Raw genomic sequence first — 70,124 nt, 5'->3', positions numbered from 1 at the left:
CCACCCAAGGTGAGGACTCCAGGCTGGAGGCCAGGGCCACCCTCAACTCACAGTGTGGCCTGGGACAAGTTGCAGCGCTTTCAGGGCCTGGGGTGCCCCTTCTGCACGATGGAGCGGAGCGCGGCGGAGCGGGGGAGCTCCCCAGGGCTCCCTCCCGGCTAACCACCCGGCAATGGGGATTCTGGTTCCCCGGAGAGGGGCGGTACGTGGAGGGCTGTGGCCACAAGAGGGCGCCCTAGCTTCACCCCCTGCAGGGACCCAAGGCTCTGAGGCCTCCAGGCAGGGCTCTGCCCTGGGAGGGGACCTCCCAGTTGGAGCTGCCTGGTTGGGGTGGGGGTCAGATACCTGTGTCCACCCCAGGGGAGGCCCTAATCCATGCTTTTCATCTGATGGCAACACTACCTGGCTCAGTAAGTGTTTGCTGAATGAGGGCATGAATAAAGTAATTGAACGAGGTATTAGGATTATTGTTAAGTATTTTACAGATGAGAAGAGTTAATTAACTCAGAGTGGTTCAGTGATTTGCCTGGGTCACAGAGCACAGAGCAGGTTATCTCCCCTAGGTCAGGCTGCTTGGCAGAGTTTGGGAGAAAATGCTAGAATCAACCCCTGAGGGGTTACCAGACTCAAGCCCTCAGAACAGGGACAAACTCTGGTCCTGGTGCCTTCTGGGGCCCCCTCTACCATGGAGCCCCAGCTCTTCTCCGGGCAGCGTCAAGCCCTGATAATAACCCAGAAGAACGCCGTGTGCTCTCTACACACCTCTGAAGCATGACTGCCCTGACTTACAGATGAAGGAAGAAGGCGTGAAAGAGGTTCGGAACTCACCAAACCCCCTCCCCCCACCCTTCGTTCTGATGCTTTGGCCCAGAATCCAGCTCCCCTCTCAGTGCTGTGTCTCTGGGCAGCTTCTGGCCGCCTTCCTCCCCTGTTCTCCCAACACCATTTCTTGCTTATGTGGTGGAGGCACAGGTATTCGCAGCAGGCCGGGCCCTGGAGATGCCAGGAACCTCACCATGGGGACGAGACAGGCAAGGGTGCACTGTCATTGCAGGAGGCGGCCTTGCTCAGGAGGACTCCCTAACCAGGCAGAGTGTCAACAGTGTTCTGAAGCGGGGTAACTCCCGAGCTGAGTCTTGAAGTCAAAGGCAGAGGAGAAGGAAGGAGGAGTGGGCCAGCCAGGCAGGGGAGCCCCTTGTGCAAAGGCGCTGAAGCAGAGCTGGGTGATAGGAGAGGCTCAGGGGGTCCAGCCAAGGTGATCCTGGTGTGTGTGTAGTGGGCTGGGCTAGAGGGGGCAGCCAGACCCAGGGGCTCCAGGATCCATGTTGGGAGGCTAGGCCTGGAGCCCAGCTAGGTGCCTGCACCTCGTGCCTTGGGACACCCTGCGGACATGAGTGCCCCCACCCGTGAAAGCCTTTGCCCCTAATGGAGACAGTGAGAGGCCAGCCCCAGTGCCCCGCCCTCCATACTCTTGGTCTCCCTGGGGCACTTCATGGGTTCCTAGAGGCAGGACTCAAGCCAAGACAGCCACTGCCCTCCACCAGCAGCCCCCTGGGTGGGGTATGGAGGGGACCTGGGGGCCTAGGAGGAGGCAGGAATGGGTAGGTGATCCCAAGACCTTCAGACCCAAATTCTTCTTTATGGAGGCTCATAGCAGCCCCCCGCCACCGTCTCTACCTACCCCCAGCCAGTGTCCTGCTCCTACCTAGCTGTTCCCAGTTCCCCTGATGACCCAGCCAGGCTCCCAGTCTGCCTTTTGGTTCTGGGGTCCCTCATTACCAACAACCCTTCCATCCTCTACACTCTGTCTGCCATCCCGCCCCCCCACCCCAGGATGTGGTCCTCACCACCACCCCCCACCAGTGTTGGCCTCTCTGTCCCCAACCCCACTCACGTAATCCATTTGACCCCGACACAAGCCCATTAGGTCAGTGCTATTATTATCCTCCTTGTTCTGCCGATGGGGGACTGAAGCACAGAAAGGTTAACTGAGTTGCTCCGAGTGGAACAGCCGAGCTCTGCCTCTTCAATGTCCCACAAGAAGCTCACACTTGTCAAGACCAGAACAGGCTCATGGGCTCTGCCTGGATCTTCTCTCTCCTAGCCAAGCCACCCTTCGCATCTGACAGTTGGTAGCAGCTGGACCTCGGGCAACTCTACGTAATGCACATGCAGCGCTTAGCTTAGCATGGAGCTCCGTGCATAGTAAGTGGCCAAGAGGCCAGCCACTGTCATCACTGCAGCCCTCTCTGAATCTCAGCGGCCTCAGCTGTGAGATGGGGGTGCTGGAGGATGTCCAGGGGAGCTCGGGGACCCGGCCACTAAGCACGTTGGCCGTTTTGCCCTTGGTCAGAATGGCATGGATTTCTAACCAGCAGGTTTGGCATAAATGCACAATTTTTCAAAAGCCAAAATAAAACTCCAAGAAGCTGTAAAAGCCCAGGAGTTTGAAAGATTTCCTGCAGGGTCAATTAGGGTGAATTAGAACCTACAGATGCGAATCTCCCCAGCCACATAATAGGCAACCTAGGTGCGAGTGCTTTGCAGTGCTAAGGGAGGCAGCGGCAGGGGTGGGGGAAGCCAGCCTTGCCGCCCTCCGGCCCCTTGGGGAGCAAAAGCCACGTGGGATGAGGAGGGCCAGGACCTCTGCCCCCTTCCCCAGGCTGTGTGGCTGTGGGATTCGGGGTGTGCCCGGCCCTCCCACTCTGAGCTGCTGTTTCCTCCCCTGTGCATGGGGACTATGCATGACCCAGGAGACTAAGCTCAGGGCCTTGGCAGGTTGTGCGGCCATTTTCATCCCTTGGGCACAAATCTCAGGATTTGCAATAGCGGTTGCAGGAAACATTCACTAACCGAGGGTTAAATTCACCAATATTTGCTGTGTAACTCTCTCCACAATGTAGGATCCTACTCAGCATCAACCCAAGAGTCCTTCTTGCTTTGGGCAGGCGAATGTCCGGGAGGCTAGATCCCAGGCTCTTTCCGTTTTACCCAGTCTGTCCCTACTCACCACCACGCACCCCTTAGGGATAGTTGCCACTTTCCCCATTCTACAGATGAGGAAACTGAGGCCTACTCCCAAACCCAGGATGTTAACTTTTGTACAGCACAGGACCAGGTGCCAGCCCCGCCCACACCCCTGACTGGTGAGGTCACACCCCTGCGCATGGCCCTGCTCCATGCACCAGGGCCCAGCCTGGCAAAGAACCCAGATCTCGGAGCCCAAAGCCCAGCTCTGCACTGACAGCTGCACAACCAGGAACAAGCCTCTTCCTGAACCTCCTCATCCTGGCTGAGGACGTGGGGATGTTGAAGGTAAAGTGCTCTGGCAGCTCCACAAAACAACAGAACGCTTGCGCAGTGCCCGCCACAGAGGAAGAGCTCAGCCAACCTTGGATGGTCTAGAGAGCATCACCATCCTTTTCCTGAGAGAGGAACTTTCCAATTTCTCAGGTAAGTAAACTGAGACTCAGAGAGGTTTATCACCTTGTCCAATCTCATGGAGCTCAGGAGCTGTGGGGGCAGGAGGAGGGCGTGAGGGGGGTGGGAGCTGGGGCTCAGACCAGGTCTGCTTATCTCTAAAGGGATCCAGATGGGGGTGAAGAGCTGGGGAAGCTATGAGGAGGGTAGAAAAGGGGAGAAGGAGAGAGGGAGAACCCCAGGGCAGACAATTGCCTGGGGCAGAGGATCAGAGCCAGCAGAAGTCAATGAGGTTGGTGTCCAGGCTAGTGGTGGGTGCCCTCACTGCCCACTCTGTTCTCCCATGACCGGTGACCTTAATGACTCAGCCTCTGCCATGGACATCCTCGTGAGGCCCTGGGGGCAGAGGTTCCGGGATGGCACATCCACGTGACAGCTCAACAGTGCCTCCCATCGCTAGGGCTGGAGACAGGGTTCGGCACCCGGCACCCTCCCCTGGTGGCTGGAATGCCCCCCAGGGACTCTGTTCTGGGCCGCAGGGGCAGGAGGGGGGCATAAGCCCTGAGTGGTTGACAGCCCAAGATGGCCTCCAACCAATCTTGCAGAGCTGGGGCACCTGCAGGCTGGGCAGCCGGACAAAGTCAGGGTCACCTGGGAGCCTATCGACATATAGGTATGGCGTAGGTGCTGGGCACCTGTGGATTTCCCCAGTGTCCTAGATCTGTGCCCTCAGTGGGCTTCCTGCCCCCTCTGACTTCTGGGGAGGGGGCAGGGGGAGAGGAAGTTTCCAGGGGTCCCTGAGCCTCCCCAAATCCTTGAAGTTTTACCCCCCCACACCCACCGCCCAGAACGGGGTTCCAGCATTCACTCCCCCCCACTGCATTCTCCATCCAGGCCCCTCCAGCCTTCCCTCCCACCCAGGGCAGAATTCTGTCTATTTTTTCTTTTCTCCTTTTGAAGTCTGCAAAAAGCTCACTTTCTAAGTGAACAGCCTGACGCGCGGCTCCTTGCGCGCTCTGTGACTAGTTAGTTCCAGGATTTTGCTCCCCACAGAGGGCTCCCAGGCAAGCTCCCACTGCCCCCCAGGACCTCCACCACCACGGAGATGTCGGGGGCCCCTTCTGAGGCAGTCTTCTGTGCTCAGTGGGCTGGACGGCAAGGGCCGCTGGCAACACTGGCCCAGCACAGGGACTCAGGAAAGCCCATGAGAGGGAGCCAACATGGCAGGAGGCGGCATGCCGCCCCCCCCAACCAGCTGCTGCCATGATAAAGCCAGGCTCCTTGGCCTGCAGGACACCTGCCTGTACCCACTGCGCCCGGATCCACGCTAGACACCTCCTGCCAGGCTCCCACCCTGTCCCTGGACACGGGCTCCAGCTGGTGTCCCCGGGGAATTCTGGACTCGCCCACACGCGGGATTCCAGGAGCTGCCGCTTTCTCTGCAGGGCCTCCAGTCTCTCCCACGGTGGCCTCACGTGTCTCCAGAGGCCACACTGTCTTCTCTCCCTGTCACAGCACTGCCTCGGTGCACGTGGTGGCTGAGCACTGAATGGAGCATGGAAGGGTAGCTCTCCCGCAAACACATACACACCTGTGTGACCTGGGGACCATCACGCTCCCCCTCTGGGCCTCAGTCTTCTCATCTATAAAATGAAGTCGTCAGACTAGATGGATTCTATGGGCCCCTCTGGCTCTGATGTCCACAGTAGGTATAAATAGATATCTGTTAGTAACTAAGTGGCCCCAAAGAATGAGTCATCACTGATGGTGGAATTGGAGGCACCTGCTGCAGATCATTTAGAGGCAGAATTCCAAGCGTGGTGGTCAAGCCTGTCATCAGACTGCCTGGGTTTGAAACGCTCCTCTCAGCTTTCTCATCTGTAAGATGGAAAGAATATTAGGGTACGGAGAGGATAAAGTGAGAAAGTGCATAGAAGCAGTTGGAAGAGGGCCAAGTCCACCCCCAAGTGCTCAGCAGAGTTTAGCCCGTTGGTAGCCCTAGTGCCCGCTATCTCTGGGGAGGAAGGACCTGGAGTCCTTGCCAGGGACCCACGGGCAGGCTGGGTGGCGGCAATGTGTACCTGCTGCCACCAGAGGGCACCAGGATGCAGCCAAAGCTGCCCAGGTGCACCCAGGCCCCAGTGAGACGGCTCAGGCCTCTGGCGGTTGGAGAGGCAGTGCCAGCCAGAGACCTGCCAGTTGGAGTGCAAGTCCTCTCTCCATAAGATGCTGCACACCACCTCGGCCTGATATTCTGTCCATTTCCACCCAGTCTGGGACCAACCACAACCCAGAGAGCATCTAGACCTTCCCACCAGGACGCTTAGACCCATTTAACAGAGGGGAAAGTGGAGGTCGGAGAGAGTGGGAGAGGTCAGATCCCGGTCATTAGGTGAAGTCTGGCCTCCCTGCTTACATGGACCTCCCTGTAGAGCCCACTAAACATCCTACCCCTGTGCCCACCTCTGACACTCCCGGGCCAGAGAGATGACAGAGGAGAAAGCACATCTGATGGAGGGGAGACCTCAAGGAGAGGAGCTGGCATAGAGAGTCAGAGAAACAAGAAACATGAGGGGCAACGAGGGACAGAGATGTGGGAGAGGCATTTGGAAGAGACGGAGACATGGGATAAGGCACAGAGAAATTGTAGGGGATAGAAAGAGACAGAGAATCCTGAGAACTGTGAGAGGGGGGAGGGAGTGAGAAGGAGGGAGGGAGGGAGAAGCAGAGAGAGAGAGAGAGAGAGGAAGAGAGAGAAGGAGGGAAGCGGTGGGGGAGAGAAAGAAAGATGAAGAGATGAAGAAAGAAAGAGAGAGGGAAAGAGAAAGGGAGGGAGAGAGAGGAAGAGAGAGAAGGAGGGAGGGAGAAGGGGGGAGAGAGAGAGAGAAAGATGAAGAGAGAGAGACAAGGAGACAAAGGGTGAGGGGGGGAGAGAAAGAGGAAGAGAAAGAGGGAGATAGTCACAGAGGAGAAGGGGGGAAGGAAGGGAGAGAGAGAGACATGGAAGGAAAGGGAGGGTGAGAGCTAGAGAGAGGGAGAGAATGTAGAGAGAGAGGGGGAGGGAGAAGGAGAAAAGGAGATGGGGCACAGGGCACAGAGGCCTAAGGACAGAGATGGAGGGAGAAGGGAGGTGGCTTCCACAAGGCAGAGAGATGCAGGAACTATGTGGACATCTGGAGGGAGACAGAGAGATGGAGGACAAACACACAAAGAAAGAGCCCGTCCTCCCCCAAGGCCACCCCACAGCAGCTTTGCCCTCCTGGGGGCTCAGCCAGAGTTTTGCCCAGCCACCCTGCCCCACCCCCCACCTCGGCAGGGCTCACCAGACAGACAGCCCCTCCTAGAGGTGGGGGTTGAGCCTGGCTCCCTGGGGTGCCTGAAGCAGACAGGCAGGGGCCCTGGGGCCACGTTGCTAGGAGATGGGCCCAGGGCCCCAGCCGGTCTCCGGAGCCTCTCCCAGACGCACTTGGCCCTCACCTGGGGACTCACCTGCGGCTGGGGGTCCCCCCAGCTCCCACCGGCCCCCTCACCCTGGCAGGTTTCTGCGCTGCATCCTGTGGAGTGAGAGGTGGTGAAGACAGGGGACTCACACTCTGGAGCCCCTGCTGTAGGCCAGGAACTCACAGTGGGGACTGTGGGGCTGGGAAACCACGTGAGGGTCTTCCAGTGTCATTAAAACCAAAAACCTCCTACACCCACCCCAGGGAGGCCGAGGGCAGAGGGTCCGGCTCCTCCCTGACGCCTTCACCCCAGCTCCAGGCCTGGCTTGGGCAGCATGGGTGAGGAAGCCTTGAAGGCCACGTGGGAGTGCCAGCCTAAGGCCCCGCTGCAGCTTGGGTCTCCCAGCTTCGATTCATCTGGATGCTCACCACCCCATACACACACACAAATCTTGGTTGTGGGGCTGGCCGGGCCAGCAGGCTGTGGGGGGAGCAGCTCCAGGGAGTTCCAGAGCCTGCCTGGAAGCCGCCTCCTGGGGGAGGAGCTAAGAATCAACCCCACCCCCAGCTAAGGCCTGGCATCACCTGGATACTCTGGGTCCAAGAACCAATGGCTGTGCTCAGGACAGCCAGCCCAAGGGTTCTTACCCCAGGCTGCTCATGCCTGGGTCAGCTCCTCATGGCCTTGGGCCTCAGCAGGGGCGGCCAGAAACCGTGTGTGGGTGGGCGGCTAACCCTCTCCCACCGCGGCCCCGTGAACCCTCACAGCCCCTTGACCTTTCACTTGAAAATGTAATGAAGTGAAAGAGGCCAGCATCCCACCAGGCACCCAGCAGCCACCCCTCCACTGATGCCAGCCCCTTTCCATCCCCCTCTATCTGGTCTGTGGACACTGGGCACAGAGTCAGGCTGGTCGAAAACTTCTGGAAAATGGTGCATGGGGCCCCTGGCCAGAAGTGCCCTGCCTGGGGAAGAGAAAGGTCCAGGGTGCGAAAAGGAAAACCAGAAGGGACATCAGGCAGGATGGGAGAGAGGGGCTCCTGGGAGGTGAATCTGGCCAGTTCCCTGGGGAGGTGCCGTTCCTAACGCATCCTCCCTGGGAGGAGGGCGGGGGCAGGCAATGGCCCTTGAGGGTCCCTTAGATCCACCTTCCACGACTTGGTCTCCCTGTCCCCTTATAGATGGACACACACTAAAATGAGTTCGAATCTTAGCTCAGGCTCTGCGACCCTGCCAGTGACCGGACTGTCTGTGTGACCAAGGTGGGACGGGAGCAGCACCCGCGGATCTCAGACTGTGTGTGAGTGACGGACTATGGGCGATTTCGGGAGAGCGTACCCAGGCAGGAGGCAGGGGAACATGAGTATTCCTGTGTATGCACGTATGTGTGGGCACACCCGTGTGTTTGAGTGTGTGCACTCCGGCGTGTGCATGCACGTGTGTGTGCTGTGCACTTATATATGTGTGCACATTGACGTGCGTATGCACATGCACATGCTTGTGTGTCTACTGCATGTGCTTTGTGGGCATGTGAGTGTGCGTGGGTGTGCATGGGTACACATGTGTGTACTAACACTGTGTGTGTGTGTGTGTGTGTCCTAAGGTAGGGGGTGCAGCAGGTGGGCCTTCCTGGCTCTTCTGAGACCCTCCCCCCACCCCGATTCCTTGCCTCCTTCCTCCGTTACCCCTCTTCAGCCTCTGGCACCTCTGCTCCCTTCCTGCGCAGACAGCCCGGGGCCGGAGCCGTGTGCACGCTGCTGATCGCTCTGTGCGGCTCACGAGGACCCTCTAATCCTCTTAGCTCCCACTTAACCCCAGCATCCCCCCGGCGGAAGCACCCCCTGCCCGTACTCAGCTGGCCCAGGGGCACAGCAGCAGAGGCCTGAGGGGCTCCCCAGCCTGCCATTACCAGGCTCCTTCTTAACAGTGAACCCCAAATCCTCCCTGGGGGTCGAGAGGGACGCTTGTCCATCAACAAGGCCCTTTCTTATCCCTGATCCTTTTGACTCTGACCATCTCCTGTGAGGTGGGGATTTTCCTTGCAGTTTGACAGTAAAGGGCACTGAGGCCTTAGAGAGCGTGAGGGGCCTTCTGGAAGCCCCACAGCAGGTGATGGCAGAGCTCATTCCGCTCACAGTGCTCCCCGACCAAGGCGACAGGGAAGCACTTCGGGGCTCTGACCTCCGGGGAGCCTTCTCCCTACCAGAGCTCTGCTCAGCTCTTGGGGCCGCAAATCCTCACAGCTGGCTACCCTCCTTGCTCTGGCCTCTGTGTCCTGGCCCAGCTTCCCGGCAGCCGCCTCCTGGCCTCTCTCCTTCACACTCGCCCTGTCCATCCTTCAGGGCCACAGTTCCTGCTGAAGACCACCCTGGTGACAGTCCAGCCTTCAGGTGGGTGCCCTGTTTTTGCCTCTCCAGAGCCACACTGGCTCGTTGGTCACACAGCAGTCAGACCCCTGTTAGTCTGGTCTCGTGGCCGGGATCACAGGGAGAGCCTGGACCTCCAGCCCCGCTTGCCCTGCCCTCTCTGTCCCCATCAGCGCCCTCTCCCTGCCCTTCACTGGTGGCACTTGGGTCACCCCAGAATTCTCCTCATGCCCACAGTTTCCCCTCCTTGCAGACTTCGCACTCTCTGGTTCCAATGCCTGGAATGCCCTCTCCCTAAACTCTTTGCCCGCCTAAATAAACCCCTTGCTCTAGACCTAAATGTCACTGCCTCAGAGAATCTTCCCTGACTACCTCATTTAAACGAAGTCTCCCCCCTAATCCCCTCCAAGGCACGTTTCACGCTTTGTATGAATAACTCCCTTTATGTCTTTATTTGCCTCACACCTGTCTCCCCCACCTTCACTCACAATGTCAAGGGAACCCCTATGTCCATGTATGTCCAACATGGGTCATAGAGATGCCAGGCTCAGGGTAGGGTTTTGGTAAATGTTTGTTGACTGAATAAACAAACAAACAAAAAGAAAGGTAGAGGGATGAGCAAACACAGTGTGCCTCCTGTTCTCTGGCACAAACGGAGTTGGGTGGTAGGAAGGTGGAGAGAGCCTGTCCAGGTCTGGCAGGAGTAACTCTGCTTTATGGCTCCCACTCTGGGAGAGGATGGGGAGGGAGGTTTCCCCCTGTCCCCAACTCTCAGCGTCTCCCCTCCCCTCCCTCTTCTGGTGCTGACTGCCTGGCACCTGCCTCTTGAGGGCCTTTCCACCTCCCTGCAGGGCTCCCTGGGACACTGGAGACTTCAAGGGACACTGGGCCTCTGTAGACTTGGCTCCCAGCTTAGGACTTCGCCCAAACTTGCTGTATGGTCCTGGGCAAGTCCCTGCCTATGTTGGCCCGGACTTCCTCACCCACAGAACAAGGGAGTGGGAAAGGACGACTTCTCCCTCTCTGCTAGCCAGCTTCCAAGGAGCTCCCCAGCTGTCATATCCTGCAACTCACAACACTTTGCAGTTGTTTTTTTTTTAAAGCCAATTCTACCCCAAACGCAGAACTTGAACTCACAACCCTAAGATCGAGAGTCATTTGCTCTACTGACTGAGCCAGCCGGGGGCCCCCTTTGCGGTTACTGAAGAGGGCTGACATGTGTCAACAGTGGGAGGTCATGAAGGTGACAGACTGGCTCCTGAAGCCAGGTCACAGGCTGGTCACAGGGAGACAGCGAGGCTTCTGCCTTGCCCATTCTTGAATCCCTGTCTCTGGGGAAGTCCGTGGCCATGTCGTGCAGACACAGAGACAGCCCGAGGGAGAGGCACTGAGGCTTCCTGCCAACAGCCAGCACCAGCTGGCCAGCTGTGTGAGCAAGTCACCAAGGAAGCAGACCCTTCAGCGGCGGGCGGGCCTGCACCCGACCCCAGCCCTGGCCCCGTTCTTGGCTGCCCAAGAAAGCCTGGGTGGGTCGGAACCACCCAGTGACGCCTCCAGGCCCAGATTCCTGAGCCACTGAAGCTCCGTGAGACACCAAATGTTTATCACAGTAAGGCCCAAGCAATAGGGTAATTCATTACACAGAAATATGTAGTGAGGGGCGCCTGGCTGGCTCAGTCAGTTAAGTGTCTCCCCTCAGTTCAGGTCATGAACCCAGGGTCCCGGGGTCAAGCCCCATGTTGGGCTCCCTGCCCCATGGAGCAGGGAGTTTGCTTCTGCCTCTGCCTCTCTCTGTCATGAATCAATAAATAAAATCTTAAAAAAAAAAAAAAAAAAAGTAGCAAACACCCTCCCCCCATCTCCCGCTTCCTGCCTCAACACCCACAGGCTACCCTGATGGTCGATCTCATTGGCCTTTCAGAAGAGCCCTGGGCTGATGTCTCCAATGTCAAGCTCAACCAGATTCGGTGGGGAGCTTATCATATTCCCCTGTGTCTCCATTTCCACCCTTAGCCATGGGCATTCTGCTTCCTCCAGACCCAAAGACCAACAGGTGGGTGTGCCTTCACCCCTTCCTTCTCCCAACCAGCCAGTCACTGACAAAACCTGGTCCATTTTCTCTCCTGCACATCCCTGGAACTCTCCCCCTCTTGGCCATGCCCACGCGCCCTGTCCCAGCCCAGGCCCTGCTCTCTCCCCCCTGTCTGGCAGCACCCCCACCCCCAGCTGCCTTCCCTGCCTCCATCCTTGGGGCTCCTGCCTCCCATCCACCCCCCACACGGCCACTGGAAAGAGACACTTTCTACAACAGATCTGACCGCATTGCTTACCTGCTCTGTAACCTCCTCTGGCTCCCCTGTTGCCTAGAGGATAAGGTCCAAACTGTAGGCTGCCATTTCAGGCTTTTATCCCTGCCCACCCCCAACCTGGTTGTCTGTCCAGCTTCATCTCTGATGTTTCCTGGTCTCAAGTCTGATGCTCCAGAGATACCAAACCACCTGCAACTCTTGGAACACAAGGGCTTCATGCCTCCAGATCATTCCTCTCTGGCCCCCTTCTCTCTGCCTGAATTGCCCGCCCTCCTTCTTTGCCCGGAAAACCCCTCTACCAATCTGTCAAGACTCTGCCATTGTGATCCTCCAGAAGAACGGGTCTCTCTCTCGGCCGCAGTGCGTCTCGGTGCATTGCAGTGATCATGTGACATGCCTTGCCCCACCGGAAGACACACCCAAAACCAGAAGAGATCTTACGACTCTGTATTCCCAGCACCTTGCTCAGTGCCCAGCCCAGAGCCCCTAAAAGTTCTTAAAACGAAAGACCTTTAGGTTGACCTTTAAGACCCATTTTGGAGGGAAATACCTCTCCAAGGTGTTATACAGACTTCCCTGCCTTTTCAAAATGGCACATGGGGCACGACTAAACCTTGCCTGATTGATTGTATGACTTGTGTCAACGCAGACGCAGAGTTTTCCAGGAAGAGCCTTGGAGACCACCAGCAGATGAGAACCTGCAGGTCTGGAGAGACCATGCAACTTGCCCACATGAATTCATGTCTGGGATGCGGGCTGGCGACCTTCTTGCTTTACTGGATGACTTACAGCCTGGCCTCCCCCCTGCGTGTTTTCCTAATCTTCTCTTTCCTGCATGTTACTGGGACAGTGTACTCGTCCCCTACCTTCCCCTTTGAATTTGCTGCTCCAGATCCCCTGGAGGCAGGAAAATCGGGTAGCCAAGCTCGGTGGAGCCATGTGGAAAGGAAGAGCCACCATCCGTGACTCAGCCCCAGGAGCACCACTTGCCCCAGGGAGCTGTAGTGCAAGGGCTTTGCGACGCGACGCCCTCCTGTCTCTGCTGTGCTCTGGAACTGACAGTTACTGAGAAAAGAGGCTGGAGGGGTTGGGGTGGCTCTAGCTGAGTGACATGTCATTGTAACGGAGAGATTTGGCGGGTGATTCCACCCATGGCCGGGTAACTCCACAGTGGGGGAGAAAGAAGCAGATCTTGGAACCCTGGGCTCCAGCTAAAGGAAATTCCCCCGTGCCACAGAGGTAAAGTGCCTGGGACAGCTAAAAGGGAAGAATACCCTCATGGGGGTTGGGGGTAGGAGTAGCTCTGGCTGCTTTATCCTAGGAGCAGATGGACAGGGGGCAGGATGGGGAGCAGTGCACAAAAGATGTGGGTTCTAGTCCCAGCTCCACTAGTAATGGTTTGCATGTCAAGAGGCAACTCAACTAACCTCTCTGGGTGTCAATTCCAGAATCTGTAAAATGGGCATACTGCCTACATCGTGGTGCTGAAGTAAGATAAATGTGTGTGTGTGTGTGTGTGTGTGTGTGTGTGTGTGTGTTTGTAAGAGCTTAATGAATTCGAAAACGCTGAACAAAGGAATATGATGTTCCTTCATTTATCAGATATTAGTGATCACCTACTATGTGCCAGGCAATGTTCTAGGAGCTGGGAATAAGGCCAGTGAACATGACACAAAAGCCTTGTTCCCATGATACTGATACTCTGGAGACCCAGAAATGAGTAATAATGTATCAAGTGAGATATCAGCCAGAATAGGTAGTCATGCTGCCACCGGTGGCTTAAAGCCACTAAGAATTATTTCTTCCCCACACTACATGTTCTTGGAAATGCCCGAAGGGGACTCTGCTCTGTGTCATCCTCATGGGGGACCCAGGCTGAAGGAGGCTCCTTCTCCAACTTCCACAACTGGGAGAATGACAAAGAGCAGTAAGTACAAAGCCCCCAGCCCCAGCCCCGGGAATGACACATGACACTTCTGTTCCATTTCACTTCCCACCAGCTTGTCACATGGCTGCATTCGTCTTCTTTGAGGGGCAGAGAAGTACAGTCGTACCTCGTACCCGGAAGATGAAAGTGGGGAGTTCTTGGTGGAAAGCACTAGTGCCCACCATGGATGGCTTCCTGGATAAGTACCAGGAAGAAAAAGACAATGTTGCAAGGAGATGGAGTGGGTAGGAGAAAAAGGGAGAGACCCCCTGAGGAGGTGCCTTCAGAGCAGGTGGCAGTGAAGCCTGGGAGCAATCCTGTGGAAGAGCACATGCTCAGGAGGGAGGAGCAAATGCCCTGAGGCATCAAGGAAACCAGTGGGCTGGAGCACCTAGTGAGGACCAGAGCAGGGGGAAAAAGGGGACCATATGGACACTGTTGCCATGGCAGGGCTTGGCCTTTCTTGAGGGAGACAGGACATTATCACAGAGCGGCTGTGGGCAAGTGAACAAGTACACAGTCCCTAGAGCCAGAATGTCCGAGGCCAAGGTCTAACTCTATCCCCCTACTGGCATATGACCTTGGGCAAATCACTTGACCTCTCAGAGCCTCAGCTAGCTAATGGTAGTAAGAGCGCCTACCTCCCAGGGTTACTGTGATGGCCAGGTGCCTAGAACTGCACCCCCCATTCCATAAACACTCTGGAAGCGTTGGCCATCATACCATCATGCTCCTCTCCACTCTTACCCCTCTCCCCGGTCATCACCAGCCCCCTCCTTAAGACATCACTTCTGGATCATCCCTCTGTAGAGCCCCAGAGCCGAAGAGACCTGAGTCCCTCCCCTCCTCTGGGCTTTTGCATCCGCCAAGTGGGACCAATCCTCCCCACGGGTCTAGACTGCGGGGTGCCTGAACTCACAGGTGAACACAGCCTCTCCCTGAGCCTGCCCCCTGCAGGTGGGTGCTGCCGCTTGGCTGCCAGGTGGATTCCTAGCTGCCGGTGCTCCCCTTTCCCCCTTCCCCCAGGGCTGGGGAGACTGTTGGTTCCTCCCCTACAGTCGCCTCCCACCCCAGCTCTGGCAGCCAAGCTCTCTCGCTGGCAGGAGCTGGCACCTCACCCAGGAGGGGAGAGCAGCTGCGGAGATGGTGGGAGAATTCCTCCCGCTGCTGGATTTGTAAAACAATTGATTAAAGACAATGCAATTAATTATTCCTTGATGAAATAGTGGAAATTACCCAAGAAAATGAAGATTTCAGCAGCAGAACATTAAATCCCTCTAATTATGTCATTTCTTAAAAAGGGGGGGAGGGGGATGAAAAGGATGGAAGTGGTGGGACAGAGGGAGGGAAAGAAGTGTGAACATAGATGGGGTGACCCTGGGACTCCACACAGAGTGAGCAGGGGAGCATGGTGGGGGACGGGACCACCACCCTGGCCTTCACCATACTGTTCAAAGGGAAAGTTGGAGGTAACGGAGCTCTCTATGGGGGACAGGAAGCCGCCTGGCAGGCCAGACACTGGATGCCTGCCTTGGGTGCCTTAGCTCATTGTCCTCACACTGAGTGCCTATGCCTTATTCCCTTTCCATATTTGAGAGGATGAGGCTCAGAGAAGTCCTGGGACTTGCCAATGTGCAACTTGTAATTAACTGAGACGAGACTTGAACTCCAGTCAGACTCCAGAACCTGGTCTTTTTCAGCCCCACCTGCTGAGTCTCGGAACTAGGCAAGAGGCACAGCTGATGCCCTTGGCAGGAGCTGCTCTTGACCCCTAGCTCCCTGAGGGTCCCAGGGTCCCACAGAATCTCAGGGCTAGGTGGGGGGTGGGGGGTGGGGTGCACAGAACATGCCTGACTGATGCTGATATTTCTGCCCATCTGAACTGGGCATGTGGTCCTCTGGAAGGACTCTTTCTAGTCTTTCATCTTCTCTGATCCCTCTGGTTTTCATGCCAGGGAGGGGTGGCAGGCAGGACCCATCATGGCCCTGGCCCAGCCATCAGTCCCTGGGAGCCCCGGGTGCTGTACTGTGCCCAGGACTAGGGAGCCGACGGCCTAGGGTCTAACCTGCCTCTGTCAGGGCTGGCTGTATGGCCTTTGGCAAGTTTCCTTGCTTTCTCAGGCCTCAGTTTCCCCATCTGTAATGAGAGATATACGACCAGTGGATATATCAGGCCATTTGAGGATAGGGACCCAGCCCTGCCCCAGGTACAATGGTGCACCCAGCTCTAAGAAGCCGAAATGGGCCTGAGGGTGGGCAGGGAAAGGGGAGGAATGAATGGGTTCCTGCTCTGGGGGTGGGCAGACAGAAACAAGGAGCCCTCGAGAGATAGTAGATGGGACGAGACAACCATGGGGTTCCCTCCCAGTGTCTGTGGAGTCCCGACAGGCAGTGGAGGGCGGGGTGGGAGGGAGGAACAAGGGGGCCCTGGAAGACAGTCCGACAACCCCCGCCTCAGAACACCAGTCAAGAATCTAGTTTACTGAAATGGCCGGGCTGGTCAGGCCCAAAGCAGAAGTCTGATTCTCTCCCAGCGCTGCTGACATCCTTTTTCAGAGCTTGCTTTTGTATTTCCGTGTTCCTGGACCCTATCTGGAGAATATCCCATAATTTTTCTGGATACTTTCAGGCACTGTCCGTCTTATTTTTAGGAGTTAAAATTGCCAATCTAATCTAGCATCAAAACTTCCATTTCTCATTCAATCTTAGGATTCTTCCTTTCACTCCCTAGCCCAGGCCCGCTCCAGGCTAAGAAGCCTAAGCCACAGGGAAGAGAGGCCTGGTCCTCCAGAAAGAGTGGGGTTTACCGGTCCTTTCTGCAGAGATCTCTTGTGGGTCTTTGGAGTCCCCTCACTGGCACCCTTCAACCAGGATTTCCCTGACACGACCAATGAATGGTATCTTATGACTATCCCTGGGGCTTCATCCGACTCAGACTCCAGTGGGCCTTGCATGGCCACTCAGACCCACAGAAGAAACGGCTCACCGGACCCTCTCTGCCACCACCAGAGATGGCTCCGAGTCACTCTAGACTCTTTCCAAGCCCAGGTCATGCCTGGGCCACTGTGCGTGCCCAAATCCTAGGGGACACGTATCAGCTTTTGCAAGTTGTTTCTGAAGCATCACCCCTTCACCCAACTAAGGCAGCTGTAGGGGGGCACACCTCACCCCTCCAAAGGCATCTTCGTTGCCCATCTCCCCCTGCCTCACCCGCATCATTCTCCCTTTCTTGATGCAGCATGGAGGTGGGGACCAAGGGTCCCAGAAGCAGCTTGAGGTCACCAAACTCGGAAGCCTGAAGAAATGTACATTTCAGGGATGCCTGGGTGGCTCAGTGGGTTAAGCATCTGCCTTCGGCTCAGGTCATGATCCCAGGATCCTGGGATCAAGCCCTGCATCGGGCTCCCTGCTCAGTGCAGAGCCTTCTTCTCCCTCTCCCTCTGCCATTCACTCCACTTGTGCTCTCTGGTTCTATCTCTCTGTCAGATAAATAAAAATTTTTTAAAAAGAAAGAAATGTACATTTCGATTTAGAACATGGGGGTTCTTGCCTCTCAGAAGCATTCCAACGAGCATGTCCCATTTGGGCAACCCGTTATGAAAGCCAGTCCCTGCTGCCCCGTTATGAAAGCCAGTCCCATTTGGGCAACCCGTTATGAAAGCAGTCCCTGCTGCCCAGTCCCCCAGGAGGAGTTTGAGTCCTTTGGCCAATTCCCCATCCCTGTCAATGAGCGCAGGCCCAGCCCCAATCCTCCCTTGGGCCGCTATAGAATGGTGCCTTGGACAAAGGGACTGTGGCCCCGAGAGGGACCAGCCCCAGAGTCAAGCCCCACACCTGCGAGACTCACAGGCTAGTGCTCCCTCCACCAGCTCAGTGCCAGCCATCATGTCTCTGACTGATGGAGAGCTGGGGCAGGCGGGAATTCCCCACTCCCACCCTGAGGCTACAGCAGGGGTTCCTGCAAGAGCAAGGTTGGGAGCCAGATGGACCCGGCTTTGAAGCCAGGGGCTCCCACTTTCCAGCCAGCCAATTTGTGGTAAGTTCCCTCACATTTCTGAACCTCAGTTTCCCCCTCTGCGAAATGGGCATAATACTACACCCATAGGGTCCCCGGGAATAGTGGTTGAGATGAGATCCCAGCCAGGTGCTGGCACAAAGCCAGTCAGTTCCCTCAGGATCTCTCCTTTGAAACCAGGACACCAGGGATCTACTCCAAGCCCTGAAACTGGGTTTCTGGCTGAACTGGGTCTTGAACTTCGCATCTGTGCCAAGCAGAGAAAGGAAGCCTGTGGTGTGGAGGGGCAGATGGCAGTGGCTTGAAGGGCTCAGGAGGGCAACCTGGAAGAGAGTCTTTAGAACCTGGGTGTGGTGGAGGTACAGCCCAGATGGGAAGGGCTGTTCTTCCCGCCCATCTGCTCCCAGACCCCTCCTACCAGGGATGGCACTCTAGCCCCTCCCCCAGCTCCCAGCACAGATGGCAGGAAGGAAATGCCAAGGCACAGAGGCAGGGAGGGGCCCCCCAGCCCCCCGGAGGCTCCAGCCCTTGCCAAGCTTCCCCCAGGAGGAGGAAGCAAAGCCCCTCCCTTGCCCATGGCACTGCCCCTCTAAGAGCCACAGCCCACTGATGCCCTCGCGCCTTGCATCCTGTTGTCATGGTAACCAGGACTAGCTGACGTGCCGACAGGCAGACCAGGAGCTGCTGCCACATGAATCACTTGAACTTGATGTGACAGACACAGGCGGGTAGCCGGCACAAGGGCAGAGAGAGGTTGTGCCCCCATGGGCAGGGGGAGCTCAGGCTGAGTCCCTCTGGCCACGGCAGGTTTATGGGCCCCAGAAGCCCATGAAACCCTAGAGGTCCCTATTGAAGGTGAGTCCCCTTGGACCAGCCATGAGCCTCCCTGCCCCAGGCCCCCATCTCCTCATTTATCAGATTGAGAGACTGGACTGGGTTGTAAAGATCAAATAAAATAATCAGCACAGGCTTGCTTTGTAAATTCAATCATGACACAAACACTGGCTATTTAGGAAAACTCAAAGCCTCCACCCTCACACAGACTTGGACTTCAGTCCCCTTTCCGCCACTTGCTGCCTCTGGGCCAGCCCTGACTTTCTGTTCTATAGAGTGGGCTAATACTGTCTCCCTCCCTGGATTCAACTTTTCACTTAGTCATGTAATAAATACTTATCAAACCCATGTATGTACCAAGCACTATGGTAGGTCCTAGGGACACAAGAGTGAAAGAGGCTGACACGTTTCCTGCCCTCTCTGAGCTTACATCCTGGTGGGCAGACTCCAGACAAGTACACAGAGGAACAGGAGGTCTCAGGTTGTGAGGGTTCTGTGAAGAACACCAACGAGGGATGGGGGCAGAGAGTAACAAGGTGAGGGCTTATTTTACAAAGGTGATTGGGATGGACTGAGATGACATCTCAGCTGAGAAAGAGCTGAGCTCTTAAGTGACCAGGAGAGCTCCGGGCCCAGGGAGCCAGAGAACCAGCATCCCGAGACAAGTCTCCAGGATTGTGGCTGCACTGGGGCAAACAGGTATGTGCGAGCTGGTGATTGGATTCCAAATGCGATGAGCAATGGAAAGCCAGGGAGCTTTATAGAAGCCTTGTGATTTGATACCCACGCACATGCCAAGGATGCTTTTGTTGCCATGTGGAGAAGGGCCTTCTGAGGCCAGCTCAGGTGGAAGTCAGTCGCAGAGGTCCAGAGCAAAAAGGATGGCATGAACCCGGAAGTAGCAATGGGGATGGAGAGAAGTGGTCAGATTCGGGATAATTTGGGGAGATAGAATTTTGAGAACTCTTTCATGGTCTAGATACGGGGTTTAAGGGAAAGGCAAGAAAGAAGGGTAACAAACATCTGGGTCTCTGGTCTGAGTAAAGATGACTGGTGATGCCAATTTTGGAGAATGGGAAACTGACTCGCTTGTGAGTCATCTACAAAGATGAGCTTGAGTCCATGGGACTGAAGTTACTTCCCCAGGGGAGAAGCCACACCTGCAGGAGAGCAACCCTTCAGGCCATTCTGCTTCCCCTTCCCCTGTCCCCTGGGGCCTGGAAGAGGCGTTTGGAGAGGTGGTATGACAAGAAGCCGAAGTCGGAACTCTGCTTTGTAAGTGACAGAAACATAACTCCAGCTCCCAAAGGCACAGAGAAAGATTCAATGGCTAGAAGAATCCAAGGATTTAACCCACAGGAATGACCCGGACTGGTGGATCGGCTCTGCTCTCTGCTTCTGCCCCGGCGCCGGCTCATTCATTCCGCCTGCAGACCCGCTTCTTCCCCAAGGCAGGAAACACCGAATCCTCAGTGATTTAAAAAGAAGAATCAACTTTTAGTTTGAATTTTTTTCTCTTCCGTGAGGCTGGCAAGGCCACCTTGGGGCTAAAATATGAAGAAACATGGTAATGAAGTTCGTGAAGAGGGAAAAGGCTACTCCAAAAGTACATATATATTTTTTAAAAAATCACTATTCTAAAATGTATTGACATACAAAAGCAATATAGTTTGAAGCAGGACAAATAAAATACGGAAAGCACATAATAGTATCCTTTCCAGTTTTGTATCCTATAACTTCCAAGAAGGACTGACTCTCTTTCATTTCCAGATGAGAAACTCAGAGAGCTTTAACTGACGAGGCCTGAATCATGTGCCACACTCGGGTCAGAAAGCCATGGCCAGGGGATGGTTCCTGGAAGAACATGGCGGCCACTGCTAGGGGCACTGGGCTGGCAGGGTCAGGAAGGGCCATGATTCCCAAGAGAAGGGAAAGGTGCTGAACCTAGAAGGCTCCCAATATCTCTTCCATGGTGTGAATGTTTGCTGAATTCCTGACCAGAGAGATAGAAAGGAGCCATGAGAACAAAGAAAACGTTGCCACCGTTTGGAAAATGGAATGGTCATTTCGAGGCTCAGGAAGGGCAGCCAGAGAAAGGCCTGTGTCCCTAAAAGCCAGCTACTGAGAGCGAAGGATAAAAAGCATCCTGACAGAGAAGGGATGCAGGCTTCTGACTGCATTTGTCTGCATGTTGAGGGGCCACAGGAGCAGAGGCTGGATAGGGAGCTACCTGAGCCTAACCATACTTAACCTGGTGAAAGTCCAAGAAAGACTTTTCCATCCCCCAGAGACTGGGGTTGCCACGAAACGGCCTGCAGAGGGGAGCTGAACTAGCAAAGCAGACAAACGTGGAGGGTGGTCAATTTATCTCTCGCAAGCCACTCACAAAAGCTATGCGGCCCTCCGTCCAGGAGATTTCAGCTCCCCAAGCCTCGGTTTGTTCGGATTCAAAACGGTGAATGAGTAAAAATGAAATAATGCATAAACAAAAGGGCCTCTCTTATGAGGTCCAGTGAAGATTTGATAATGCGCGTCAAACAACGGCTCCAGAACTTGGAGCACGGGACCGGCAACCTCCATCCTGTTCCGTGTTGGTTCCGTGACTGCTCCAGAGGGCATGTGTGTGCAAGGGGTAAGTCAAGGAGGGCTCCCACAACTTGAGCACCTGCGACCGAACAGTCTCAAACGCAAAAGGTTCTCTTTTGTGGTCGATGACCCCACCCTGGGCCATAGAAATAGAAGCTCTACTTTCTGATCGCCCCAACAGGCTGGGCACGGTGCTAGGTACTTGACTTGCATGAGATCCTTTTTGTCCACACAGCAGTGATTTGAAATTGTGTATCTGTTAGCTTTTGCTGCGTAACAAAGTACCACCCCGCCCCCCTGCATTTATGGCTTTAAGCAACAACCCCTTATTAAGCTCATGATTCTGTGGTCCGGAAATTCAGTGAGGCTAACCTTCTGGCTATGGCTGGGCTCACGCATGCATCGATATTCAGCTACTCATCAGTTAATGGCTCCGTTTCTGGGAGTTGTCTGGCTGTCATCTGGGGGACGGAGGTGACTGAGCCATGTGTCTTTCTTCGTCCAGCAGGAGAGCCCAAGCTTTTTCACACAGCAGCTGGGCAGGGTTCCAAAAGAAGAAGCAAACGCGTGCAAGGCCTCTTGAGGCTTGGGCTCAGAACCGGGACTGGCATTCTACCACATTCTTTTGGCCAGAATATGTTTCCAGATTTTAAAGGGATGCAAGAAGCTGCGAAGCTTTGTGGCCGTGGGTCAATCTCGAGAGGAGTGGACACCTGTGGCCACTTTCACCTGCCACCACGAGAGGTACCAGCATAACTGCCATCTTAAACGTGAGAAACTTGAGACCGGAAAGGGCAAAAATGTTTTGCCCAAACTATGCAACCAGGAAGTGGAAGAGCCAGGATTTGAACTCAGAGGACTCCATGGTCAATTGCATTGTGACATTCAAACTCTGTTCTCTCAGGGGAAAGCAGCAGGGCCCCTGTCTGGCACAATCCCAAACAGCCCGATCTGGCAGGCCCCAGAGTGCATGGCCGAGACGACGGCGAGGCGGGAGCCGATAAAACGTGGAGTGTGAGACAGGTCAGGACCAGGGGATGCAGACGGAGCCTGTGGCCATGACAAGGGACGAGGCTGCCAGTTTTGTGATGAGCTTCGGCGTGCCTCGAAAAGCCACAGAGCGCAACTGGACAGATCAGAGCTGACCCTCTTCCAGGCAGAAAGCTTGCCTGGGCCTCAGGCTGGCAGGAGCCCCTCTCCAGCCCGTGGTGACAGGATTGCCTCTGATTTCTGCTACTGAGCTCCCAGACCGTGGGTGGCAACAGCACCAGCCAGAAGATCAAAGAGGTGTCACAAGGTGAAAGAAAAGATCTATCCTCTCAAAAGCGCTCTGAAATCATCTCCGTGGGTACCGAGGGTGAGCAGAGGGGCACCCACGGGGCCCTGGGGTGGGAGTACCCCACCTCCTCACCTCCACGGTGACCGGCCCCTCCCCCCCACAGAGACACCAGAGCCAGGAGCACAGCTGTGCCCAGCCAAGCTGCCGGGTGCCAAGACGGGCCTGGCGGGCTCGCTCTCATCTGTCTCTCTTTAGCAGGAACAAATGGGAATGAGGGAATCAATTAACAAGGCTCCTTAGCCAAATGACTGCTGCTCCCGCCTTCCCCAGCCGGTTAACCCTTTGCTTCCAGGGCTGGGAAGGGCCGCCCTGGCTCGCCCACCACACTAGAACCCTGGAGGCCCCCGCTGGATTCCATGCCCTTGCCTCGTCTGCAACAAATGCCAGGGTCAGCTGCCAAGCCAAGGAACCCAAGCCAGAAAGGTGGACACCTCCGTTCCGCCTCAGCAGGATCCGGGGTCCGTCCCAAAGGATACTCAGGGCCTCTGGCCCACAGGACAAGCCTGGCCCTTTCTTCTCTTCTCCAGAGACCTGATGCCCTCCCTCAGATGGAAAAGCCCTGAACAGAGGCCACAGGCCTAACAGTGGCCGTCAGACTGGGAGGGTGGGTCACTGCTGAGCCCCACCTTGGGCCCACATGGGGCCAAGATGGGCGGGATTCACCAGGCCACGTTCAGTGAGTCCTGCCAACTCCAACTTCAGAAGCAAACAGCCAGTGCTAGAAATTCTGAGGCGTTCAGAAAGCAACCGTGGGGACCGTGAAGTCCTAGGTTGTGGGAGCCCTGGGTTTGAGTCCCAGCTCCCTGATGACATTTTGAAGGATTCATCAATCTTGACCCCACCCACTCTTACCAAACTTCTTGACTTGTTCTCCAAGGGTCTTTCCTCCCAGCCTCCACAGCTGTGCTTGGGTCCTGAGCCACGACATTGCACGACTCAGGGGGGCCACTCCTGGCCTGTTCCACCATACTTGATGGATGACACTGGGTCGCCCCCGCATCAGAAGCAACAAACAGAGGTGTGTAGTCTCGGTCTTTTATGTTCAAAAGATTCTCTTCTAACTTAAGACCCTAAGTGACCAGATGCTTCCTTCGGTGGTGAGAGCCACTCAAGCCCCACCCTCTAGACTAGATCAAAGACTCCAAAGCCTGGGAAGGGGCCCTCAAAGGGACCCGAGAAGTCTGGTCAGCAGGGAGGACCACCTGTAGGACCCCCCACGGGTGAATGAACTCTGTGCCTGTCCAAGGCCTAAGACATACATCAATGAATCCAGCCCTTCATTCGTTTCACAAATAGACAATGAAGGCCTTCTGTATGCCAGACACAGTTTGGGGCACAGTGAACAAGTGACGAGGGCCCTTGGCCTTGGGCAGTGTGAGGGTAAGGACCGCTCACTTGGAGATGACCATCAGCCACACACCCACAAATTGTCCAGTAGGAGTGAGGTTGTCTGCCTCTGAGTCTTGCTTCAGCACTCCCCTGGGCCATCCAATGGCCACAGCCCCCTCCTGCTTGACTCCCATCCCCAGGACAAATGTTGGGAACCCTCTGGATGATGGTGGGCACTAGACAAAGCAAAGGGGTGAGGAGGGATGGAGGAGAGCCCCGGGCAAGGTGGAACCAGCTGGATACTGCCCAGTAAGCTGAGGACATGCTGAAGGCCCAGGCTGCCCCCTGATCATAGGTTGTGGCCACACTCCCTCCCTTCCCCTCAGTGCGCTTGTCGCTCCCTTCTCTTCCTGAAGAAGGCAGTGTGGGCTGCTGAAAATTCCAGAGCCTGGGCCTTGGGGTTGGTGGGGCAGGGGAGGCGCAGAGACACAAGGTCACAATTCTCAAGGAGGGCCCTGATTGGCCCAGGTTGAATCACCTGTCTGTCAGGGAATCAATCAATCCTGTGCAGGAGGGTGGGATCCTGAGAGATGACAGCTCCCATTCCAGAAGCAGGGTTAGCATGGTGGGGTTCTTTACAGACGAAACCACACATGGCCACCACCCTGACCTCTGCATGTGGAGAGACCCTGAGCCTCATTTCTCTGATCTGTAAAATGAAGCTAGTAAGTGGGCTGACCTCACTGGGCTCTCCTGAGGGATAAAGGGGATCAGTCAGATGAGGGCTTGGTGCACAGCAGGTATTAAAGAAATAGGGGTCAGTCTGACTCAGAGCCTCTCTGGCCTCAGTAGCCCCCTTTCTAAAATGGGGGTGGTGTCCGGGCTGGACACCAAGGGTGGGGACACCCTTGATGCCGCAGGTTTCCATGACTGGAGATTCCATGACATGTGTGAGCCAGCAAGGCCCTCCCCCTTAGAAGTGAAGAGCCCCCTTCTATTCCTCAGGACTGGGGAACCTCTCCTGCTGCTCTTCCCCTCCCCTATTTCTGTCTCCCCACCCCCTGTGACTGCCTCCAACTCTCCGAGTTGCTGCCTGGTGTCCTGGGGAAGAGCACATGCAGAGGTGTCCTGAGCCGGACAACCAGAGTTCAGATCCCAGTTTTGTCCGTCACTTACAGGAAGGGTGATCCTGGCCGGGCTCCTTCATCTCTCTACACCTCAGTTTCCTCATCTAACAATGGGGTAACAATAGGGTTGATAGTAACAGGCACCCCCTCATGGGGTCTTGCACACAGCAGAGACCAAATAAGTATTAGCCATTTGCATTATTAACCCTGTTGGCTCACGCTCCTTCCTGTTGCAGAAATAGCATGGAGGGGTCAGTGAGCTGAGCACTGGGGACAGAGCAGTGCACCAGACTGCCGGACACCGCCCCTGTCCTCCCCCCACCCCCGCCCCAGGCAAGGAGACACATCAACAGGCAATTGCAGTGCCACCTGACCTGGGCCATCCTCTAGGGAGGCCCAGCCCCACAAAGGGAAGGCCAAGGGCAGGCCGCTGGGGCAGGTGATCACAGTGCAAGGGGGCCCGAGCAAAGGAGATTCGGGCGACGGTCCAAGCAGAGGGGTCCACAGCACAGGAAACTGAAGCAGAAGGGCAGGCCAGGACACTGAGGCAGGTCTTAGTCAGTTCCAGTGGAAGGAACAGTGCGACAGGATGGACCTGAGAGCATGCAGGCAGGGTGTGGCAGACCGCGTGGCCTCGGGACCTTCCTCTTGCGGTGCCTGGTCTGGGTGGGACTTAGAGTGACTGACCGGTGCCGTGTGTGTGCGGCGGTGTGGGGGACAGTGTGTTTATGGGTTTGTTCCTGTGTGGGACTGTGTGTCAGGGTGCAAAGCCATGTGAGTCTGGAAGGAGGGGGAGCTTGAACTTGGTATGCCCACGGGAGACGGCTTAGGGTGTGACCCCCGTGGGTAAAGCTGTGCGGAGGTGATTGGATGACCACGTGTGATATGGAAGACACATAGGGTGTCCCTAAGCTGGAGGAGTGTGGCTGGCTGGCTGTGACCAGGAGTGTCTGTCCGTCTGGTGTGCACATGTGTAGACATATAGGTGCATGTTTGGTCTGTGTATCACATGTATCACGCATGTGAGTGTGTGTCTTTGTGTAGCTGTGTGGACAGAAGTGTGTGTGAGGCGCACGTGTCCTGCTGTCTGTGGAGTCCAGAGCCATGAACCACTCTCCCCTCTTCCAGACCCTGCTGCGGATCTCACACACACACACACACACACACACACACACACTCCCGGGCTGGGAGGGGTGGTTGCCCGTTGCTGCCACAGCCAGTCAGAACTTGCTAATTTGCATGTTAATGAAGCTCGGGGAGCTCTCCAGCTCGAGACTGACAGGAGCCCCCGGCGCCCCCCCACCACCACATCCTCCCCTGACAAGACTGGGAGGGGGGGAAAGGGGAGGGTTGAGAACCCACAGAGGGAAGAAGAGGCGGAGGAGGCTCTGGGCTGCGGCTTCACCCGCCCCTCTCTCTCCCACCCTGTGCAGGGGGGCCCCAGGCCCCACCACATGGCTGCCCGCCCCTCAGTCCCTGGCACTTTCCCTCCTGGCCTAGCTAAGGGAGCAGGGCTGGGGCAGAGCTCTGGGGGGCAGGCAGAGGAGGCTGCTCAGGGTTCCCTGCGAGTCAGGGAAGGGCTGCCTCCCCCGCCCCTACACGGAGCACCCAGCAAGCCACCCGCAGCCACCAACCCCAGGGCAGACGCCCCGGGATGGGCATCCAAAAGCAGGTTAGTGCCTACACAGTCAGGAGTCTCTCCCTCCTGCCCCCACCCCCGCCCCCCCCGTGCCAGCTTCCATGGCAAAGGAGGCCACTGAGAGCTCTTCAACCCGCACCCCAAGGTATAGGGCTCCCACAACCACCCCCTGCCATTTGCCTGGCCCCGAAGAGAGAGAGGGGGACGGGGTGGGGGACTCTAGCGATAAGATATGTAGGGAGACTGGAGGAGAACCAGAGCCTGCCTGATCCCCCGGTGGTGGCGCGGGGTGGGGGTGGTGGTGGTTCTGTGCTGCCAGGGTGGGAAGGGTGGGCAGCTGGTGGGAGAGCGTTCATCAACAGGTCAGTCCTGGGCTGTGTGTCTGTCTCACACTCAGTCCTGTCCCCATCAGTCCAGTCTGGCCCCATCTGCATTCTTGCATAGTCTCTAGATCCTCACCTTTCCTACACCCCCCACCCTAACGTCCCCTCCCCCCCCCTTCCCTTCTTAATCAGCCATGTCCCACCCCAGGAGGAGGCTGGCTCTCTGGGGAGCCCTCAGCAGCCCACTCCTAAAAACACCGTCTGGTTTTGTCTCAGAGGTGTGTCCCCTGCCTTGGCAGAGAGATAGTCTGGGCTGGGGGGTCCTGGCTCCTGCCTCATCGGCCCTGACCCCTACCAGGCATTTCCTTCTCCCGAATCTCTCTCTGCCTTGGGTCTGAGGATACTGGCCACTGCCCCTATATCTCCTTGAACTGGGATCTCCATCTTCCCCCTTTTTCTTTCCCCCAAATAAATGCTCCAGTATTCATATTCTCTCCTCACCCCCTCTGCTGACCCCCCCCACACACACCTGTCCTGTAGGTCCTTGGGCACCTGCCCCTGGCCCTGTCCCTCCCCCCCCATAGCCAGGCCTGGCCCCCAGATGTACCCTCACCAGAGCCAGGAGGCAGAGAGGTGAGGGTCCCCTCAGGCCCAGGGGTTCTGCAGGTGAGAGGGGAGCCAGCCAGTGGCTGGTGTTAATTGCAGGGAGGATGTCTGGCAGAAATAAGGTGGTTTTTCTGCTTCAGTGACGACTGTTACAATCAAATTGTCCACAGACAATTAGCAGAGTGGGAGAAATAAGAATTAGATTTCTAATTATTTCCCCAGTAAAAGCCGCCCTGGCCCCCATGGGTGAGGGGGAAGGGCTTTTCAGTGGAGCCAACAGGCACTTCCCTGGGTGGGGAGGAGGGGCAAGTAAGGGTTCCCAAGGGGGGAAAAAAAGACAAAGTTTGTTGAGCCTTGGGGGGCTGGAAAGAGCTGGGAATCCGGACGCTTGGGTCCCAGAACGAGCCTTGATGCTAACTTGCAGTCACTTCCCATTTTTGAGCCTCAGCGTGCTCCCCCCAAAATGAGGAAAAAATCATTCCCAGGCAGTAGAGTCATGGCAAGGCATCAAGAGGTTAAAGCGTCAGAGGAACCCACAGACTCCAGCACACAGTGGGGCGTCCTGCCAGCCCCGGCCCCAAGCTCACACACTGGCCAGGACGGCTAGGTCAGGGTCAGGGACAGAGGGAGGGAGGGGACTCTCAGGGCAAGAGGGGACTGAACCCTAACAGAGCTTAGCTCTTAATGGATTGCCTCTCTTGGATCTGTGTGAGCCTCAGTTTCCACATATGTCCCATGAGGCTAATGAGGAGGCCTCCTGCCCAGGGTTGAAGTGAGGGGTCAATGGCATGGGTGAGGCGTGCCTCATGCCTGGCATGTGGCTTGTGCTCAGCGGATGCCGTTGGTGGTGGAAGTACCATGCATGTCCCAGCCCAGGCCCGTGAGGCTGAAGGGGGAGGGAAGGGTTCATTTCTGAGGGAACCCATTTAGAAAACTGAACGATGGGATGAGTAAACTCTTTTCCACCCCTACTGACCACAGGACTCTGTGCCTTCTTCAGGGAGCCCCAGACACCTAGAGCAACCAATGGAAAATCAGGCAGAGGAGGCCCGACTGGCCTGGGTGGGATGGTCCTGGGCTCCTGTCCAGGCTATGCCCTTTCTGGCTGGTATATCTCTCCTCTCCAAACCTCAGTTTTTCTTCTCTGGAATGTGGGAAGAATGACAGCGGGCTTCCTCACAGAGTTGCTCTGAGGCTGCAACAATGAACCCTGGATAGGCCATAGGGGCGGGGAGGGGCTGTTGGTGCCATGGCTCTGAGGGGAACACCAGAGCCCTACTTGTTCTGCACTCAGACTCGGGGTCCACCGGTGGGAGCATCTGGGCCACCCTAGCCCTTCAGGTCAGAAGGAAGACCTAACTCATGGCCGTCCTCCAAGCACACAGGCCTAGGGACATCCAGCACACTGCGCACAAGAGATCCCATGCAGGGGCCCCATGTGGTCATGCTCTCTCCATCCCGTTTGCACATACATCACACACACTCGCACACACACACACACACCCTTTCTGGGGGTGGCCAGAATGTCCCCAAGTGAACTGAGGGGAAGCTCCCAGCCGCACCCACCAAGGGCTATGCTGAGGGAGGCAGCTGCAGCCCAGCTGTGGGGTCTGAGTGGAAGAGAGGAGACTCATCTGGGCGTCAGGCCGGAGGGGGACTCAGCTGCATCTTGGGCTCCAGGCCACCTTCCCACCTCTGGGGCCAGCAGGCTGGGCCTGGCAGGGCAGCAGTCTACCTGTGTTCATCTCTCCCCTCCCCCACTGCCCTTGGCTCAGCGACAGTGACTAGGACCCCCCGAATGGTGCCTCTGACCCCCTTCCCGCACTTCCTATCCGCTCTCTTCCTGGCTTTCGCACCCCCATCTCTCTGTCTCTGTCTCTCTGACTCCCTCTGTCTCTGCCTGGGTCCCCAGATCTTTGTCTCGGGGCCTGGGTCCCCGGCCCTGGTGCAGCCCTGGTGCGGGGCTATGTAAATGTGGTATTTCCCATCTCATCAGCGGGGCTGCCTGCTTGGCTCACATTTAATTTGATCCGTGGTGGCGCCTCTGCGGAGCCACTCATCAAAGCGGGAAGACAATTAGGTGAATGTCAGGGTGGCCCAGGCCCCACGGGGCCACCAAGACCTCGGGCTGGGGGCCGTGAGGGCTGAGGGGCAGGGGGCTGGCTGCAACTGTCATCTCCCTCAGGGCCTGACCAGACCATATGCGGGGACTAGATGCCTGCTGGGTGGCCAGAGACAGGATTGCCCTCCCCACCCCTGAAAGACCAGGCTCCCGCTCTGCCCAGGATCAGCAGCATGGAAGGGCCTGGCAGGCACTCCTGCTACAGAGGAAGGGGTTTGGCAGATGACCCCCACCACCACCTCCACCACCCCGCCGGCCATGAAGGCAAGGGCCCTGGCGCCTGCAGGGCTACAGTCAGGTAGATTTCTGGATTGGGTCCTAGTGGGGTTTGGGAGAGGGTCTGAGCTCTGGGCTGGCTCGGGGGCCCCTGAGAAGAGCACACACTCTTTCCAGAGGCCCTCCCTGCCCTGCCCAGGACTGCCAGTCCCCTCCTGAGGTGCCTCTCCTGAGCCTCAGCTCAGCCTTTTATCGTCCCCTCTCTGGCTCTCCTCTTTTGTATCTTTATTTCTCTAATTACCTTTATGTGTATGTCTCTTACCTCTCGCTGCTATTTTCAGCCTCCTCCCTCTGCCCCCAACTTCTCCCTTTTCTGTGTTCCTATGCCCGCATCCCCACCCCTACCTAACCCTGGGTCTCCCTGGGAGCCTCTTTTTCACAGCAGACCTTCCAGGTGAAGACCTATCTCCCAGCCCAACTCTAGATTCCTCCCACTGCCCCTAACTCCTCATTGATCCCCTGAGTCCAACATCTTCCTCCCTACTGGATCCTTTCCCTCCACTGTCAACATATTGAAATCTCTCCCTCCTTAAAAAACAGTAATAGTAATAAAATAGTTTTTCAGGAATATTCTCCCCTGACAGCCCAACTTTTCCACCCATGGCCATCTCTCTCCTTTCCCTCTCAGGAAGCTTCTGGGAGAGTTGTCTATACTTGTTCCTTGACCACTCCAATCTGGCTTCTGTACCCATCATGCCCTAGAAACAATCCTCACCAAGGTCACCAGCAACCTTCTTGTCACTAAATCCCCTGGTCATGCCCCATATGGATGCCCCATCAGGGCAACGTCAGACACAACGAACTGCTCCTCTCTTCCTGGCTTTCCCTTGCTCCTATGACATCTTCTGGCTTTGCCCCATCCCTCTGGTTTGTACCTTCTTGGACTCCTCTGCCCTTGCTTCACGAGCCTGCTCTCCAGAGCTCTGACTGGGGTCCTCTTCTCCTTCTGCCCTTCACGTGACCCCATCTGTGTGGCTACTCCTCTGTTCTTCCTCTCCAGCCCAGCTCCTTCTCCTGAGCTTGGAACCCAACTGACCCCTGTTTCCCAGCATGTCCATGGGTATCTCAAACTCAACATGGCCCTAACCCAGCTTTCCCTCTAACCCCACACCACTTCTCTTGGGTTCTCCGATTTGATGACTAGCACCTTTACCTTCCAGTTTCCCAAGCCAGAAAAGTGAAAGTCAATCCAAGGTAGCTTTCTCCCACCACACCCACACAGGGGGAAATGATGGACTCCTGATTCATCAGCTCTGACTCCAAAACATTTCTCACTCTAAGACCTTGAAAATCCACCCTTCCCTTCATCATCCTCCCTAGACAGACCTGCCAAAGCCAGAATGTTCTCATGGTTCCCTGGAGGCATCTTTGGCTACACTACCTGCAGGTGTCTGCTCCTTCTCTGTGCCCACATGGAATGTCTTCTTTCTCTTCTTTGCCTGTCCCAATCCATCTTGTCCCTTTTCTTCAAAGCCTAGCTCTAGCCCCCTCCAAGGAAGCCTCTCCCTGCTTCCTCAGTTGGCAGGACCTCCTCTTATCCTAAGCTCCCGGGCCCTTCTTGCCTGGTCCATGCCTGGACACCCAGAACCACCTCCACCCGTCTCCCTCCCGCAGACCCAGATTCCTACACTTCGTGGACTCCTGGTCACAAGCGAGTCATGGGACAGCTCCCGGCCAGTGAGTTATGGACAGAGGTGAAATGGTCATTCCTGGCCAAAGCATATGAGAGCTGCTGCCTGACCTTCTAGCTGCTGTAGCAACCAAGAAAGCCACTTTTGAAATAGTGGCACCTCCAGAACAGCAACACAGAAAGCTGAGTCACCCCATGAAGGACACCAGCTCTGAGAGATGCCAGAAACTGCAGCAGAATTTGCATTAGCAAACAAGAGATGTTTGTTGTGCTTAGCCACACAGATTTTGGGGCTGTTGGTCACCACAGCATAACCTCTCCTATCCTGACTATCCAGCGCTCTCTAAGCTCCATTTCTCCATCGCTAGTCTGATGGTGACCATCTGCTCCTCATAGGGGGATTGGGAGGGTCATTATTCAAAGGCTCCTGAGTGCCAACTTCATGCTGCTGGGCTCTCCATGCCTCATCGGGCGGGGAGGGGGGGATTTATGACATAAATGTTTCTGTCAACCTCAAATCCATATGTTGGCCCCAGTGCGCTGGTGTTTGGATGTGGGAAGTCTTTGGGTCCCTGAGGTTTAGATGATGTCATAAGGATGACACACCCACGATGGGATTAGTGCCTTTATGGTATGAGTAAGAAACCAGAGCTCCCTCTCTCCTGCCATGGAAGGAAACAGTGACAAGGTGGCCATCTGTGAGCTGGAAGGGCTCTCACCAGGAACCAAATCTGCCAGCACCTTGATCTTAGACTTTCTAACCTTCAGATCTGTGAGAAATGAGTGTTGGTTAAGCAACATAGTCTATGGTATTTTGTCATAGCAACCCGAGCAGACTAAGACAGCAGGGCTTCCTATATCAGAGAGAAAAGGAGATAGTTATGTTCAGTTGCTCAGGTTGGGTACTGAACAACTGGGGCACTGACAAAAATTGTAATTGGAAGTCACCTCCTGGAGTTGAGAACTGTAGTAACCTGTCATATTTCTGCTCTCAGTTCTGTTTTGAACCCACTGATAAAGACTGCCTTTGTTGCTACAAGAGGAAGAACGGGGCGGGGGGGGACCTAAAAAGAGCAGAGGAGAAAGAGAATAATGATTATAATATCATAATATTAATATTATCATAATGATATCAGGAAACATTTACATCATGCTGCTATGTGCTTGGTACTGCTCCAAGCACTTCACTTGCATTTATTTGTTTATTTTTTATAATAGTTCGATGAAGCGAATACCATCATCCCCATTTTACAGACGAGAAACTGAGGCAGAGATAAGGTAGGTAAGTCACCCAACATCATGTGGCTTATAAACAGCAAAGTCAGAATTTGAATCCGAGCAGTCTGCCTTCAGAATTGCTCTTCACCCTTCCACTGGCCACAGGGAGGAGGGCAGTGTGGGTCCCTTCCCTACAGCCCCGCACCAGGCCAGGATTTGAGCTTCCAGGATTAGAATGAGGGCAGAAGGTGAAGCAGCCGATTTCGTGAGTGTGTGTGAGAGGTGATATGCACAAGCACAACTCTTTGGGGCCCAGACGACAAAGGCATAGAGCTGAGCAGAACGTGGCCTTCTCTACCCTTCACCCTTCCCATCGCGTCCCCCACCCCGCCACCTCACCCCATCACCTTGGCTTTGAGGCAGAGCTCAGAACTGCTCTGGCGTCCAAAGGGCAGGGGACTTGGAGAACATCCAGAGGCCACCCCTTTGGTCTGGCATGGATATTGCATGACGGAAGGGATGGTGGGGAGGGCTCCCCAAGTGCACTTAAGGGCGGCAGATGCGCGTAAACAGGCATTTGGGCAGAACCAGGATGGAATAATAGGTAGGCTCCTTTAATGAAAGACAGGTTTGTGGGCCCCTATGATACCCCACTACGGAGCGTCTCAGAAATGGTGAAGACTGTGGGGAGGGGTCTGCGGCCCTTTAGTGAGCATGTAGGGGCTCAGGGCCTGAATCCTTTGGGCATCACGAAAAATGCAAATGTGACCTTACTTGCGCTCAGGAGGCTCATTGTGCTACAGACAGGAACTCACTGAATTCTTACATCAACCCACTTTACAGATGAAAACACCAAGGGTCAGTGAAGCTGATTGCCCAAAGTCACAGCAAGGGTCAGAGAAGCTGATTGCCCAAAGTCATTCAGCTGTCAGGTAGCAGATAGCGACCACCCCCAGCACTCAGGCCCTGTCCTCCTATCCAGCTGCCCGGCCTCCCAGTGGAACCCCCCATGTCCCCAAGGAGACCTCCTTCTGGGAACCAGGTCATCGGGGCCTCCTGCAGCCTAGCAGAGGTCTGCCTACCAGGGTAAGCCTCTGCCTCACCCGCCCACCCGTGTGCTAGGGACAGAAGGGGGACTTTATGTGCAATCTGCCCAACTCTCCAGAAAGCACTTAGGTTTACGATGTGCATGAAATTGATCGCCAGTTGGCGCAGCCCCCGCGCGCTCGGTGCCAGCCCAGCACTGGCAGGAGGCTGCCCCCCTCCCCGCTTTCAAGGAGCGTCAAAGCTGCCTGCCAAGGCCCCTCGTGAGGGTCCTTCTCCACTAACAAGTACAGAGTGGAGGGGGAGCACTGCCCTAAGGCCTTTCCCCAGCTCACACACCCCCATCCCACGACAGTTAAATAGCTCCGTGTTTTATGCCAATTCCAGCCTCTTCTGCTTCCCCTCTAACAAGCTGATGCTTTCAAAGGCCCCACTAATTGGTGTTTGCACCTCACACACCACGACACTTTGATAGTCACTTAGGAAGTGGGTCCTTCCATCACCCCCACGGTCCGGGAGGTTGCTCACCTCACTGCCTCAGAGTGCCCAGCCTGTGCTTCTGCTCCCGGGTGCACATGTGAGAGTCCTCACAGGCCTTGCTTCCTATATGGAGGACACATCTGCACAGGCGCACACGTGTGTACAAAAGTTCTTTCAAGGATCTTTATTGTGTACCCACGTGTTTGCATGCCAGGGCATGCACATGGGTAAATACTACCACGTGTGTACACAGTGTGTGTCTGTGTGTGTGCACACCTTCCCCGGGCGGGCATGTCAGCATGCGGTTTCCATAGAGCTTGTGTGTGTGTTTATGCGTGGGTTCATGTGCTTTGCACGTTTGCGTGTGGACGTCTGTTTGCGGCAGGTGTGTCCACGTGCATTTTTGCAAGCCTACTGATAAAGTCCGTGTTTGTGTCTGAGTGCTCCTGTGGGTGTGTGGGGTTGGACGCCTAGGCCCAGAGGAGGGCAGATACGGGTGTTTGTGTGTGTGCAGGAAGGGCGTGGAGATGAGAGGGCCCCTGTGTGGGGTGTATATATGGGCGAGTGGCACGCGTGTACGTGGGCTTCTGCGTAGGGCACGTGGAGGAGAGGCGTAACGCAGGAGGGAAGGGCCCACGCACAGGCTTGGGTGTGAGGCCTGGCTCTGTCATTGCCTGCCGTGCGACTTGGGGATAATCACTTAACTGCTCCAACCATCAGTTTTCTCTTCGGGAAAACAGAGGCGATAACAGCATTTACCTCATATTGCTGATGCACGGGTCAAATGGGAATGGACCCTCAAAGGGCTAGCAGGGGCGTGTGAGCTGCAGGGGTGTGTGCCTCTGTGTGGATGGAGAGGTCCTTTTCACCTTCCCAATCCTTCCCTCCTCCCTGGGAATACCCCCGGTGCAGACACTCCCCCCACCTCCCCAGCCCACCCCAGCACAGAGACCCTCTGGGCACCTGAGGGGAGAACTGGTCAGGCCCAGGTCACAGAGCAGCAGCGACAACTTCCGAGATCTTTGTCACACCCAAAGTAAGTTCACATTTTGGTTACCTACCTTTGACAGGTGGGAAACTGCGGTGCACAAGGAGACGGGAGTTGGTGGCAGAGCGGGAACTTGCTGTCAGGGCTATGGAAGCCCGGACGCCCCTCGCACCCCTGAGAGAGAGGGGGCAGCTTCAAGAGGACAGAGCAATGCACATCACCATGTACCACACGCATCCTGGAGGAGAGGGGATTCCTCCCCTGTCCCTGGGCCCAGGGTACCTGCCTCAGGAGAGGGTCACTGATGGGGACTCGGGCTCTGTTGGCACCGACCAGGCTGGTGAACTCTGGGCCAGGCGGGGTGCCCTCAGAGGCAGGTCACGGAGCCTTCCAACCTACTTGATTTTTGAGCCTGAAGGGCTGGTGATGTCCCCAGAAGGAAGAGACCAGGGCTCCTGCCCCACCCCCCACCTAAGACTGCATGACGGCTATGTTAGATTTTTTTCTTCTTATTTTGCAGGATCATTTTTTATGTTCCTAAAAAAAATCAAAACTAAAAATCGTAACCAGCAGCGTCGCTTCCTCGCCATTAGCACTGCTGGCCCCCAGAGTCATCACCATCTCCAGCATTGCCCTGTGATGACTGCACCCCCCTCCCCCACCAATCCCACCCCTTGAGCTGTGCTGTTGTGACTCCGGCAGGGGTGGGGGGTGGGGGGGTGTAGGGGCATTGGGGGGTTAGGGGGAGTTGGTGTCAGGACCCAGCAGAAATGCTTTCCCCTCCCCACTGTTTGCATTCCATTTCTCCTACCCCCAGCCCCAGGACCATGCCAGTGCTCTCCCCCATCCTCTGCCTTTTTCCTAACCACCGCCCCCAGCCTCCACCAGGTTCCAACTGGGATCCTGTGACCTGAAGCCCTCCCCCAGTCTGCATCTCTCCCTGCTTGCTAGAGCCCGGGGCCTAGCCAGTCCTGCAAACCTCAGGCTGGGCTTTGGCCCCACAGCCCTCCTGCGGGCCCCCTCCTCAGGCCTGGCGCCCCACCCACCCAGCCAGCGGCCTGTCTGCCTTCCTGAGCTCATTAACTGCAGGTCACCGTTCAGCAGGAAAGACAAGGCGTGGGTTCTGCGGGCGTTCATTAACCGTGAGAGGAACAGTGTGTGTGAAATTAGCAGTCACCTGAGGACCTCGATAATTTCATAATTAGGAGGCCTAATGGCTCCAGCTCTGGATGCCAAATGACTTAACCCTTTGCCTGCTGGGCTCTTAACCCCCAGCCGAGGGCTGCCGGAGGGGCCTGGAGTGCCCCCTCTGCTCCAGTTCCCCTCCCTACGGCCCAGCCATGTTCATCTCTGCCACCCCAGTGCCCAGCCCCCGCGCTGGCCCAGAGGGGGTGTGAAAGTAAGGTTTAGAGAGCAGATGAATAAATGAATGGACGAACGAATGAGCGAGCAACCAGGCACCTGAATGGGGAAAGAATTTCAGCCCCCGCTGCAGGTGCTCAGGGGAGGAATGACTCTCCATCTGCGTGAGTAGGTGTGTGCCTGTGTGCGTGCCTGTGTGTGTGCACATGTGAACATGAGGGCCACACACACACACCCGTGGATCTGTGATGTCTGCATCCAGCTCACATCTGTGATACTCATTCTGCTGCCTCCTGTCTGGACAGAGAGTACTTTGGGAGGGGACCCCAAGTACCTCCCTTGATGCCAGCATCTCCTGGCACCATCCAGAGAATGGTGGCTCCAGAATTTCCATAGGTAGCCCTTGCGGGGGCGGGGGCGAGGGGGTGGGGGTGGAGAAAGGGCTTACAGAGTTTGCCCAGATCCGCATTTGCATAGCAAAGTGCACTGCTTTTTAGATTAAGTGTTATTTTTGGAGGCTTCAGGCTACTAAGCCTGTTGCCTGGGGCAGCTGACTTTGAAAGACTGCTCTCCCTCCTCCCCACCTTGCCCTAGCCCCCCCACCGACCCCCCTCCCCTGTAAGAGGTGAGGGCTGAGGAGGAGGGTGGGGAGCCCTGGGCTCCAGGCTGGTTTCCCCAATCTGGGACAACTGGTTCTGAGGCTCCATAACCCTGCCTCGCTCCCCTCATTGTGGAGCAGGTGAGTGGGTGAAGGGAGAATGAAAAACTGGGGGAAGAGTTGAGGAGAAGCAATAAAGGAATGGGAAGGGAGCTGAAAGAAGGAGGGAGAAGGGGAGGTGAAAGGATGGGAAGTCCCAAGAAGGTGAGAGAGAGGAGGAGAGAGACAGGAGGCGGGTGTGGGGAGAAGAGGCAAGGAGGCCCAGAGCATTATCAGCACTTAAAAAGCAGCGGCTCAGTTCTTTGGCACAAATAATGGCTTTTTATGAATAAATCATGTGTCAGACGCCTCCCAGGGAGTGGGCATGGAGGGGGACGCGTCTGCTGGGCTCCAAGGCTGGCAGGGAAGGGCCGGTTGCAGACCCCCAGCTGCAGGGATGTTGTCCCCTTTCTCCTGATGGGGTCCAAAAGACAGACGCTGTCTCTGGAATTACCATGGGCCTGAGCCCAGCGGAGCTGTCTTTACTCTGAGGTGGTCTCCCCGCTCTGGGCTCATGAGCCTGGCCTGATCCCAGGGCTGGGAGTGTCCCTTTGCTTCCCTCGCCTCCCATCCCCCAGCAGAGCAGCCCAGAAGACGCTCCTGGCAAGGGAACACCGGCCCTGATGCACCCAGGGAGAGGTTTGCGCCAAGACAGCAGACACACCCAGAGAGGAAAACATGCAGTGCCCACAACACACACAGGCAGACTCCACAGCCCTGGGCACACATGTGGGCACACTAGGTGATGGCTGTTATGCCTAACACACACACACACACACACACACACACACACACACACACACACTCACCCAGGCATGTGCACAGACAGGGAGACCCCAACCATCACCAAGGCTGTCCCCCCTTCCCAGGCTCATGCACATGGGCCCACACAGACAGATGCATATGGCGCTACATGGACATACAGACCTGCACACGCACACCAGCAGCCCACCCTCCATCAGCTTAGGGTGGGGGCAGCTTTGCAACCCATATGGAGCCCAGACCCAGCTGGGTTGTCCTGGAGTCTGCTTGTGGGGTGGGGCTGGGGCATCTGTCCCAGGGCATAGTCCATCAGCTTCTATATGCTCCCCACCCAGTGAGGACAGCTACCACACCCCACAGGGAGGTCTGGCCTCCCAGCACTTAGCCCAGGACCTGTATAGGTCCTGCTGGCTCCAAGCTCCTTTGCTGCCCGGCTCACAGCCACCTCCCTAGAGGCAGTGGGGGCCATGGGAAAGCCTGGGCATTGGAGGTACACAGTCTGGGCAAGAACCTTGGCTCTGGCACTTTTCAGATGTGTGACCTCACAGAAGAATTCCAGTCTTGTTCACTTCTCAAAACAGATCTGAGACAGTGGCTGTGGCCCCAGCTTCTAGACTGGGAAAGTGAGGCTCCAAAAAGTAAAGGCACTAGGCCTTATTTCCAGGACCACGCTCTTTTCACAAACGCTAAGAGCTCAGTGTTCTGGTTTTCCTCCTCCTCTCCCTTTGGTGGCTCTTTCTCAGCCAGTGGGTTCCTTTTCCCGTGCCAACGTGTTCTTAGGTGTTTACCAGAGCAGACCTGGGTCGCCTACCTCTTCCCACTCAGCATCATCCCCCAAGCCTCTCTAACACCTTCATGACAACCTCGGTGCTCCTGATTCTTTAACTTCCCTCTCTAGGGTTTCTAACTCCATGATCCAGCTGGACATCTCCAGGCCGCCAGGCTGCCCAGTGCCAGGGACTGCCATTCACACAGTAGCTACACTGCTGAATATCCCTCCCAAATCCCAAGGGTTCAATGGAGCCTATCTCACATGGGGCCCATCTGAGGCTAAGCGTACCATCTCCCCCAGGGCTCCTCCCACCTCGAGGCTGCCCTGCTCAGGGAATGGCGCTGCCCATCCAGGTGCCCAACTAGAAACCAGGCATCATCTGATTCTTCCCTGTCCCTCACCCCCTCATCCCAGTGATTCTATATCTAAAATACATGGGAATTCATCCTTTCCCCTCCAGCCCCACTGTCCTCCCTAACCCCTCCCTGTTTGAATCACCTCCAACACCTCTGGTCTGGCCACTGACCCTCTCCCCCTTCTGGTCTATTTGCCTCCCCATCATCGGTAATCTCTCCAGTCTCTTTGCTGTAGCCACACTAAACTGCTTTTGGTTCTGGAACCCACACGATCTTGACTCCGGGCCTCTCAACAATGCCATTCCTTCGCCCTCGGAATCCCTGCCCTTCCCAATGCCAACTCACCCTTCAAGACTCAGCTGAGACAGCACCCCCTCCAGGTACCTTCCCTGGGAAGGGTGCGGCATGTCATTCATTCGCCCAGCAGCCGGGATCCTCCATTCATTACAGCTCTGATCCATAATTGCCTGTTTATCCACCTGTGTCCCCCGTGAGCCTCTAAGTTCCTTGAGGGCAGAGGTTGTGTCTCTGTTGCCCTCTCTGGCAGCCCCAATGCTTGGTACAAGACCTTGGCACTTAAAGGTGCTCACGAAATCTTCCATGGATGAATGAATGAATGCAGGGCTGTGCAGTTCACATACCTTCACATACCTCCGCAGAAATCCATGCAATGGGTGCTACTACCCTGTGGTCTAGACCAGGAAAGTAAGACATTGAAAACTTGCGCATGGGCGTAGAGCTAGCAAGTGGCAGGGAATGGATTCAAAGAGAAGTCTGTGTGCCTTCCAAAGTCTCCCTTCCCTTATCCCACCCTGCCTTCCCAAGCCATTTTCCCTTTCTGACCCTGTTTTCTCATCTGTACAATGGGAATGAAAATCATACCTAATGCAGGACCTGACACTAGCAGGCTCTCAGTGAATATCTGTGCCATCTCTCCGAACCTCTGAGGCTTATGTATTCAGGACAGAATTTCCCGCAAACCAGAAACTTCCTGCAATGCATATGCTCACAGAAACAGGTGCAGAACTCCACATGGGCACATCGCCAGCGTCCAGAACTCAGTAGGCGCTTAACCAATGTGTGTGAGCAGACAGGCATCAGGGAATGCCGACAGGGACTCAGACACAAAGCCACAATAGGGACGCAGGCACAGGGACACCCTACGATCCCTGCCAATGACCCTCCTCGGCCACCACCACCACCCCTGCTAGCCCAAGGCGCGGGAAATATTTAAAACAATTTTATTCATGAAAATATGCTGTACAATGCACTCTACACGGCCTCGACACGGCACACACGCACACGCACACGCTGACGGCACGGCCACGGTACACTGCCTACGATATGCGCCGGGGACGCCGCGCCCATAGCCCGCCCCGACCGGACACTTATAAATACGGGAGAGGAGGCAGGACTGGAACGGAGAAAAAGGGGTGTCAGTTTGGGGGTAGATCCGGAGCTGAGGCCTGCTGGAGAGGCTGAGACCAGTACGGGGGGGGGGGGGGGGGGAAAGGGGGATTAACTCCAACCTGAGAGGAGAGGAGGAGCTAAGGCCTGCCAGGATAGGAAGGAGGGGCTGAACCATGGGATTGAGGGCTCTATGCGGGGGGGGGGGGGGTTAGGGCTGAAGGAAAACAGCTCAGGGTGAACAGCCAACAGGTAGGTGTGCTTCCGGGAGGGGGTTCCTGGCTTGGGGTGGGTGAGGCTAAGACCAGTGGGAAGGTGTCAGCTGGGAATCAGATCCGGAGTCTGGGGTGGGTGATCCACAGCGGCGAGGGCGTCTGCAACTTGAAGGTTCAGAGACGCCACACATCCTGGTTAGAATCCCCGACCACCGACCACCGCAGCTCACCTGGCTCCTCCCTACTCCCACCGGCCTGAAATTCCCCCAGGCCTCCTGCCCTAAGGGGCAGGAGGAGCGGGTCTCAGGAGTTGGAGCAGGAATGGCAGGCGCCCCAGCCCCGCCCTACGGCTTCCCTCCAGCGGTCAGCCTCTGAGGGACGTCTCTAGCAGGCCTGGGGCTGTCTCCCGGATCCTCCCGTGGAGCTGGGATCGGGGATGGGGCCCAGGGAATCAGGACGGGAAGACAGAAGCCCCTTGGGGGCGGGGCGGGGCACCGGGGGCGCGGGAGGCGGCCCTCAGCCCGGCACCCAGCTCTGGTTGGGGGGCGGAGCCCCGGCCAGGCCGGGCGGCGGCGGAGGCAGGGCAGAGTCGAAGTTGAAGTCCATTTCGTCGCTGTCCATGAAGTCGTTGAGGATGATGGACTCGACGTCGCACTCGAGGCTCCCGCTGAACATGTCGAGGTCCAGGTCGGCGGGGAAGCGGTCGGGTGCGGCCCCCAGCGGCCCGGCGGCGGCCGCCGCGTATGGCCCCGGCAGCGCGTCCAGCAGGAGGCCCCCGGGCGGGGCCCCGAAGGCGGCCGCGTGGCTCGGCGGCGCCAGGCCCGCGGCGCCCGCCTCGCCGGGCAGCGTCATAAGGCTGATGGGGTGGGCTAAGGCACTGCGCGAGGGCACCGGCGGCGCGTACGGGGCCGCGCCCTTGCCGGGATAGGCGGCGGCCGCGCCCGCCAGCGCCAGCTCCCCCGGCGCACCCAGCACCGGGCCGGGCCTGGGTGCGGGCGGCGGCGGCAGCAGCGCGGGCAGCGCCCCGGGGCGGAAGGGAGCGGCGGCCGACGCGAAGCTGGCCTGCTTGTTCTCCTGGATGGTCTGCATGGGCAGGCGGCGCAGCGCGCCCAGCGCAGGGGGCCCGAAGCCCCCGCCCCCGCCCCCGCCGTAGGCGCTGCTTTTGCAGCCGCCAAAGTAGGCGGGCGTCCCCGCCCGGGCCCGAGGCCCGTACGCGTCCTGCGCGCCGTCCAGCAGGGCTTCGGGCAGCCCCGCGCCGCCGCCGTGCAGGCCCAGCGGGCCCCCCAGCTCGGCCAGGCGGGGCAGCTCCCCGGGACAGCGCGCTCCTAGCGCGGGCGACAGCGCGCTCGCGGGGCTCGGGTACATGAGTGGCGACGACGGTGCCAGGGCCTCCAGGGCCTCGTCGTCCTCCAATTCGGCCGCCTCCCCGAGCAGGGGTCTCCCGCCGCCGCGGAAGTCTGCCCACGCCTCGTAGTCGTCGCTGGCGTGCGAGGCCGGGCTGGTGGCCCACTTGGCCGCGGCAGGCATGGGCCCCGGGGCTGGCGCGCCCGGGGGGCTGTCATCGGGGCTTCGCTCAGGTACCTGCAGCTGCTTCTTCTTGCTCGCCTTGCCCTTGATGCGCAGGAACTTGGCCCCGTTGTCCATGGACACGGCCCGCCGCCGAGGGGTCTTGCCTGTCTTCCCGCCCTCGGGGTTCAGCATCCACCAGGAGCTCTTGCCTGTGCCCTCATTCTGCACGCGGATGAAACGGGTGTGCAGCGACAGGTTATGCCGGATGGAGTTCTGTGGCCAGAGACAAGGACATGGGTGGGGGAGTGGGAAGCGAGGAGGCCATTAGAAAAGAGGAGGAAGTGATGGAAAGAGGAGGGGGGAATAAAAAGGTGAGAGAGGAGGAAGGAGAAGGGCCAGAAGGGGCAATGGGAGGAAACAGAAAATGATGAAGGAAACAGAAAATGATGAAGGGTGAATGGGGTAAAGAGCGGGAGAACAGGTGTTAAGTACCAGGTTGGACAGGAAGACCCACCTTCTACCCCAGAACCGCACCACTCTTCCCTCTCCCCAGCACCCCTTCCCCCCACAACACACACAGCCCAGAGGGAGGGGCTAGAGCTTTGGGCCTGGCGTCTCCCCAGGAGGCCTGGCAGAAGCCTGAGGGCTACTCTTAAGGAACCACAGCAAGGCCCCCTCTCCCCAGCTCAGCCAAGCCCCGCCTGGGGCTAGCCAGGCTGCCAGGGCCCCCCAGCAGATTATGTAAGGGCTCATGCCGCCGCGTGGCTCATTTGTCTGCCCCCTCCCTCCCCAGCCTGGCATGGCGCCAGGAGCCCGAAAACCCAGGGCTCCAGAAATCAATCTCGCGGTGACTGATTAAGCCCTGTTTAGAACTAATTGCTCTTTCGTGTGTGGGGAGAATAAATTACCTGCTTTAATTTCGTGTCTTTAAAATGCAACTGCAGGTAGAGAAGACTGTTAACCCTTTGCTGGGAGGGCCTGGCCAGGGGTAGCAGAAAAGGCTGGGGGTCCCTAAGGTGGGTAGAGGCCTGGAACTCTTCTGAAATTTCCCCCAACTCTCCTGAGCTCCTGGGAACCGTAGCAGCCTAGATTCCCAGTAAGCCCCTCAGAGCACATCCATTAGCCATGGGGAACCTCAGACCCCACCTGTGCTCAGTGCCCACCTTCAGGCCAGCCCAGCTCTCCCGCCTGCCCTCCCTTTCTGACCACCTGGAGCAGAGGAGCTCTGCCCCCAAGCCCCTCTCTGGTAGAAGCTTCACAAAGTCGCCACACATCAGGTGGCCTGATCCCCATTTCCAACAAGAAGACCAGGGCTCAGAGAGGTCAAGTGGCTCGCCCAGGGCAGCCCAGTGCCTTCCGCTGTCGCTCGGTACCTTCCTGGGCTCTACCCCTGCCACCCATGCACACACTCTCTTCTAAATTTCTTCCATGCTAGTCTCTAGAGCTCCCCACGTCACAGCGCACTTTTGCCAAAAAGGTGGGGAGGGGTGGCGGGGCACAGCTCCCACGAACTGCCAGGGCTCTTGACTCAATCTCCTTGAGCCTCAGTGCCTCAGTGAACGCCTCTGACCAAAATGGGCCTGGTTCAGTAACCACCCCAGAAAGCTGTTAGATCACTGCGTGAGGCAATGTGTGCGGGCACGTGTTTGGTGACTGTACCGGGTGCTCCTAAACTCTGGTTAAAGGCCTCACTCTGGCCAGCAGATCACCCTTCAAGATCACCCCCACCGGACCTGCTTTTTCTCTGCCTCCTTAATACCATGTCCTGGGTATAACTGTGCTAGGCACCAGCCGTCTGGGAAGCTGGCATTACCCGGTCTCACTGCACCAGGAACAGAGGCCCGGAGGCATGATGTAATTTGCCCAGAGTCCCACAGGCAGCAAATGCCAGATAGCACCCCAGATCTAACCCAGCTCATGGACCTATTCCTATCCTATTTGTCTGCCCAGCTCCATAACCACTGACCAGTGAGGGTTCTCCCTCCTTCCCGTCAGTCTCCAGGAGGAAGGGTCCTTCCTGCTGCCTCCCTCACACTCCCAGCTCCAGGTACTGGCCTGACTGTTCAGGCACCCTGCCACCTCCCTATGGCTGCCACTTTCTGGTCTGGGGAGGTGACAGCTCCAAGGCTCCTCCCAGCGTTGCCCTGCCTGGCTTCTCCTGGGGCCCTGAGAAGAGGGGAGCTAGACGCCCAGGGAGTGGTGTTCCCTCCAGTAGATACCCCCTTCCCACTCCTGCCCTTGCACCTGGCTCCCCAGCCCCTCCTGCACACCTGTGTTCAGAGGCCTCAGGGGCCTCAGTTCTCCCCCAGGGGGCTGTCTGGCTTCTCGGAGGCTCCACCTCCCAGCTTCTCCAGCTGGAGGTGGGTCAGGCGACACCTCTTTAGCGGTGTCACAGTGTGCCAGCCTGGTTCTGCGGGCTGGGGGTGGGGGTGGGGGAGAGGAGGAAGGACGTCACTAAGTGTCAGCACCCACTCAGTACCTGCTTGTTCAGCCCGAGGTATCATAAGTCTTTGATCTCTCGTATTCTCTCCAGCTCCATACAACTCAGGGATTGTGAGCCCTGTCTCCGGATGAGGAGAGTAAGGCTCAGAGTGGTTCAGTAAGCTGCCAGTCCCACCGTTCAGATGGCAGAGGCAGGTACTGATTTCAGGTTCCTCTCACCCGGAGTCCAAAGGACATCACATTCCACCACGGCGGAGAGAACCGAGTCAGGGAATTTCCAAAGAATCTTAGGAGGCCAGGACTCTGGTGCTTCTCAAACTTTCCATGTAAACTATCCCTAGAAGCTGGCAGCATAGGAAGCCTGGGGGCATGCCTCAAGGTCAAAATTTCCTATTAAGTCTTGTGCTTTGTTTTTAGAATTCAGGGGGATTTTGCATTGCAAAATTGCATCTGAGTTTTCTGAACAGACAAATTATGTGTTTCATGTTTTTCCATGTTTCCATGTTTTCCGTGATTTGTACCAAGAGAGCCCGCTCTGGGCCTGTGAAGGCTTGCACTCTTCCCCACTCTGTTCCCTGCCTGGCCAGGTACCCCTGGGACCCGGAGCCCCCAGCCTGAAACCACTGCTGGTCTGACCCAGAAAGAAGGATGGACTTGCCCAAGGTCACCCAGGACCTGGTAGCAAAGAGGGGGTTCGAGCACAGGCCTCCTGACCCCTGGCTCGTTGCTCTTCTCACCCCACCAAGCCTCACCTGGGCAGGCCTGTTCGTCTCTCCGGGCCTGTCTCCCCGCTTGGGTACTGATGAGATGTGCCAGCTGTACTCCATGACCTTTTCAATCTGACACTGTAAGTTCTTGAACTCATCCAGTCCACAGATTTTCAAACTTTTTTTTTTTTTTAAGATTTTTATTTATTTATTTGAGAGACAGGGAGAGAGAGTGCCAGCAGGGTGGAGGGGCAGAGGGAGAGGGATGAGCAAGGAGCCCCATGATGCGGGGCTCCATCCCAGGACCCTGGGATCAAGACCTGAGTCAAAGACAGACGCTTCACTGACTGAGCCACCCAGGCGTCCCAAACTTTTTTTTTTTTTTTTAATAGTAGAACTCTTTGCAAATGGAATCTAATGCAAAACGGAGTGTTCCAGACACAAGCCATCAGGGAGCAGGACCGGCTCACACCCCTGGCACTCTCGCAGAAAACCAGGCCCCGGTGGAAGGATGCTGCAGGCCAGGCAGAAGGGACTGTGGATGGGACATCTGGAGGTCTGGCACACTTTGCCCAGGGTCACCTGGAGAGGGAGCCCAGAGCTGGCTAAGGACCTAGGCCTTTGCCTGTGGAGCCAGGCTGGGCACCAGCTGTGTACCTGGGCTGTGGCCCCTGAGGGCAGTGCAGGCCCTGAAGCCCAGTCTGGCTCCTCGGGGCCCAGCCACCTGGTACCACTCAGAGCTCCCAGCCAAGATCCAGAGGCAAGCACAGATCACAGCTCACCCACAGGGCCTCCTGGGAGGCCAGAGGCCACGGAGGAGGTGAGGGAGGCAGAAGAGGGAGACGCCTCTGCCAGGCAGCAGTAACCAGGGCTCTCTCTTAGAGTCGCCTAGCAACCCGCCACCACAGCCACAGCCCCGGCATGCCCAGGCTCCCCTGTGCCCGGAGCTGGGCCCAGCTTCTGGGGCCTCCCGCCTCCCACACCTCCATGCAGGCCTGGGGCAGGTTAACAGGGAGGTCGGGCCTCCCTGATTTGGGAGGGAGGCCATCTCAGCGCAGAGGGAAGGCACAGTTGACTGCATCCACGCCCATCCCACTCTCCCTTGGAACCCGGGATAGAGAGCCTGGGCTCCGGGGGCCTCACCCACCTGGGAGAGGAGCTGGTGCAGGGGAAAGCGCATGGGCTCTGGTGTTGGATCTGGATTTCAGTTTGGGCTCCCAACACCCCACGAACTGTGCAACTCTGGGGCAACGTGCCTTGAACCTCTGTGTCCTCAAAGACCTAACTGCTTCCACCCTTGCCTCCCTACAGCCATCTCCCCCCAAGCAGTCCCACCCACCAAACAGCTTGGATCACATCCAGGCCTGCCCAGAACGCTCTGATGCCCCCCATCTCAGAGTAAAGCATGACAGCCCTGCCATAACCCGCAAGAGCCTCCATGACCTCTCGGTCTCCTCCCCTAAGCCTGATCTGCTCGATTCCTTCCTCCTGTTCCTTGAAACTGCTAGGCACGGTCCCGCCCTGGGGCGTCTGTCTCAAGGGAACACTTCACCCAGATACCCCCATCCATCTCTCATCTCTTTCAAGTCCACGTGCAGATAGAATCTTTTGCCACGAGGCCCATCGTGACCACTCTAACCCTTTGCTGCTCCTCTCCTTTCCTGACCCCCAGACCTGCGCTCAATTTTTCTAGAGCAATAATCACTGTTTTAATTAATAGATAGTTCATATGCATACATTAAACAATTACTATGTAAGTTATATATAAACATATAATTTATTTAGAGTCTGTATTTATTATTTATTGTCTGTTGCCCCTCACATTAGAATGTAAGTTTCAGGAGGGATATTTGTTGATAACCTACGTGTTGACCGTACCCCGTGTGTTTGATGCACACCAGGCATTTAGTAAATGTTCACTGAATGAATGAATGAGCGAGAGAGAGTGGAGGGGGTAATACTGTGTTGCAGGGAGAAGTAAAGGAAACTGGGCAGAGAGAAGGGGACACAGGCAGAATGAGAGACAAGCATGGGTGGAACAAGTCAGGAACAGCCTGATCCACAGAGGGAAGCACAGAGGAGGGTCAGGGCTTCCGTGAGAAATGAGGGGACAGCCTCAAGGGGTGGCCGTGCCCCTGTTCCCCCCACTCCAGGGCCCCTCCCCGCTCCCTCCTGCTGCCCAGACAGACTTGAGTCATCTGGGGCTTGCTGGGGCCGAGGTCTCAGAGAGCCTGTCCCACCGGGGCCAGAAGACACACCAGGGTCCCCAGTGGGGAGAGAACCACCTCAGCCATGCTGCGGGTGTCCCCCCGCACGGACAGGGTCTGACCCACCTTGTGCTGGCAGCTCATCGATCCAGCAGGACGCCCTCATTTATTCCCAGGACACCCTTCGCCCACGAGTAGTAATGCATTCCTCTGACAGCACAGCCCCATTTATCCAGCACCCCAGTCCCATTTATCCAGCAAGTACAACCTCATTTGCTAACAGCACTCCATTCACCTGACGGGCCCCCTCATCCATCCAGCAGGACACCCTCATTTATCCTCCAAGTCCGAGTCTCTCCTTCTGCCTGTGGTGGGCTGTGTTCTCTGCCGGGGCAACCCGCCCGATCCAGCAGGACGTCATCTCTCCTACAAGTCCTCTTCATCCCCGGACAGGACAAGCCCATCTATCTCATAATGCAGCCTCACCTTGCCTCCGAGTACCACCTCATTCCCTGACAGTACAACCTCGTTTATCTTCCACTACAACCTCATTTCTCCTCCTCGCACAGCTCCATTCTCTGATAACTCACCCTTCTCGGAGCCAGAGCCTGCCAGAGCCCCCAGCGCAGGGGGTGGGGAGGGCGGGGGAAGAACGTGGAGACAAGAGTGGTCTCACCAGTCCAATCCCCTGCCTATAGAGGGCTGCCTGACACTATGACTCAGATGGACCCATCTCTGCCCACACCAAAAGGGCCCACGGACTCAGGAGTTCTGCACTGCCTGGCCCAGCCAGTGCCCCACCATGACCCCACTTTCCATTCTGTCCCCTCTAGGGGTCAAAAGGGCCCCCAGGATTGATTGCCTCCAGCTCCCCAGCAGGGAAAAGATCCCACCTGATTTGATCTGCAACTTTGGCTGATTTCTGTGGCCTGGATACTCCCATCGCAGCCAATTTTAAGCTGCTAGCATGACATCACTGAGTACAGAACTGGGAAGAAGTGTGCAGGACGGGCCCTTCTGAGCCAAGGCAAGCCAGCCCGAACACACCACTGGAGTGTGCTTCAAATACCAAGGCAGGAGAAGGGCACCACCTCCCCCATGCCAGACCCAGACTAGGTTCTTTAGATGCAGTCCTGTGCAAACAGGAACACTCTCGTCCAAAGAGGGGAAAGTGGGCTCGGGAGAGTTCAATGACACCTAAGGCCACAAAGCTGGGCAGTCCTGGAGCCAGGTCCAGGTCTCAGAGCGGTGGGGCTCCAAAGCCAGAGCTCTTCTTACCCCCTCCCCCAAAGTGGCAGGGGACATGGTCCCGCACACCTCAACGGCCACCACCGCCCGCCGGGGGTTCACAAGCCCAAGCTTCCTGGCTTTCATCAGAGGCAGGAGACCCATGTCTGGTGTGTCCCCACCCACCACAAGTCCTGTGCAACCTCCTGGCCTTCCGACATCTGGGGAATTCCAGGACCCTGTCAGTTCAGTCCTAGGACCTGTACCCATCCGCCCAATCCCAAAGCCAGGTACCAACGTCCCTCCAGGTTCCATCACTCTCCGAGGTTCAGCCCAGCGGCTGTCTCAGGAAGCTGGCCTTGCCTGCCCACACGAGAACCCTCCGAGGCTGTACGGCTTATCACCCCCATTCCCTTTCTGCCCACCAGGGCTCCAGCCACCCTGGATGTCTTACACTGTCTTATACAGACAGGCCTCGGCACACTCGGCTCCCACTGCCCCTCCTTCCCTCTCTGCTTGACCAGTTCCTGCTGCTCCGGCAAGGCGAGCTCTGTGTCATCTTTCTATTTCCCTCTGCAAGTCCCAAAGGTAGTAGCTCCCACCTCAGTGCCATGGCAGAAATATAACCCCAAACCCGAGGACAACTGGGCACACGCTGGCCTCCCCACTTGAACTTCGCAGGGCAACTCCCGGCTCACGGTTAGTCCACACATGCCACGGAGCGCTAGGCAGCCGTGAGCCTCTCTGGCCTGGCAATTCTCTGCCCTTTCTGTTCAGAAAAACCTCAGGCCAGAGCTCCAGGCCTCGCCTTCTCCCTCCTGCCTTCCCCTCCAGTTCCTGCTGCCTCTGCCACCTCCCTGCTTTTCCTCAGCGCTTCCAGACTCCTCGGGAGAATTCAGGCAAGGAAGGAAGGCAAGAAACTACCATTTACTGAATGAACATTCATTATGTGCTGTGCACCGTGCTGGCACCACACTTGAAATCTCACTGTCTTTTTAACAATCCTCTGCGTTGGTGTAGTGTGCCGATTTTACTGATTTTACTGAGGAGAAACTGAGGCTCCAAAAGACGAATGGGGCTGCCCAAGGTCACGTGGTGGAAGTGATGTGATGTGGGAAGGAATTCACACCCAGGGCCCTTGCCCTGCCTTCTACCTTGAGATGCCTTAAAGGAGGAGCCCAGGCCAGAGAGAAGCTCCAGGGGTGGGCCTGGGGTAGGAGTGGGGGTGGGGCAGTCCACACTGGCTCATCAAATCCTCCAAAGACTCTTTCCTCCTTCATCCAAGATTAACGGGGATCCCTAAGTGCAAAGCCATCCAGGGCCCTCCCTATCACTTTTCAATCGGAGCCCTGTCCTTCCCTCTGCAAGCATCACCTCCATACACCCCTGCCACAGGCCCTGGGAGCAGCTGCGGTGACCTCACCCCGCCCTGCCCTGGGCCCAGCTCTGGGGAGGGTCCAGCAGCTGTGCCCCAGCCCTGTAGGCTGGCTCCTGGGGGGAAAAGAGGCAGAGTGGGCATGGCGCCAAGAGAACCATCTGCTCTCCCAGGGGCATGGCCACCCGCACAGACACTGGCCTCGCCCCCAGGGGCTGCCCTTGGCCCTCTGTCCCTATGCCAAGGGGCTCCAGGATCCCCAGGCAGCCCACCCAGACCGGGGCACCCGCCCTCATCTGCCATCTGTCTTCTGGATTCTGAGAGGTCCTTGCAGGACATGTTGGAGCATGAACGTCCCCTGAAAAATGGACAAGTGCTCAGGGTAAGCTCTGGGTGTAGAGGCCAGAGGCCAGGGCTGGGTGTGCTGAGCGCCCGCGTGCCCCAGCCCCAGCCCCAGCCTAGCTGCGCTAAGAGCCTGAGATCCCCTGGGGGGAGGGGGGCCTCCATCCCCTCACATCTGCTCAACTGGCAGGTGCCTCTGGCAGAGGGCGAGCCCCCTTCCCCCACAGCCCCAGCTCAGGTTACAGAGAAGGCAAGGCCAGCAGAGGACAGGGGGAGGGGACAGACAGGGTGGAGGAGGCTGCAAGGCTTCCCAGAGTGTTGGGGGAGGGGAATTTCGGATCCCTAGATAGGACTCAGAGCCAGAGAGGGAAGGGCCATACCCAAGGTCACACAGCCTCCCAGTGGACAAAGAGGAGACCTCATCCAGGGGCAGGCAGCCCTGGGTTCAAGGGTGACCTTGAGCAAACCACTGCCTTCATCTGTGAAAATACAGAGCCTAAAACCTGCCTGCTAGCCTCCCAAGGCCAGGAGGAAGACTCTATAGGCAAGAGAACGGTGGATCAAGCTAGGGGCAGGTGGAAGCTTGGACATCCTGAAGAGCTGACACCTCAGGGACAGAACGGGAGGCCTTAGAGGAAGGACCACTTGTCCCCAACACACACACACACACACACATAAACACCAACTCGAGTCAGTGTCTCTCAAGGATCAGGGCCCAGGATCCCCATCCAACACAGCAGTGGGGAAGGGCTTCCTTTCCTCTCCCTAGCAATGTTTGCTAGGATTTCTTAGGGACCTTATATGTAACTCTCCTGTAATTCTCACCACAAAGCTTGGGCATAAGTCCTATGATCATCCCATTTTGTAGAGGAGAAAACAGGCTCAGTTGCCCAAGGCCACACAGATGGTGAGCGGCCATTCTAGCTCCTCCCTTCTGCCTCCGGGACTCCTAACCACACCACAGTCTCACCTCTAACATCCCTCAGGTCCCAAAGGGTCTGCATCGCACCTCAGGCCTGCTTCTCAGACTCTCTGGACCTCTACCCTCTACACACCTTCTCCCTTGTACCCCAGTGCCAGGCCCACACTGTGTGCCCAAGCTAGTCTTGCCCCCTGTCCACACCACCTCGGAATGATCTTTCTGCCTAGATCATTCCCCAGCTTGGAGTGCCAGCTCCCTGGCCTGGTCCTTCAGTCCCCTGCTTGCTTCCCCAGCCTCAAGTTCTGCTGTGCTCTGACCAACAGAACCGGACCCCATGGGCTCCTAAAGAGTCCTGAGGGTTTGACCTCCTTTGTCTGGTTCCCCTCCCCCCACCTCCAAATACCCATTATTTGGCCTTCCCTCATGACCCTGAGCAATCTTCATCCCCAAGTCCAATTCAGGAGACCTCATCTTATCTCCCCAGCTTGACCTGTGGGTCACTCAAGGTCAGGGAGCCAGTTTGGTTCCTCTCAGCAGTACTGTAGTGGGTGGCTGACAGGTGGAAGCCTGGACTAAAGTGAACGGAGAAAGCTGTCATCAGCCTTGGGCCTGCAGATGAGGTGAGGAAGGAGGCAGTGAGCACCACAGCACATTGATCTGGCCTTGCCCTTGGGGAGCTCTGTGTGAGAGAGGGAGCCATGTGCCCCTGGAGCCATTTCCCACCCCCCCACCCCCGCCAACCCCAAGACTGGAAGGCTCAGGGCCGAAGGGGGGGGGAAGGCCTGGCAGGGAGTGAGGGGTGTGTGTGAGCTTGGATTGACCTGGCCTGAACACTGGGCTAGGGAAGAGTTAGCCCCAGGAGTTTTATTTCTGTCACTTACAGCAGGATACAGTAAAAGCCACTTTCCTTCTCCAGCCTTAGTTTCCTCCTAAAACAGGGAAAGTCACAGTAGCGACTTCACAGGGTGCCGCAAGAATTAGAAGAAAGCATGTGTATAATGGTAGCCGGCAGCTGAATCCTGGGCTAGCATAGTTCAGTGGGGCTGATTCAAGGGTCAGAAGAGCGGAGTGATGTGGCTGGAGAAAATGACTGGGAGCAGGGGGCCAAGGCCTTGAATGTCATGCCAGGTGAGGCCCCCGGACGGGATCCTGTAGGGATAGCACTGAGCTGGACACACAGGGAGCTATCCGAGAACAGGGGCTGTGATTCTCAGGTCCTTACTGGGCCAGTTCCAGATGCTTGCTGAGTCTTTATGCCACAACAAATCCTCCTGCAGCCAAAGGCCCTTAGTGGCAGAGGGCTTCTGCCCCAGCTGCAGGCTCCATCCTCTCCAGCTGTGTTCTATACAGCGTGACTCCTGAGACAGGAGGGTGATGGTGTTGGGGCTGGGGAATCCGGTGTTGAAGCTGACTACATGGCCTATAATTCTCTGGAGGACCCAAAAAGAGTGAGGAGGAGGGGAAGGGGCTCCACCGGGGCAGCCTACTTAGAGAAGAAGCTGGTCTACACTGGGAGCAGAAGGGAGGGACAATCAGGAGTCTGGGACACCTCCACGAAGGCATTGGCGCAGAATCTAGGTCCATCAGTAGACAGATCTATTAAAATCAGACCCTCTGAGGGTCTGATAGAGAGGGTCTGAGATGGGAACTGGAAAATTCTTATTTAAAAGCTTCTAGGTGACTCTGATCATCAACCAGTTTTGCCAACAATGAAGGATTTGAAAATAGGCAGGAATTCTCGGAGAGATGTGGTGGGTTCCAGAATCGCCTGGGAGGTGGGCCTGTATTCAATCCACCTGAGCACCCAGCCCAGTTTCTGAGGGGTGTCCCAAGGGGTCTGTCCAAGAGTCAGGAGCTGCCTCAATGAGCATCTGACAAAGGCAGGGCGTGCAAGGTGTAAAGGTGGCAAAGCAAAGGGTCCCTGAGATCACAGGCAGCACAGAAAGCAGGAGGGAGGGGAGGGCCCGGCCAAGGCCAGCTGAGGGCCCAGGAGTCCATACAGAGCTGTCCAAGCCTGGCTGGCTCCCAGGAGGACACTGAGGAGCCCCTGAGGGTTCTGGAGCATGAGAGAGCCTTGGGGCAGGAGGGCTGGTGTGCATAGGGCTGAGACCGCACAGCACTGGGAGAAACAGGGGACAGATAGGTTTGTGTCTAAATCAGGCTCAGCCTCGTCCTGACTATGCTGCCCTGGCCCAGTGACTTCACCCTTCTTGGCCTCCATTTCCTCAACTGCAAAGTGGGGCTATTAACACATATCTGGCAGGGTCCAGGGAGGATGTAAAAAGAGAATGTATGTGAAGTGCCCAAAGGCCTAGCACCCAGACGTTAATTCTCTTAATTCTGGTTCCCCTTCCCACAAGAGGCACCCCCCCTTAGAGACCAGAGAGGTTTCTCTGCAAAGAGGGAGGCCCCAGGGGGAGGTTGTGGGAGGCCCCTCCCCCACACACCACCTGGCCCCCCTCCCACCTCCACATATGGGTTGGGGGGTGGGAGAGTCAGCAAACAGCCAAACCCTCCCAAACAGGAGTTGGTTTCCATGGTAACCAGGGTGCCAGGAGGAAAGGGGGGCTGCTCCAGATCCAGCTGTCCCCCTGAGCACCCTACTCAGGCCCCAGAGCCTTAGTTAGTGCCCACCCAACACCCTGCACCCCCCATCTGTCTGCTCTGGGGGCCCACTGAGACTGCCATGAGCACTCTCTTTATTGTGTCCAAAGTCCATTTGCCACCTGGGTATTGCCAGGGTCAGAGTAGGCATCCCCAAGCAGAAGTCCCAAGTTCAAGTCCATCCACCCTGTAATCACATGCTTGCACCTCTGAGAAGTCCCATGAGTACGTTGTGCCCTGGGTCCCAACTAAGCCCTCACAGCTCCTTGAACCAGAGTGTTGGTCGGTTACAGACTTCAAAGAACCAGGGATCCAGTTAAGGCCCTTTGGACACCAATCTCATCGGGGATCAGAATGGGAAAGACTTTGCTCCAGTTCACACACACCGGATCAGGCTCCCTTAGGGGGGCTCTGTGGGTGCTCTGTCCACCCTCAAAGGCTCTGGACTCTGCAACTCCAGTGGATCCAAACAGCTGAACCAATACACCAGGAGAGGAGCACGGCTCCAGGGGGTTGGACCACTGCCAGGGAGAAGGAAGGAAGTGCTAACAACTTTTAAGACCTGTCTGGCAACAGAATGGGCAGTCCCAGAGGCCAGTGCACTCAGTCACTACAGTGTGTGAGAAGGGGACTGAGCTGGGCAAGGAGGCGTGCAAGGTAGTGTTGGGTTCCATGACTCCCCACTTCCCCTAGAGACACGAAGTCAGATTTGGAGGTGGAAGGAGTGAGCCCCAATGCATGACCTGTCTCCCACGTACCCACCCCCTAGTTGGGAGGCAGGCTCACAGGCTGCACATAGGGAGGGGTTGCTGGTCAGCCGTCCACAAAGTAAGGGAGACAGTGAGGGGAAGAGGGGGCTCCCCTGGCTATAGCCAGTACACCTATATCCTAGAAGCTTATGGCCACACCCAGTTCATGATCACCACTGCCTCGCCCTTCACAAGACCCAGACAGAGGGGCTTCCACAGCCCCCAAGACCCCGTGTGGCGGCCACCACCAGCTGCCACTTGAAGACAAGACTCTGGATTGCAAGGAACACGCCTGCACCCTTTCAAAACCCAAACACAAGCCCTCTCCTCCAGCCCCAGTAGCACAGAAAGTTTGAGTTCTGGGGTCAGAAGGGGGTTCGATTCTCAGAGCAGACACTTCCTAAGGCTGTGACCCCAGGGCAAGTCACTTCTCCACTCCGGAAGATCAGGATGCTAATACACCCCCCCCCCCCAACCAAACATGGTGGCCAGGATGTGAAGGGATCTGCGCTGGGCTAGGGGGCGCCTCTTTCCAGGCCCTCTAGCCCTCCCAGGCCCTGCCAGAAGCCCCCAACTCCAGTCAGTCCTGAAGCTGAAGTCCTCTGGGTGTGCAGAGAGGGGGGCCCCCAACCCACAGAAAGTGGGGGCTGGGGGGTGCTGAACTTTCGAACCCGCAAACCCCCCGCGCCGTTCATTACCTTAACACGAGTTAAAAATAACCGTCTCATCTCTTTAAATTAGTCTGTCTGCAATTACCGCCTGGCACGGCGCTGCCCGCCATCGTCCCGCTGGAGCGGCGCCAGGTGGCAGGCGGGGCCCTCACCCTGTCTGTCCCTCTGTCTGTCTGCCTGCCTCCCCATCCCTTCTTCTCCCCGCAGCTACCCCAGGGGCCTCCCCGCGACCCAGACTCCGGCGCTCCCCAAGTGGCGCAGGGAGGGGGCCGGGCCTGGGGCTGGCTGGCAGGAGCGCGGGGGCCTGCGGAGAGCAAGGGACTGGGGTGGGGGCTCCGGAGCAGGGCGGCGGGGGAGGGGCGCCGGGAGGCCCGGGAAGCCGGAAGGGCCCGCAGCGCGCCAGCGCTCGTGGGTGGGTGTGAGCAGGTGGCCGTGGGAGTCTGCCGGGCGTGCCAGCAACTGTGCCAGGAGCGGCTGGCACGGGCTCGTGCCCAGGAGGCGGGCAGCTGCCAGCCCCCCGCTCGTGCACGGCGGGGGGTGAGGACACCCCCCAACCGGGGCTCACACCGCCTCCTCCCGCACCCCCACCAACCCTTGGGGCTGGGGATCCCCGGAGGACAAAGAAGGAGGAGGGAGCCCTACTGGAGCAAGCTGGAGGGAGGAGAGAAGGGGGAGCCCTCTGCACTCACATCCACTGCTCAGCCCGACTGTCAGAGGACCCTCCTCTTGGCCTCTGACTCAGTCCCTCCTTCCACCCCACCTAAGACCTGCTGCCCAGCCTGGGCCAGATGGGGGTAGCACCCTCCCTCCTGATCCCATCCCCCAACCGCAGAGCTGCTCCAGGCCCTGAGGGAGAAGGGAAGTCCCCATCCACTGTGCTCCTCCCCCATCAAGCCTGGGGACAGGAATGGGAGGTGCCCAGGCCTGGCCTGGGAGCTCCCAGGGGAGCTGGCAGCCAGGAAACACAAAAGCAGGCAGAACAACTCCAGGGGCGCTAAGTGGAAGGAGCACCAGGACCCAGAGCAGTCTGGAAGGCTTCCTGGAGGAGTCCTGTTGCTAGGCAAGGTGGGGCTGGAGCATCTGGGAGGAAGTGGGAGGCTCTACCTGCATGTCTGACCTCCACACTTTTAGGACACCGAAGAGGGAGGGGAACCTCCTGTCCCAGCCCTCTTCCAGGGCCTGCAGACCCTCTGTCCTGAGAGAAACACTAGCAGCCTCTTCGGCGGCAGTGGAGTTCCCAGCACCAAGGCCAGCCTCTCTGCAGGCTTGAGGCTGTTGGGGGTCCTGCACCTGCTGCTGATCTGGCCTCCTCCTGTTCCCATCAGCAGCACCTCTGACTACCTCCCCGAGTCCCAGGTGGGACCACAGGGTGAAAGCCAAGTACCTGGGCCCTTCCTGATCTGGCCCACTCCCTTTCCCATGCCACCTCCCTGCCATTCCTAGGAGCCGCCCAATCCTCTCATCTCCTACAGTTCTGCCTCCTTGCCCTTGCATCTCCGTTCAACATCCCTTGAGAGACTTTCTCACACATTCGGCCCCCAACAAAGACAGCCCAGATCAAGTGCCACCTTCTCTGGGAGGGTTTGCCTGGGCTCCCAGGGGATCTAACCCGCCTTCCCTGTACCTTCCCCCACCTCTGGCCCTTCCTGGCTGTAAAACACACAGCCGGGGTGTGGAGCCCTGATGCCTCCTGAAGGCAGGTCTGATGCCTTCCCCTTTGGTCCCCCACCCTCCCTCTAACATAGGGCTCTCAGTATATCCCAGGGATTCAGGTCCACACTTATGTGGGGGAGGGGAGGGAGGAAGGAAAAATGGGCCCCAGCCCTAGCCCCAGAGGTATACCACAGATTCCACACCCTCTGCTAAAGCATGGGCTGGCTTGGGGCTGGGGCTAGTCCCTCCACCAGTTCTCTGGAGGGACTGAATGGGAATGGGGGCAGGGGTAGGAATGAGAGGAGAAAAAGGATTGGGGGTGGGGTAGAATGGGAAAGGCCAGAGGTCCCTCCGAACAGCCCTCCTCTAGTGTCTGGGTGGTCTCAGCCAGGCCCTGGGTCGGGAGCCCAAGTCTCAGGCTCCCTCTCCCATGCCCCAGCCCAGGACCAGCCTTCCAGGGCACCTTCCTTCCTGAGCCAGGTGCAGGGAGAACCAGTGTGTCCCCAGCAGCGTGGTGCAGTGAAAACCACCTCCAAGGGGCAGGCAGGAGACGGTGGGGCCATCGCTTGGCACCTGCAGCTCACCAACAACCTGAGGAGTTCCACCCCCTTCTGGGGCCTCAGGCTCCCCGTTGTCCGAGAAATGAAGTCCGGGGACTAAATTATCTCCAAGCACGTTCCCAGTCACATTCTGGGATTTAGACCTGCCCCTGTTCAAAAGCTGTCTGTGTCCCCCTCCCACACCCAGTGCCAGCAGGATACTATTCCAGAGGCTGTGTGGGGTCTTGGAGGGAGACACACCTGGATTGGAGTCCAGCTCTCCCATCTACTGACTGTGCAACCTTGGGCAGTTCACTCCTCCTCCACTCTGTGCCTCAGTGCCCAGCTCTGTGAACGGTGAGAGTGAAACCTACCTCAAGAACTGCTGAGAGCATTAAGGAGACACCTGGCACAGATGCCTGAAGGTGGCTGACACCAGGCTCCTAGCAGCCCCTGGATGCCCTGGCTTGGTCCTGAGACCCTCATGAACTGCAGTTCTCCCTCAGCTTCTGGTCTCACGTCTTCTCTTGCCATCTTCCCCCACCATTCCTGGTCCCTCAAGCTCAAGTGGGGCTCCACCCCCTACAGGAAGCCCTCCTGGCTTACTCTGGCCCACAGTACCCTCCCCAGCCTCTGCACCCTCTGCACCAGCCACCCGTTCCTTCACACTCTCACCAGACATTCACCCGTGGCTCCTCGGTGCCAGGCTCTATGCTGGGTGCCATGGGCACGGAGAGTGCTCTGCCACTGCCACTGTCTTCTAATGGTTGGGTGGGGAGGGGAAATGCGACAGGACACAAAAGACTGAGCCCCATCACAGGCAAGGAGAGGACCAGGGAAGAGGAAGTCCTTAGCTTGCTAAAAAGGGTCAGGGAAGGCTTCCTGGAAGAGGCATCTGAACTTGTGCTCTTGAAGACAAGAAATACATCTACAGGGAGAAGTGAAAGGTGGGAGAGTGTGTGGGGACAGGGACGGGGGTGGAAGCAAATCCCAAGGGCAGTACCCACTTAGGAGGAGTAAGTGTTCTCATGGGAGCTGAACCCAAGAAGATGGGAGACTCACGGGTGCTCCTCCAACCTGTACCTCCACCCTGTAGTGGCCAGAGAGAGCCAGAGAAGATGCCAGCATGAAGCCTGAGAGCCATGGGCCCCCAGGTCAGAGTGCTGTGGCCCCTACAATGCAAACCACTGGGCAACCAGAGCTGCTCATGTCTACCAGCCTCCCCTCCTCCTCTGGCACCCCTCCTTCCGCTGACCTGTCTGCAGCCACTACCAGGCACTGCTCCCTCCCTCCATGTAGGCTTGCCTCCCTTGCAGAGACCCCTTTCCCACAGGAAGCCTAACAGCTCCCAGGCCGTAGGCACAGACCCCTCCCTCTCCCCCAAACCTCCTTCTCCTCCTGCAAAGGCATCTACTATCCCCATTCCCCAACAAGATGGTCAGAGGAGGGTCTGGAGGCCAAAATCTAGTCAAGCCCTTGTCCTCTCCCAAGATGGCTCCCCCCTTTCCACTGGATGGCACTGAGGCCTCCCTAGGGTGCCCCTGCCCCTCCCCTCCCCCCAAATGCATCTGGGCTCAAAAAGCCAGGGAAATGGAAGCCAGACAGCCTAGGGTGGGAAGGGACAGATCCCCAGCCCTCAATACCCTGCCTTCATACCGGCAGAGGTCATCCCCAGCCCACCATGCTGATCCAGGGAAAGGGGGACAGCAGCTGCCCCATAGAGAACTCAGATTCCAGGTCACCTGACCAGTTCCCCACCCCAGGCTGGCTGGTGCCCTAGGGTGAACTCTTGGCACCACAGGAAGAAGGGTTCAGGGTTGCACTCCTTGCCCTGGGGCCAGCTCCACGGAATGTAGTGGGAAAGATCTGGGGAGAAGGCAGGCACTGGCCCCAGGCCATTATTCCAGCTCTTTAAGGAGGGTGCCCCGGTGAAGAGGGTAAAACAAGAGTAACACACAAAGCAAACTCGCTGGGTCTCAGAGGGGGCGCCTAATATCCGAGGTCTCCCAGTCGCTTCCTCTGCCATGCCGCCGTGGACAGGGTGGGGGTGTCCCTTGGGGGTGCCTCAAAGTGGCAGTCCCTTGTCACCTCACTAGACCTCCCACCCTGCATCCAGAGCACGCACACAGCTGCTCCCAGCACGCCCCCGCCTGTCTTCGGGCCGGCCCCACTCCCCAGGCACACACTCTGTGACCCCTAGGGGTGCCCCAGGGCCTCCCTCCCGACGGCTCGTCGGGGCCCCGGACGCACCTCGCAGCCCCAGGAAGCCCTAGCCGGCGACCCCAGGCCCCCTCCCCAGCCGGACGCTCCCACCTTCCAGCCGGCCGAGCTGTTGCTGTCGCCTTTATCCTTGAAGTAGGGCACGTAACGGACCATCCAGTCGTAGATCTGCGAGAGCGTGAGTCGCTTGTCTGGGGCGCTCTCGATGGCTTTGGTGATGAGGTCGGCGTAGGACAGGTTCCCCCACGCGTTCCGCCGGGAGCTCTTCGCTTTCCGCAGCGGTCCGACCTCCGCGCCCAGCGGCGGCGCTGGGGCCATCGCCGGGGCCGTCGCCCGGCGCTCCGGCCCGCAGTCCTCGGCGCCCTCTGCCACCCCTGAACCCAGCGCTCCGTCCTCGTCGCCGGCCAAGTCGGGCTGCGGCAGGGGCCAGGTACACGAGCGCGGCCGGCTCTGTGGCGCGAAGTCCGGGTCCACGTCCACCTGATGCGCTCGCAGCTTCGCAGCCATGGTCCCGCCCGGCTCGGGCGAGGAGGGGAGGGAGACTCCGCGGAGGGTGGGCGGGCGGCTCCGGGATCTGCGCGCCCCGGGGAGGCCCGCGGGAGGGGTCCCTGGCGGCGCCGGCTCAACCGCGGGGCGCCATGGGCCGGGACGCGGAGACAGGGGGCTGGACGCTCTGGGAATCCCGAAGGGAGGGAAAGATGGGGGCAGCGAGGGAGCGGCGGCCCCGGAGCCCGGCGGGCACACACCTCGCCCAGCTCCGCTTCTAGCACCTGCCGCCTGCTTGCGCCTGAAGCCACCACCGCCACCGTCGCTGCCGCCGCTCCCCCGGCGCCGGCCCCGCGCGCGGGCCCCGCTCTCCCGGGACGAGGCCGGATTGCACCATGCCGGAGCCCGAGCCCGTGCCGGAGCCCGCGCCGCCGCCGCCGCCGCCGCCGCCCCGTGAATGCCGCCGCCGCCGCCGCCGCCGCCGCTCCGGCTCCAGCGCCAGCTCCCGCGCCTGCCGCGCTCAGCGCCGGCTGCACCTCGGGATGGGCGGGGGACGGGGAGGGGGCGGGCCCGGCGCGGGAGGGGGCGGGGCGTGCCCGCCCGCGGCCACGGAATTCTCTGCTTGCCTGGGTGCCCCGCCTGCGGTCTGGGGGTTGGGGCGCGGGGCTCCCTGCTCCGGGCGACCCCGCGGCAGCCCCGGTGCGCAACAGCGCCGCCTACGGATTAGGGGAGGAGAGGCGGGAGCGACCCCGCCCCCTGCTCGGCGCTGGGGGAGGGGGATGCGGGGGCGGGGCCCGATCTCTCTCATTGGTCCGCAGCCGAGCTGTCCTGCCCACGGACTCGGCAGGATCCCTCCCAGAAGCGCGTCAGCGGGTTATTGTTACAACCCGGGGTTTCCCGGGGCAACGGGAAAGGGGCGGGGCTCAGAGCATTTGGCTCCGCCTACCACTCCCGAGGGGGGCGTATTCCGCCCCCTGATTCTAGACCCCTTGGTTTCCAATCTTTGAAACCTGATAGGGCAGATGATCCAGCTCTCCTTTGTGCCCTGGACTGGGCTGGGGAAAGGAAGGGATCAAGAATATCAGAGTTTGGGGCTACATTGGCCACAACTGCAGCTTCTTCATCTGCAGATGGGTTGGTTCTTCATGGGGTCTTAGGGGACCTGTGGACATAGTTTTAGAGCCTTGGTTCTTAAAGTTTAACGTAACAGAATCAACCTGGAGAGCTTGTTAAAACATTGCTGGGCCCCAGCCCAGTAAGTCTGGGTTGGGGCTCAAGACTTCGCGTTTCTAACAAATTCCCAGGTGATGCACCCAGGAACACACTTTACAGACCAGTTTCATATGCTCAGAAGGGTTTTGCAGAGGCTGTTGAACAAGCTCTTGTCCCAGAGTTCATCCTGTTTGGGGAGAAACTTCTCATTTATTTAACAGATACTTATTGAGGACCTTTAATGCACGAGGCACTGTTCGGACCACTGCAACAAAAGTGGCAGGTGACAGAGACAGATGAGGTCCCTATTGCACAGGCTAGTGGAGGACTCAGATGTTGATGGGATCATCATATGGCCTCAGGAAGGAGAGGCTGTCTGAGAAGCTAGGCAGTCCATGATCTCATCCCACAGAGTCCTGGGCTAGGTTTTTAGCCACAACTCCACCTGCCAGCCTTTGACCCTCTGCCTGGACAGCCCTTTCCCCTCCTCGGTACCGTCATGGGAGATTCTCCCATTCCTCAAAGCTCAGCTTAATATCAGTTCATCCTGACACCTTCTCTAGCCCCAACTCCCACCACTGTCTCTGTTACTTGCTTGCCCTCACCACTTGCTGCTCTGCCAGCAACACCTTATGTCACTTATGTCCCTTTAGTATATTATTTCTCTTTTGCCAGTCAGGATACAGAAACCTAGAGTGGGATGTAACTTTCCAGGAACAGAATTCCAAGCTCTCCAGCCCGGGGGGTACCACATCTGGAGAGGTTGGAGACCGGGCTGGAGACAGCAGCTTTCCTCTTTCTCAGGGGCCCGATCCATCATAGGACACAGCTGGCTCTCAAAAATTCCTTCCTTCCAGCTTAGGTCTTAAGGAGTAGGGCCAAGGGTGACGGTGTGGGCAGGGCTGGAGGGGCCCCTCCTCGTCCCACCCCCCAGGGTGGAAGTAGGCCCAGCTTGCAAATGCCTGGCATGGCATCTGCCTGAGTCACATCCCAAAGGCAGGGATGGGCATGGGAACCACAGGCTGCCCCCACTCTGCATACATACACATACCCTCCAGGTGGTTCTGTTTAGAGTCACAAGGGGCCTGAAATCACTGCTGGACCCCCTCCCACACTTCTCATATGCCCTGTCTGCCTGGGGAGGCCACACTGAGGGCAGCCCCCCAGGTACCCTGGAGGCCACCCAGGCCTCTTGCCAGTCTCCAGTCATGGCCCAGCCCGCCGTGTGAGCCAGGGGCCTGCTGGGGGCCATACCAGAGCTGGGAGGATCCCTTAGCTGGGGGCCCTGGCACAGGCTGTCCCTGTGGGGTTGGGAAGTCAGATTGGCAGAGACGCCATGGAGGCTGACTCAGGCTCTGCTCGGGCCCCTGCCCGCCCAGTGTCCACAGCTGCTGCTGGGACGCTCCTCTGGAACCCACGTCTGGCACACTCAGCCTTGAGTGCACACATGTTCAAACTCACACTTACCACCAATACAGACGCTCGTTCTTTACTCACAGCTTGGCTGCTGCTCACACATTCATTACGAGGCAGTATAACGTAGCGATTAAGACTAGGGGCAAGACTAGGGGCAAGTTACTTAACTGCGCAAGGCCACCATTTCCTGATCTATAAATGAGTATCATCACAGCACTGATGTCATGGGAGATGTAAAGAATTCAGTAAGCTCATCCATGTCAGCACCCGGCTCAGAGTAAGTGCTCAATAAATGCTAGCTGTTTTTATGACCATTGCTGGTTCTCCTGCATGTCTTCCCTTCCCACCCCTCCCAGTCCGCACTGGCCCCGCTGCTCACACCGCGCACATGCACACATCCACTGGTGCACACTGGCTCACACACACACACACACACACACACACATGCGCGCGCGCATGTCCCTGACCTTGTGTCCCCAAACCCTCTTGAGGGTTCCCTTGGCCCCAGGGTTCTCACACTCTGCTCCCCTCCCCCACGCTTGCTTTCTCATATACCCTTCTTACCACTCCCACATTTGCTCCTGCTCACAAACAAGAGCCCACTTGCTTACCCTTGCATTCTTCCCCCTTCCACACACGGGAGCTTTTGCTTCTGCTCTCACTTTCCTGTGCACTCGAATGCGCTCGCATTCCAATGCATGCACGCCAGCTTGCTCGTGCACTTCCAGATGCGTGCTTTACCCATTCAACTCATACTTGGATCCCAAGACTTGTACACAGACACCCAAGCAACCCCAGTGAGTGCCTCATGACCTCAGTGCTCCATCCCCGCCCCCCACCAGTGTGCATTACACAGCCCTCCCTACTATGAACATGGATATGGCCGCAGGGACACTCCCCTCACCCTCACAGGACTACCTTCTCCTGGACTGCTCCCCGTCTCCAGTCTCAGCTCCCCAGCCCTTCCCAACTCTCAGAATAGCCCCTGCCACTGCGGCCACTGCCACTTCCCCGCTGCCACTGCTGAGCTGTCAGGGCCCGCCAGAGCCCGCTTCCCCAGTGCTTGGTGCCAGCTGTCCCAGCTCACTCGGGGCAAGTGAGGACAGGAGGACGGGCTTCTCTGAGGTTTGATGGGCATAGCTACTGTGCACCCCCCAGAACCTCTTCCAGAGCTCATCTAGAAGGAAGTAAGCTCTCAGGGAAGACCACTGCCACTGGCCCAGCATTCTCCAAGTCCCCAGAGGGTATTGCCTGTGTCCCCTGATTCTCATACCACCAGGTGAAGCCTGCTTCCCCTTCCTGGCTCAGACAAACCAAGGTCTGAGGAGGAAGGGGTTTGCTTGAGGCGACACAGTGATCTGGAAGCAGAGCCAGACCAGGTCCAGCCATGCCTAGCCCCTCACAGGAGGACTGAGGAGGACCCTTCCCTAAACCACACAGTCATTATCAAGAACCAGCCTCCTGCCCCCACCTTCTGGTGCCGAGCAGATCCTGGTTGACATTTGATGCCACAGTTGTCAGGAAAAAAGAATAGCACAGGAGTGATGTCTGGGGACGCCTCTGGAGGGGAGGGGCTGGTGCCCAGAAGAGGCCTCCAGGGGTGGAAATGGGGAGCATCTGCAGAAGCCAGAGGGGACATCAGGACAGCTGGGAGAGCCTCCAGAGCAGGCTCAGGCCTGGCCCAGGGACAGTGTCAGGGAGTGGGTGGGGCTGAGCTGAGGCTGTGTGGTAGAGCAGCAGGGGAGGGCCCTCCTGATGGGACCCAAGCCTCCTTGAGCTGCCTCCACCGTCCCTGCCTGGGGCAGAGAGCTCTCTGGCTTTGGGCAAGCAGCTTAGACCAGTGGCTGCCGGGTGCCCAAGGACCTGGTGTTCTCCTGGGCCAGAAGGCTGTGCCACACCGACAGGGAAGACAGGGCTGATATGGGCTCCTCTTCCAGGCCAAGCCTGTTCTGCCCACTGTGCCATTCAACCCTGTGTCTTTATCACCGTAAGTTGTATGGAGTGCTTACTGTCAGCCCCTGACACATATTATCCAGAAGAATCTGACCCCTTGGGAGCAAGACCTTTTTGCCTATCTTATTCGCTGCTGTGTCCCCAGGACTTAGAGCAAGGGCTGGCACGGAGACCATCAACACATGTTTCTTGAATGACAGAATGAGCCCATTTCATTCTCCCAATCACTGAGAGCCAGTGACCATGTTTCGCTTTCTCTGGATGAGGAAAGAGGGTCAGAGAAGGGAAGTGAGTGGCCTCCCACTAGAGCCCAGGTTTGTTCCTTGCATTGTACCTGGAGGCACCTAGGGCCTGGGGGCAGATCCTTTCCCTTCTGGGATGCCTCACGGGGCCTCCGACAGATGGTTGTCGTCACCCATGGAGGGTGATCAGGACCACACGTGGAAGGTGGAGCCCGGAGCAAATGTCAGACAAACACGTGTCCCCTCTGTCCTTCTCCCCCATGTGTTTGCCCTGATATTATAAATGGCAACACGACCACGTCTGGGATCCCTGAGGCCTGCACGTCATCCTCTCTCCACGAGATAGGAAGGAGGCGTATTCGTTTGCTAGGGCAAAAGCTCCAAAGTGGCTTAAAACAACCAGAATATTGTCTGAAGGCTCTGGAGGCTGGCAATCTGAAATCAGGGTGCTGGCAGGGCTGTGCTCTCTGAAGGCTCTAAGGGAAAACCCTTCCTCCCTCTTCCGGTCTTTGCGCGTCACCAGCAAGCCCGGTGTTCCTGGTCTTGTAGACACATCGCTCCAGCCTCTGTCTCCTTCTCCATGCTGTCCTCCCTTGTGTCTTCTCCAGGTCTCCAGCGGCATTCTCTCTGTGCCTCTCCTCTTTTTCTGAACCCAGCCACACTGCATTAGGCCCACCCCACTCCGCTAGACCCTCATCTTAACCAACTACATCTGTAATGCCTTTGTTTCTAAATAAGGTCGCGTATTGAGGTTCTGGAAAATGCAGGACTTTTTTGGGGTGGAGGATGGACAAGATTCCCCCTGGGATGGAGGTGTAATTGAAAAGCTGTAGGATTTGGAGACAGGCCACATTCAAGTTTGCCTCCTTCACGAAGAAGCTCTTTGACTTGGAACTTCTCTGTGTCTTGTTTCTTAGCCTGTAGCATGAGGACAACAACAGTGACCTCCCAGGGATGTGGGAAGGAAATGACAAAGTGAGGACTTGACAGCAGAGCCTGGCAGAAGAATTCCTAGCATCTCACTGTGGCCTCCTGCCCTGCCTGCCCTGCCCCGTCCTGTCCTGCCCTGTCCGGCCCATGTGACCTGTCCTCTGGAATGTCCTGACCCCAGCCTGTCATCTCCCTGATCCAGTGACTCTCTCAGAACATGGGGCTGTAGGGTTCTGCCACCGGCCCTGCTCTCAGCTAAGATGTTTCTCCATTCCTCAGGGGCTCTGTCTTCTGATTAGTCAAATGGATGGGAGGCTTGGAGCAGGTGACCTCGAAGGTTCAATCTGAGGTTGACGTTCCCAGAGCCCTGAGACCTCCTTGCAAAATACTAAAGTCGTTTAGAATCCCAGAGCCATGACTGTTAGGGAAATGAGTCCTGGAAAAGAGAGTGAGGTTTCTAACAGAAGGCAGCCTCTTCCAGCTGTCCCCTTCTCCAGTACCCCCACCCCCAGTCCATCGGGCCCCGGAGGCAGCAGTCTATCCCAAGCCATCGAGCCTGAGTCTGGGAGGAGCGCCCAGATGCCCACCCACCCATCGCACCCCAGGTTTGCCGCTTCTCCCTTCTGCAGTCACGGTCCTAGTACTGGGGAAGGAGGCAGCAAGTCCCAGCCCCATCAAGGACACGCTGGGTGACCCGGGACTAGTCACCAACCTCAGATTCCCCCATATGTAAAATGGAGATCACAGCATCTACCCCCCCAGAGCAGGCAGGAGAATGAAAGGAGAGAACGTGGGGGAGAAGGAGCTGCATAACCGCCAAAGAATTTCTCAGGTGCTTTCTCTGCGGCCCACGGCTTGGCCTGGCCCTGTGTCCGCTGGAGGCGTGGCACACACCGCCACTTCCCCAGCCCTCGGTCTCAGGATCCCTACAGCATGAGGGCCTCAGGTAAGGGAGGCAGTGGGCTCCCGGCCGATGAGGACAGCCAGAGAGTCCGGCCCAACTGAGGCAGCTGCAGAGGGTTGAGGAGGCTCGCAGGGCGGGGGTTGTCTCACGCACCAGCTGCCCACTGCACTCCTCGTTCCTTCCACAAATGCACCCTCAGAGCCTCAGGACGAGTCCTATTTTGCAGATGAGGAAAACAAGACATCTGCTGAGGAAACTGAGGCAGGATCTGTGGCAGAAACCTTACAGGACTGTCATGAGAGCAATGACAATAATAAACACAATAGTAATATGTAGTGAGTGTTTCCTAAGGGCAGCCATTCTGCTAAATGATTCCACGGCCCTCCCATGATCTTGAATTGACCCTGAGAGGTTGGCATTACTTTCTAGGGGACAGCAGAGGCTCAGGGCAGTAAAATGACTTCCCCAGTTCTCTGAGCCAGGATCTAAGCCAGAGTTCCCCGCCCCCAAAGCTAGTGCCTTCACCGCTGCAATTGCTTTATCACACCTGGCAGCTGCCTGCACAGGCGGGTAAGGCCAAATAAGGACGGGGGTGGGGTGGGGTGGGGAAGACACAGGGTGCCCCAGCCAAGGGCGGCTGACAGTTTTGGGAAACCTGCTCAGCCCACACCCTTAAATTCTACTTTTCAATCCTTGCAGTTTAAGAGTTGGGTCAGACTAAGTGAGGACAAGCCAAAAATGCAGACACGCAAAGGATATCATCCCATTTATCCTAAGCTCTCAGCACCAGGTGCCAAGAGATGGCCCTTTTTAGGTGGCCTGGCCCGTTCAAGAGCCCTGGGACCTGGGCCCAGCTTGCTTTGCGGCTGTTCTCTACTGCTCCTCTGGGGACTTTGCATGGCCCTAGCATGGCCCCACCATAGTGACAGCAGCTCCAGCCCCCAGGCCTGGGCCAGCCACCTGGGCCCCAACTCTCTCTGCAGCTGCCCTCTGGAGCCCCCCTCCCCCAAGAGGGACCTGACACCGTCAAGCACACCCGCCCAAGTCTGGCTGCCCTCTGCGTGTTTGCCCTGGGTCTTCATTTGACCTCCTGGGCTCATGTCTCAGTGTGGACACAGCCCAGAAATTGAGCCCAACAGGCTTCCTGCTCCAATTCTGTGACCTTGAGCACTTCCTTTCCCGGGGCCACCATGTCTTAGCCATAAGGCAGCACTGGCAGTCCTTATTTCACGGGACCATTGTGAGGAGGATAATCTTAATGACCAACATCATAAAGAGAATCCTTATTGGGGGCTAGCACTATGCTAGGTCCTTCCATGGCTCTCACTGGATCCTTCATCAAACCCCTGAGGTTGCCAGGATTTGATTATTATCCCCATTTCCCAGATGCACATGAGGTCTGGGCAAGGTAGCAGATATTCCTGCCACATAGTAGACCCTTGAAAAGTACTGGTTCATTCTTTTGGCCTTTGGTTTTTCAACAGTCTAAATTCATAAAGGAAACCAGCTGAGCTCGGGCCAAGCCCAGGGGCATGGCGGTCGTTCCCACCCAGACGGCCGCAGGGGTCTAGCTTGCTCTGTGAGTCCGGCTTGGCAAACTGGGTGCCCAGACTGCTTCCTTGTCTGGAGGTATCTTATCCACGGCTCCTTCCTGGCCGAATGTGTAAAGAGGATGGGGTGGGGTCAACAGATGGGGGCCCGGGGACAGCCCTGCCCACCTTTCCCCTAACTCCTCTGAGGCTTGGGTTCTTCTCTGTGTGTGTCTCAGAGTGTGGCACGGTAGGTGCCACAGTTCAATGAGGTGAATGGGTCAGAATTAATGATCCCTTCCAAATAGCAGCCCAGGACACAAGGGAGCCATAAGCCCAGCGAGTAAACAGGGGTCAAGTGTGGAGAGGAGGGGACATGACTCCACCAGCGGGCTTGAATGGGCCTCTGTCCCTGCAGTGCAGCGGCTGCTGCCCTGTCTGGCTGCTGGGAGCAGAGAGGTCAGCTTTGAGTTCCATCTCAGGAACTATCCTCTTCGTAGGAAAAGAGTCATTCTCTTCCCCCATTTTATTACGGAACTCTTACTCCTCTTCCTCACTCAATGGTCCTATTGTGTACGTAATTTCATAAAAATCAGCATCTACCCCAGTCCTTTTTTCAGAAATAGACGAGGCACGCGTGTTGCGGATGGCATGAAGCACAGATGCAGAAAGCCAGTCCCATGGAAGGCGGGCAGCCCTCGGCCCGGCCCTGCACACCTGCCATTCTCCTCACATCCTCCAGAGTCTCTACTGTCCCCTCCCCTGAGAGGGTCCCCACCCCCGCCCCAAACCTTCAGGAACACCAGTCCTTCCTCCTCTGTTCTCCTTGTCCCTGGGCTCTGATGACCTGCTCCCACATCTGGTTGCTACTCTGGGCGGTCCTCAGGTTCAGGTCTCCGTTTTGCTCATTTCTTGGGTCCAGCATAGGACCTGATGGGAGTGGGAGGGCATGGGGGACGGGGAAGGTGAGCCACTTGGGCTAGGTCTTCCAATAGTTTCCTGAGCCCCTAGTAGATGCCAGGGGAGGTATTCATAAATATGTGTACATAATGGGCCTCCTGCTGTGACAGGCACATGCTAGGCACTCCAGAAGGGCAGGCTGCAGCTGTAATCTTGGGCAGGGCAGGGAAACACTGGAGAGCATCTGTAGGACATTACGTTAGAGCACAACTACACAGAGGACAACCGTGCAGCTCTTTAAAAATAAATGGACCTCCAGGGCGCCTGGCTGGCTCCGTCGGAAGAGCGTTTGACTCTTGATCTTGGGGTCATGGGTTCGAGCCCTATGTTGGGTGTACAGTTTAATTAAAAAAATTTTTTTAAATAAAGAAATGATTAAAAAAATTAAATAAACCTCCATGTGCTAACACAAGATGGCCTTAATGTAACATTAAGTGAAAGACAAAGTGACAGAAAAGTAGTCAGTGCCTACTCTGTGCCAGGCGCTGTGTCATGATTCCATTTCTGCCAATCCCACACGTGCACATTAAACATGTATGTATACAAATACATACATAAAAAGTCCCCTATACATGTATGCAGGATTGCCCCAAACTGTTAAGAATAGTTAATTCTAATCCAGAGTGATGTTGGGGCTTCAAGAGAGCTTTCCCTCTTTTTATATCGTTTTATATTGTCAGATATTTTTTCAACAAATTAAGAATAATGAAAGAAGAGAGCAGAGAGTTGTTAGAAT

At 57.2% G+C, this 70,124-nt stretch overlaps 1 protein-coding gene across 1 annotated transcript; it reads right to left on the bottom strand.

Moving 5' to 3' along the window:
- Nucleotides 1–40,783: 40,783 nt before the first annotated feature.
- Nucleotides 40,784–60,674, bottom strand: FOXO6 (forkhead box O6). The gene is made up of 2 exons (XM_032877456.1): nt 59,850–60,674; nt 40,784–42,371 (listed from the first exon to the last, which is right to left on the bottom strand). Exons 1-2 carry the CDS (start codon nt 60,261–60,263, stop codon nt 41,106–41,108), a joined length of 1,680 nt encoding a protein of 559 aa, XP_032733347.1. The 5' UTR covers nt 60,264–60,674; the 3' UTR covers nt 40,784–41,105.
- Between the last annotated feature and the right edge of the window lie 9,450 nt (nt 60,675–70,124).

The sequence above is a fragment of the Lontra canadensis genome, unplaced genomic scaffold, assembly GCF_010015895.1.
Source record: "Lontra canadensis isolate GAN:19392208 unplaced genomic scaffold, GSC_riverotter_1.0 scaffold60, whole genome shotgun sequence".
Taxonomy (NCBI): Eukaryota; Metazoa; Chordata; class Mammalia; order Carnivora; family Mustelidae; genus Lontra; species Lontra canadensis.
Note: the sequence above shows the minus strand (reverse complement) of the source record. Positions and strands in the feature narration are given on the sequence as shown.

Excerpts from the sequence above, each read along its gene's own strand:
- FOXO6 (XM_032877456.1), bottom strand. The coding sequence starts at position 60,263 with ATGGCTGCGAAGCTGCGAGCGCATCAGGTGGACGTGGACCCGGACTTC. Across the intron at positions 42,372-59,849 it reads ACAGCTCGGCCGGCTGGAAG|AACTCCATCCGGCATAACCT; the intron begins GTGGGAGCGTCC and ends CTCTGGCCACAG.